The sequence below is a fragment of the Hyperolius riggenbachi genome, chromosome 1 (genome assembly GCF_040937935.1).
Source record: "Hyperolius riggenbachi isolate aHypRig1 chromosome 1, aHypRig1.pri, whole genome shotgun sequence".
NCBI lineage: Eukaryota > Metazoa > Chordata > Amphibia > Anura > Hyperoliidae > Hyperolius > Hyperolius riggenbachi.
The window spans coordinates 63,582,077-63,654,165 of record NC_090646.1 but is presented as its reverse complement, the minus strand read 5'-3'; the positions used below and the strand labels follow the sequence as shown (position 1 = coordinate 63,654,165).

The window sequence follows — 72,089 nt, the reverse complement described above, 5'->3', positions numbered from 1 at the left end:
GGGAGAACTTTTTCAAAGAGATGATTACCGTATATACGCACATATAAGTTGACCTGTGTAGAAGCTGAGATACCCACTTTTTCCTCAGAAACCAGGAAAAAGTGATTGACTTGCGTATAAGCCCCTACCCAATAACCCCCCTCCACAGTAGCCAGATGTGCCCCAGGATCATAGAGCTGTGTCTCAAGAAGCCATTCGATGGCGTCATAGATATTAGACACAGTGATTGTCACACAGGAAGAATCCCAGATCATTGCACCGCTGACACATTGCTGGCACGCTCCGTTCCACAAGCCAGCAGACAGAGGTAGTCTTGAGCAGCGCAGTCTGCACACCATGTTGCAGGGGATGAGGGGCATGGACACAGAAGGGAGCCAGCTGGCAAGAGCAGGATCACTAGTGCACAATCCTTACGCTCCTCTGCCAGTAACAAAACCTGCTCCACCATCCGTTCTGCCCCACTGACTCACATATAAGCCCAGGGGGTAACTTTTCAGCACATTTCTTATGCTGAAAAATTGGGCTTATACTTGAGTCTATACAGTATATCCTAAATGGTGTTCCACCACACCTGCAGTATCATTTGTGAAATATATGGATATATACAGTTGTCTGTATACATGAAAAAAAAAGAGTTCAAGAAACCAATTTATAAATGTAGAAAAAGTCTCTCTCTTTTTTTTTTTTTTTAATATGATGAAAATTAGTGATAGCCGTGATTCACAAGCATTTTTTCACTATCGCTTAGCGACCACGGATTCAGTTCCGTATGCACTCGTGATCATGGTCCAAATCCAGATCATGATCACAGCCGTGATTAAGACCGCCAAAACCCGCCGACTTTAGCGATTAATAGCAAAGCCCCCTTACATGATATAAAGACCAAATTTGCAGGGTATGTTAAGTAGAACACTGGGAACAAGGGGTTTTCAAAAAGACCTTTTAGTTTTTGAGAAAATCGATTTTAAAGTTTCAAAGGAAAAGAGTATACATTTAAATGCGGTAAATGACAGTTAATGTATTTACCGCACTTAAATGTACACTTTTTTCCTTTGAAACTTTAAAATCGATTTTCTCCAAAACTATAAAGTCTTTTTGGAAAAAAAAAATACCCTCTTGTTCCCAGTGTTCTACTTAACATATCCTGCAAATTTGGTGTTTCTAGCAAGTAAGGAGGCTTTGCTATTAACCGCTAAAGTCGGCGGGTTTTGGCGGTTTTTAATCACGAATACTTTTTTCATTTGAAATTTTAAAATATATATTCCAAAAACTGTTAGGTCTTTAAAAAAAAAGTTGTAGCCACTGATCCATGCAATTTTGGTGACTGTAGCATGTATGGGGGCTTTGCTATTAACGTTAAAGTCAAATCCGTGATCACAGCTTCTACATGTAATCACGGCTAAAATCGGGAGTCTAATCCGGAGTTCCGATTCAAATCCAGATCACGATCACGACATATCTGGATTTCGATTCTGTCGTGGCTGGATTTACTTGAATTCATGATTGGGGTTATCCGAGCATCACTAATGAAAATATACAACAATGATCCTCTTTAGAGGTAATCAGTAAATCCATTCAAAAATGCTAATTCTTCGACAGATATAAAACATAGGCCTCAAATTTTCTTAAGACGACAATGCCGTAGAGTCTAATTTATCCAGCACTGACGGGACTCGTCTGATGCCAGATAAGTGAGCTTTTTGGTTGCTTGAGACTCAATGTTAAAAAAATAACTAATACAGTGCTATACCCCACTCTATATGCATATCATAACCTCTGTATTCAATGTTTAAACACAGTGATAGAAAGTACCGTATATTAACTTTGGGGGAGCACTGGAATCCAGTCTCTAAGCACAGCAGAGCCCACATACAGCCTATGAAGTTGGCCTACACCACTAGGAATAATGCCGATGATTTGTGCTGGTTGGTTGAGACTGCTGGTTAGTTGAGTTCCAGATAGCCTAAACTCTACTGTTCATCTGAAAACAAATAAACGTACAGTTGGTTAAAAATAAACGAACTAGATGAACCAACACCAAGTCCCTGAAGGTAATGGAAACACTAAAGTAGGAAAAAAGGGAAATGTCTGTGTATCAGAGGGGAAAAAAAACATAGAAGACAAAAAAAGGACAACACAGAGCAAACCAGTCCAAGGGAGGAAGATGAAGCATGTGATGAGTGAGAGTAGGAGAAAAGTCACAAAAAGGGGTGAGGATTGCTAAAGTACAATTAAAAGGGGAGGTACCTGATGGTGTACCTGTAATTAAGGCGCTTGGAAATTTGGGCGCAGGGTGAAGCCCAATAGGTTGTGTTTCCCCAGACTTATTATTAATGTGAGCTGTGTCAAAAATGTGTGAGGTCCTCGGCCCTCGAAGGAGCGGTTTGACATTCCTGGCCTAGGCTGAACATCACAGGGAGGGCAAGGCTATACACCAATATACAGCAATATATACATATAAAGGAAGAGGTTCTGAAGCTGAAACATGACAATAAAAGTGACTATACTGAATAATCACTGCATTCTACTATGTGTCCCTACAGTGCGATTTTAAAGTGTACCAGTGATGAAAAAAAACAAAAGCCCAGTCTCACTGCCCATGCCCGACTATGAACGTGTCTAGTACGGCTGCCCTCATACACGGATAAGAGTGCGGCCACATAGAGGAAGAGGGTCCCGGTGGACAGCGGTGATGGCGAGAAAGCCTCTGGAGGACAATGACATCCCACTGTGAATCTAGCCTGAGATAAGATTCATTACAGCAGACACATTTATAATTATATTGGAATGCTTGCAATGCAGGGTAAGGTTGCAGGCTGCATAATAAACAGCAGTGGAGAAATGGAATTTGATTTTATAGCTGGCAATCCCGCTTTAATGCATTAAATAATATTTTTATTACAGGACAGATAAAAATGGCGCACAGCGCTGGGGCAATAGAAATGGCGCCGCATTGACTTCAATTATATAACACTATTTAGCATTATAAGTGTTAAAAAATGCAGGGGGCTAGTGTTAGGCAGCGGGGTCGGGGGCGGGAAAGAGGCAGCGGAGGGAAGTAGGATTACTGGAGGGAGTAGGAGTAGGTGGAGGGAGGATGTGTGCATATGCATACATTTCCTAGTCCCGGCAATCGCTCCTTCACTTCTTTAGTTAGTTTGCTGTACTCCTGCAGCCAGCCAATCACCATGCGGGGACTGACGCCACATGGTGATTGGCTGTATGCAAGAGTACAGCAAACTAACTAGGGCGTGAAGGAGCGGAGGGAAGGAGCGATTGCCGGCCAGGACAAGGTAATACACTGTATGCCTCTGCACACATCCCTCCTCCCTCCACCTAATCCTACTCCCTCCAATTTCCTGCTGCCTCTCCACCCCCCCCCCCCCCCAGACCCCGCTGCCTAATACTGGCCCTCCTACATTTTTCAACGGCTCACTGTTCCGTCAATAAGTGTAATAAGTAACAGTTAATAGTTAATAGCGTTTTATGATACATTTATCGGCGGAATGGTGCGCCATTTTCCCCCCTGCACCATTTTTAACTGTACCCCTTTTATTAGCATATGATAAAATATGTGACTGGGGTTTTGTCTACCCTGCACATGGTAGCTGCACATAGAATCTTGTTAGTCAATGCCTGTGTGCCTCTTCCACCTCTAACCATAGAGTTTCAGCCCTTCCCCCTGCATAGAACATAACTCAAGCCTCATAGAGGATGAGACCGCCTGGAAACAGATGCATCATGGGGGAAGGAAGCTGGGAGCCCGACTATGGAAATCTCCCCACCGCAGTCCTCTGAGATATGATGCCAGCAGGTAATTCAAGCTACTGGCAGGAGACCTGAAATTAATATTATATACAAAACATCATCCTCCACATTAGTTGTTGTCTTGGCAACATTTACTCACAACTGCGAAGACAAAAAAAAAACAACGTGATTAGTTTACAGATAGAAATGTGTATACTGTATATAGCATAGGAAACGTACAACCCGGTATGAAATAGCATCACCAAGTATTCCTGGGTTCATCGAGCAAGGCTGCAACTGATGCAGGGATCCCATTGGGGGCAAGTCATGCTTGCCAGGGCTATTTTTAGGCATAGACAAACCAGGCAGTTGCCTGGGGCGACAGCTGCTTGAAGAGGCACCAAGGGGCTATACTTAGAAGACTGCTTTATGGAACTTTTACCCAGATGCTGTGGATGGTTACTCAACCAAATTTATCACAATATCCTTGACCATTCAGCCGTTGACATGAGTGTGTCTATAGGCTCAATAATTATGCAACTGTAACTCACCATTTGCCGTCGTCCACAGAAAACTGGTAGGGTTTTTGTGAGGCCGGGAGCACACTTGTTTTATCTTGTCCGCACCCGTGCGAAACACATGCAAAATCACACATAATGAAAGTCTATGGGCCACATTGCAAAACGCAGCTATCTGCGATTTGCAATGTAATGCTTTAAAAAAAAACGCTTAAAGGGGTTCTGTGGCGTTCTGCAATAAAAATAAACAGACACTTAAGTGTCTGTTTATGTTTATTGCAGGACTCCACAGAACCTCTTTAAAGAGGAACTATAACCCAGGACTGAACTTCATCCCAATCAGTAGCTGATACCCCCTTTCCAATGAGAAATGAGAAATCTTTACCTTTTTTCGAATAGATTATCAGGGGGAGGGAGGGAGGGCTCTGTATGGCTGCTATTGTGGTGAAACCCCTCCCACAGTGTGATGTCATGACCATAGCCCTGACAGTTTTCTGTCTGTGAGCCTCGTTGCATTGTGGGAAATAACGGCTTTTTCCAACTGCTAAGCAAGCAGCATCTCCCTCTGTGCATAGAACTCTCAGTAACGAACATTCAGTACTGATCACCTGGCAGAACTAGAGATGTCACCAACAGTGATAAATTTCAGAAAGTAAATCAGGTAGACAGTGGCGTAGCAATAGGGGATGCAGAGGTTGCGACCGCACGGGGCCCATGGACCAGAGGGGCCCACTAGGGGGCCTCCTTCATCCATCTTATTAGCTTTTAATTGGTGCTATGCTGGTAATAAACACCTCTATATCTGCATTGAATAGTAGTGATCCTTAACCCTCCTGGCGGTATAAAAAATTCCGCCAGGAGGCAGCGCAGCAGTTTTTTGTTTTTTTTTTAAATCATGTAGCGAGCCCAGGGCGATCTCCGATCAGGAAAACCTAGAGGGCTTCCCCGTCGCCATGGCGACGGGGCGGGACGACGTCAGCGACGTCATTGGGAGTCCCGGCCCACCCCTCAGCGCTGCCTGGCACTGATTGGCCAGGCAGAGCACGGGGTCTGGAGGGGGGGGGGCGGCATGGCGCGACGGATAGCGGCGATCGAGCGCGGGGCGGCGGCGATCGATATGCTGACGCAGCTAGCAAAGTGCTAGCTGCGTCCAGCAAAAAAAAAAAATTGCGCGAATCGGCCCAGCAGGGCCTGAGAAAACCTCCTGCGCGGCTTACCCCCGCACTACGTTCGGGGTTACCACCAGGAAGGTTAACTAACAGTTTCCTAACTTTGATTAGACCTCTCTGACACTGAAATTGTCCTTGGTAGGCTTTGGGACTTCATATCAATAGAGTGCTTAGGGCCCCATGTAAAAATCCTCAAGCTCCTCAGCTACGCCGCTGCAGGGAGAGGAGAGATTTTGCAATGGGCAAACACTGACTAATCTATAAATGAATATTTTAAAAAATAAGCAGTTTTATTCATTATGTTATTTTCACTACAGTTCCTCTTTAAAGAGACAATGAAGCAAATTTTTTTTTCATATTATGAATTGGTTGTGTAGTACGGATAATTACTAGAACATTAGTAGCAAAGAAAATATTCAATTTTTTTTCAGTTATATAGTTTTTTTTTTTATAACATTGCATCATTCTCTAATATTTGCAGTTTACATGCTACTCAGCATTTCATATGATTTTACAGAGCAGGCCAGTGAACTTTTGAACCCCTTCTCTGCAGAGGAAAAGAATATAATGACTGACACTTGACTGAATGACCCTTAACCCTTCCTGTACTGGAAACAATATTAGACTCGTGTCTTTGCTACTAATGTTTTATTTCTTAGCTGTAAAACACATACCAATCATTATATCATAATTTTTTTTTGCTTCAGTGTCTCTTTAAATGTGGTAAAGCTGAACAGAATGATAATAGGGAATTAAGGGCGACTTTTTTCATGCAGCGCTATTATGCATGTCTCTAAGCATGCAGATCATAGTTCACAGACATGTGGACCGTACTAAAGGGAGCAGGGCTTCAATGTCCCCAACCAGTAAGACTGGCTGCGGTTACAGGGCCCGCCTCCTGCCTGCACAGCCCAGACTACTGCGCATTCAGCAGCTCATAGTACAAATAGCAGGAGGCGCAGCAGAGGCTGCTGGGAAAGGCGTTACCATTTTATATCAAACTGTTAATGTTATAATTGAATACATCTTGACAGCTTAGTTTTCAATGGGAAATTCCGGGGTGGTGAAGGTGACTTTGGCTGTAATTTTCTACACAGCTCTGTTAACAGCAGGTTATCTTTCAGTATAGCTGGCACTGGTAATTTTATGACGCTCCCCGACTGTTCCTATGGGCATACGATCGTGTAATTGCGTATACATCGCACATTTTGTCATTGCAGCTGTTTAACCAAACAATAAACACCAAAATACAGTCAGACGTTAAAACCTGCCTTGTGATTTCTCGTAGTGAATCACAGTGTTAATAATAAGGACAACTGCATTACAATCAGTAGAACAAAACATAGGCAGCAGCTTCTGTATACGTTAATCCATAACACACTTTGCCATTTAAAGAGGAACTGTAACCCAGGATTGAATTTCATCCCAATCAGTGGCTGATACCCCCTTTTCCAATGAGAAATCTTTTCCTTTTCTCGAATAGATCATTCTATGGTCTGTATGGCTGATATTGTGGTGAAACCCCTCCCACAGTGTGATGTCATCATGTCAGGACCAGTGGTGTAGCTAAGAAGCTATGGGCCCCGGGGCGAGTTTAACATTGGGCCCCCCAAGCACTCTATACATATCAAGTGATGCGGTGCACCAAAACCTGCCAGGGGCAGTCACAGGGTCAGAGGTGCAAGAAGGGGATGGGGAACAGTTAATGATTATTATCATTTAAAGAATCTATAGAAGTGATTATTACAAGCAGAGGAGCAACAAGGAGCTATTTTTGTTGTTGAGGGAGGGCGCTACGGGGCCTCTCTGGCCCAAGGGCCCCAATGCAGTCGCAACCTCTGCAACCCCTATTGCTACGCCACTGGTCAGGATCATGGTCCTGACAGTTTACAGTCTGTGAACCTTGTTGCACTATGGGAAATAGCAGCTGTTTCCAACTGCCAAGCAAGCAAACAGTTACTACCTTAAAATAAAACAAAAAACTTTTAGGCCAGAAACCCACTAGCAGCGATTTTCTTAGCATTTTGCGATTTGAAAACTCTTGCTAATGTAATGCTATGGGGGTGATCCCACTTGAGCGATGTGATTTTATAAAAATCCCCCATAGCATTGCATTAGCAAGAGCTTTTTTAATCACTAGAGATTAGAAATCGCTCCTAGTGGGTTTCTGGCCTTAGCCTATCACATTTCTAGTGGATGCTGTTATAGATAGTGGCAGTTGTTGCTGTCTAGTTTTTTTCTTGTCTTCCAGTAGCAAAGATGATGACGTGCAGGATGATTGTGGATCGAGCAACATAAACAATGTACATGGCGAATATCAATCATTTCTTAGACACTCTTCTATTTTCTAACTTCTCACTTTGCAATGTATTCATTTATTTTTTCCCCCTTTCACTAAAGTTCCTCTTTAAAGTGTATGTGAAGTGACATGATGGGATAAACATATACACATATAGTGCTATTACTGCTAAGAAGTTAACAGAAGTCTATTTCTGATTTCCAGTACAGCAAGAGTTAAAAAAAAAACAAAAAAAAAACTTTTACTTGTTATACATGCAAAAGAGCTCGTCCACAGCTTGTCATTTCAGTCTGGTTTACTGAACAAAGAATAGAAGCCAAAACAGCGGAGAAACAGTGAGATAAGGATTCTAATGATGTTTTACTGCAGGAAAGTTCAAAGAATCATTAGTTCTGTATCTGAGTGTGGATTCTAAATAGCAGTCGTGACAGTTTGTTAAAATAAAAATAATAGCTTCTTTTCTATGCTACTAATGTTCTATTTATCATCCATACTACACAAACAATTTGTTATTACATACTTGTATTTTCACTTTGGGTTCACTTTAAAATTTGTCACTAAGCAGTAATATTTGAATGCCAAGAATTAGGCGGATCAGGGTGGAGTTTCTGGAAAGGCCATAGAGGCCAGGATCTAGGGTGATTCCTGTCCAAGGGCGACTGGACATGGAAGAGAGGTTGCTGCATATGGAAGAGGAGACGGAGATGCACATTGAAGAAGGGAGATGTTGCTAGTGGAACCTGTACATGAAAGAGAGAGAGGGCTGCACGTGGATTGGGAGAGCAGCTGCTGCACATGGAAGGAGGGTGACAAGAAAGTTGGCCTTGAGACAGAAAATTCAAGCAATCCAAAGACTGTATCTAAAAACCCCAATGTGGTGGGCTGGTTCACAAAACTTGAGATAAATAGATTATTAGAGATAATTAATGATATAAACAGATAAGAGATAATTCATGAGCTAAAACAGATAGGGAGAAGATAATTGTGAGTTGTGAGTACTGCTTGAGATAGAGAAGAGAGTGTTGTCCTTTTGGGCCCACCTACAGAGCAGCAGCCCTGACTCACCCCACTACAAAGCCATGCTGCACAATGAAGACCAAGAAAAGCCATGTGCACTGAAAGTCGTGGTCAACTCTATACTCCCTCCAACCCCCGACCCACAGGTCATAACAAGAGTCCAGATAAAACACACCACAGCCAAGAGCAAAGAGGACTATGTGGAAAAATAGAGGAGTGAAATAAAACAGTCACAAAAGCTAACCATATGCCAGTCCCTACAGAGCGAATATAAAATAGCCCCATACCTGGAAAAGCTCCAAAACTCTCAAGACAGGAACCTCACAACCTCGAAATCGAGTCTGGGAGACACAGACAGATGTACAAACCCAGGGAGGAGAGACTATGGCATTACTGTGAGCAGAAGATCCTCGATGATGAAAACCACTTCCTTCTGCACTGCATTGGTCATGCCAATAAAGCTATCTCTGATTTGAGTTAAGACAGATAAGGAGAAATAGTTCATAGAATGAAACAGATAGATAGATAGATAGATAATTCATAAGATTAGTTTTGTGGATCAACTCCCCACTACATATGTTGCACAAGACTCTGTTTATTATCCATATCGGTCCATCAGTTGGGGGTTTCTAGGGTATAAGGCAAATGAGGCGCATGCGGCTTCTAGAAAAATTGGGCGACGCCATAGACTTAAAACTGAAAATATTGGCAAGGCGGCGCCAAAAGAGAAATTTGGGCGCCGGGCAACACCTAAATATTATTGCTTTCTGCAGGTTTTTTTCTCTGTTTTTAAGCAAGCGAAGTCGGTGACAAAGGGGAGATTTAGGCACCAGGCAGAACCCCGATAATGCAGGGGTCCCCAACCACCGGGCCGCGGCCCACTGCCGGTCCGTTGGCAGTTTCCAGCTGGGCCGCGGCGGGTCTGTCATCTTGTCCCTCCCCCCCCCGCGGCCGCCGCTTCTGTTACTTTATGAGCGGGCGGCCGCTTCCGGATTCCCCCAGGCGCCGCTCTCCTTCATGAAGTACTATCTCCTCCTATAACAGCAGCGCATCTTGCGTCTGCTGTAAGGAGGGAAGGAGGCGGGGCAGCGGTTCCCATTGTAGCGGCGATGCATATCACCGCTACAGGAAGCCGCTGCCCCGCCTCCTTCCCTCCTTACATCAGACGCAAGACGCGCTGCTGTTATAGGAGCAGGAGATAGCACTGCATGCATGAAGGAGAGCGGCGCCTGGGGGAATCCAGAAGCGGCCGCCTGCCCGCTCATAAGGTAACAGAAGCGGCGGCCGTGGGAGCACCACCTATGCATACTGGGCACTATACTAGCTATAGCTGGGCACTATACTAGCCATGCTGGACACTATACTAGCCATGCTTGGACACTATACTAGCCATGCTGGGCACTATACTAGCTATAGCTGGGCACTGTACTAGCCATGCTGGGCACTGTACTAGCCATGCTGGGCACTGTACTAGCCATGCTTGGACACTATACTAGCCATGCTGGGCACTATACTAGCTATAGCTGGGCACTGTACTAGCCATGCTGGGCACTGTACTAGCCATGCTGGGCACTGTACTAGCCATGCTGGGCACTGTACTAGCCATGCTGGGGCACTATACTAGTCATACTGGGCACTATACTAGCCATGCTGGGGCACTATACTAGCCATACTGGGCACTATACTAGCCATGCTGGGGCACTATACTAGCCATGCTGGGCACTGTACTAGCCATGCTGGGCACTGTACTAGCCATGCTGGGCACTGTACTAGCCATGCTTGGACACTATACTAGCCATGCTGGGCACTATACTAGCTATAGCTGGGCACTGTACTAGCCATGCTGGGCACTGTACTAGCCATGCTGGGCACTGTACTAGCCCCGCTGGGCACTGTACTAGCCATGCTGGGGCACTATACTAGTCATACTGGGCACTATACTAGCCATGCTGGGGCACTATACTAGCCATACTGGGCACTATACTAGCCATGCTGGGGCACTATACTAGCCATGCTGGGCACTGTACTAGCCATGCTGGGCACTGTACTAGCCATGCTGGGCACTGTACTAGCCATGCTGGGGCACTATACTAGCCATACTGGGCACTGTACTATCCATGCTGGACACTATACTAGCCATGCTGGGGCACTATACTAGCCATGCTGGGACACTATACTAGCCATGCTGGGACACTATACTAGCCATACTGGGGTAACCATACTAGCCATGCTGGGCACTTTACTGGCCATACTGGGGCACTATACTAGCCATGCTGGGCACTTTACTAGCCATACTGGGGCACTATACTGGGCACTTTACTAGCTATACTGGGGCACTACCTACCCATACTGGACACTATATTAGCTATACTGGGCGCTACCGACCCATACTGGGACTATACTAGCTATACTGGTCACAATACTAGCTATACTAGGGCACTATACTAGCTACACTGGGGTAACTATACTAGCCATACTGGGGCAACTAAACTCCCTATACTGAGGCAACTATGCTAGCTATGCCGCCGCACCCCAGCCCCTCTCCCCGTAACCCGCTGCGCACGACACTGTCCACTAGGTCGCGCGCGCAATAACCCCCCCCCCCCCCCCCCCCGGGCCCCGGAGAGAAATTTGGTCACTAAGTGGTCCCCAGGCCGGAAAAGCTTGGGGACCCCTGCGATAATGGATATTTTTTGCTGTTTTTTTTTCATTGTTTGCACCACCAGGGGGGGCCTTAGGGTTAGGCACCACCAGAGGGGGTTCTTAGATTTAGGTATCACGGAGTTCTTAGGTTTAGGAACCACTGGGGGGGGGGGTCTTAGGATTGGGCACTACCAGATGGGGTTCTTAGATTTAGGTTTCACGGGGGTCTTAGGTTTAGGAACCACTGGGGGGGGGGGGGGTCTTAGGGTTAGGCACCACCACGGGGGTCTTAGGTTTAGGAACCACTGTAGGGGTCTTAGGGTTAGGCACCACCACGGGGGCTCTTAGGTTTAGGCATTACCGGGGGGGGGGAGGTTAGGGTTGGGCACCACTAGGAAGCGTTAGGGTTAGGCATCAGTAGTGGAGGATTCTGTGTGAGAGTGGAGGTTTAGCTATATTAAAATATTGGTAACAATTACCTATATTTTACTGGCAAAAATTAATACTTTAAATAGTAGACTATCGTCTATCAGTAAATTTACCAATATTCTACTATCGGCACTGTTCCTGTGCCCAATTTTCCAAGGAACGCAAAGTTCACTTATGCGTTTATGGAACTATATGGATAAATCAGGAGTCTTGTTAAAGAGAAACTCCAACCAAGAATTGAACTTTATCACAATCAGTAGCGGATACCCTTTTTTACATGAGAAATCTATTCCTTTTCCCAAACAGACCATCAGGGGGCGCTGTATGACTGATATTGTGGTAAAACCCCTCCCACAAGAATTTCTGAGGACCGTGGAACTCCTGGCAGTTTCCTGTCTGTGAACCTTGTTGCATTGTGGGAAATAGCGGTTTACAGCTGTTTCCAATTGCCAAAAAAGCAAGCAGCAGCTACATCACCTTCCAGCAGTAAAAATGTCACCATATAATAAATGTCAGAATGTAACTCAGGGATTTAAAAGATTTTTCAATGGGCAAACACTGATTAAATCATTTATACATAATTATTCTAAAAATTAAGTACTTTTTTTATTACATTATTTTCACTGGAATTCCTCTTTAAGTAATACCAGTTGCCTGGCTGTCCTGCTGATCCTCTGCCTCTAATACATTTAGCCATAACCCCTGAACAATCATGAAGCAAATCAGGTGTTTCTGACATGATTGTCAGATCTGATAAGATTAGCATGCTTTTTTCCTGGTGTGACTCACACACTACTGCAGCAAAATAGACCAGCAAGGCTGCCAGGCAACTGGTATTGTTTAAAAGGAAATGAATATGGCAGCCTCCATATCCTTCTCGTTACAGTTATGGCGCGCTGACTAGGACCAGATTTCTGGAAAGGCCACAAAGGCCCAGATCTTGGGCGGTTGCTGTCCAAGAGGCGGCTGGACATGGAAAAGGGGTTGCTGCATGTGGAAGACAAGGCTGCAAATGGAATAGTGAGGGTACAGATATGGACAAAGGCCCACCCAGCACATACTGCAGGCCACTAATTGTCCCCAGGTCTGGTACTGCTACACTCAGCACTTACACTTATTCTCGCTCTCAGCTTTGCTGCGGGCTTTTTCTTTAGTCACTTCTCTTTGCTAAATGTGCTTTCTTTTTTTTTTCAAAGTTTATCTTCACCGTGCCAATCAAACCTAGATAAGAGGAATGAAAATGGATGCAAAATTGCTACAGAACTAATGGGTAATATTTCACTTTTTCTGGCAAAGAACAAAGTCATCTTCAGCAGCAGCATCAGTGCCATCCTAGCTGGGGGAAGAGCTGGCACGTGTTTTACATGCTGCCAACTATTACATTCTATGTTCTTTTATTATTATCACATTTGAAATGTATTTCACCAGCTCTGCTGCAGCCATCTGTGCAGATACTGATTGTGCACTGCAGGGTTTGCAGGAACCTTATCATTTATCTATACAGATAGTCGCCACCATTAAACCTTTAGCAGCCAATTTATTTAGAGGCTTGCAAGGGCTCCAGGCCAATTTATTTTAGCACATTTTTTTAATTTCTTATTTGTTACATTTCCCTGCGTCTAATTAGTACTGCTGTAATGTGTATTTATGACCACTTGTCACTAGGGGGCAGTGTGAGACAATAACAGAGGACTTCTGCTTCAGTTTATATATTTTATGCTAGTAGAGAGTGATTAAAGCATTCCAGGAATTTACAGCACAATGGGCCCTATGCAATTACTAAACTCGCCAGCGATAAGTGCTGGCGAGTTCTTAAATTAGGCGTCAGTAAGGTCGCCTAATGCAATTGCAATTTACACCCCCCGGGGCGGAAAAGGATTCGCTTGGGCAATATAATCGCCCAGCAAGTTCCTTTCCCCCTATGCAATTGCATTTTGCACCCTTCGGGAAGCAATGCTTCCCGCCAAACATTGATGATAACTTTTCACCTGCTCTGAGCAGGCGAAAAGACCTATCGTCGGCAAGCTATTTTAGGCATCTGGGAGCCTCCTTTACTAAGGAAACCCCAGATGCCAGGGAATTAAATAGGTAAAGGAGTCAGTTTTGACTCCTTACCTATTTAAAATGTAAAAAAAAAACATACCATCCTCGTTCCCGTCTCGCCGCATGTCCCACGCCGCTCCTCCGCTTATTCTTCCTCCATCTCTATTCTCAGAGCCGGCAAAGCATCTTTGGGGCTCCCCATTCGTCCACTAGGTGGCCCAATGATAATCATCCTGATTCTCAGTGGTCCAATTAGAATCAGGATGATAGTGGACGAATGGGGAGCCCCGGCGGGAGACTCAAAGATGCTTTGCCGGCTCTGAGAATAAACAGAGGTGGAAGAAGAATGAACGGAGGAGCGGCGTGGGACATGCGGCGATCTGGGAACGATGGAGGTATGTTTTTTGCTCCCGCTGTAGCGACGAGCAGCAGGAGGTGACGGGCGGCGGGAAAGAGCAAAGTCTGGCTCTTGCGACGATGCGCGCGCATTTCTCGGGGGGACAAGGCTGCAGTGTTGTGGTGCTGAAGGACAGCTCCCCAGCACTAATTCCTCGCTCTACATCGCTGGCCACACAGGAGCATCACTCAGCGAATACCTAGTATTCGCCTGAGTTATGCTCCTTTACGCAAGGACATCGCTCAGGTGAAACTGGCAATAGAATTTGCAGGTAAATCCTGAGCAATGTGAGGAGATAAGAAGCTCACATGTTTTAAGCTTCTTATCTCCTCGAATTGCATTTGGCCCAATGAGTTCTGCTAACTGAGGTGAAAAGCAGTGCACTGATCTCAAACGAGATAACTCTATTGCTATTAAGCTGCTAATGGGATAACCCCCTTGGCTACAACAGCCTGCTGACTGTGATGTAGAGGGTCAAAGTTGACCCTAATGGTGCACTATGGGGGCGAACCGAACTTCCGGGAGCGTTCGCATGTGAATGCGAACCACCCAAAGTTCGCCTGGAACCAATTGTTGGCGAACCGTTTGGGCCATCTCTACTGATGGTGAGGTAAGTATGTAGTAATATTAATTTGCAGGTACATCATGTGTTTATTTTAAATAATTTCACTCAGTTCAGGTTTACTGTAAACACCTTTATTTGTTATTTCTAGCAGCAGTCATGTGACTGCTGCTCTCTTCTAAAACCTACGTCTCCTCAAAATAGAGAGTGCTGAGAAGGTGGTAATTTGGGCGCCGGGAACACTTTTCCTGGTTTAGCATCAGAAACCCTTTCAAAATGTAATTTTTACTGTATGTAGCCCCTCCCTCCCAGTATTGCTTAGCTTAAGCTATTTAGCTATGTAGCATTCTCCTCCCACAGCATTCTGGGTAGCAGGAAAAAAGGGCGCCGGCTTAGGGTGGACGAAAAGGCCGTCGCCATAGACTTTAATGCAATTATTGTTAATACAGCGAAAAAAGCAGAAAAAAGGGCACTGTAAAAAAAATGTTGTTAATAACATTACAAGATTATAGTTTTTATAGGGCTGCACGATTTTAGGAAAAAATTTAAATTGCGATTTTTCTCTCAAAAATTGCGATTTCGGTTTTTTCACGATTTTCTTCAAATCAAGCTTTAGCACTAAATTCACATTGCCCCCACTACACTGTGCTAACACCTGATGATCCACCAATACACTACACTATGCTAACTTGAATCTTGATGCCCCACCAATTAAACTCCACTGCACAATTCTAACCTCTGATTCCCATCAATAACACACTAAGCTAACTCCTGATGCCCACCAGCTATGCTACAATGCACTACTCTAACACCTTCTGCCCCCATTCCCAGCTACACTACACTTAACCCCTGCAGCTACAATGACTACTCTGCAACTGCCACTGTTAAGCCTGAAGCACTAGGCAGACAGGCTAGTTAAAGTAGTGACTAAGCTGCATGGGCATGAAGCAGAGCCTGTGACAGAGAGCACAGCAGGACCAGGCAGATAGAGCATACACATGGACTGTATACAGGCTGTATACAGCACAGTTCTGTTAAAGCCAGTCTAGCTGTCCGTTTACAGTCCTGTTAAAGCCAATTCTATATTTGTCACCAGCATGTATCTCACTTATAATCATTTTGTCAAGCAGTTTTAACTGGAGATTGCATTTGATTGTGTATCTATCATCATCGTTTCCATGAATATTACTCAGGTTTACTACAGGGTCACGTCATAAATTAGAAGCCCTTCTTATTAACTGTACTCACAAATGTTTTGCAGAGCTGCTTGCCGCACTGTTCCAGCCTTTTCTGTTGGCTGTATGGTTAAAAGGAACGGAGAGAGATAAACTGAGGGAGATAAACTGAGAGAGATATGGGTGTTTCCTTTTAAACCACGCCAGTTGCCCGACATTCCTGCTGATCTCTTTAGCTGCAGTAGTGGCTGGATCACACACCTGAAACAAGCATGCAGCTAATCCAGTCTGACTTCAGTCAGAGCACCTGATCTGCATGCTTGTTCAGGGGCTGTGGCTAAAAGTATTAAAGACACAGGAACAGCAGAAGAGTCAGGCAACTGGCATTATTTTAAAAGGAAAAATCCATATCCTTCTCAGTTTAGGTTCCCTTTAAGCTGAGCCAGTGATGTTGCCCCGCCCACAGAGCTTGATGTTAATGCTTTCAGCTCACCTGCTTCTGGTCACATGCCCAGATTTTTTTGTGGCAGAAGTCGCTTTGTTTACTAATGCCATCAGATGGTATTTTTAGACCCGAGCTTTAATTATGATGGGTCTGCTGCAGTCCGCCATCAGCTTTCTATAAACAGCAGAGGGTTGTCGGTATATAAAGAGCATCCCTTGATCCGTTCTGGCACAAACATTTTCTCCTTGTTACAGATTATGTAATGGCTCAGCCGCTCTGCCTGCTCACCGCTTCTGACATGTCCCAGTCACATGCCTGGGCTCACATAGAATTTACCAGGAGGATTCTGTCAGGAATTGTGATGCGGTTGTCATGGCGATGGAATATGGCCCTGAATCCACTAGAATGCAAAAGAGAGTAATTGGGATGGATGCAGTGTGTTGTTACAAGGGCAGGGAGCTACTGTATCATCCTTCCAGCAAATTCCAATAAACATTACATAACGGCCTCGTTTAAAAAAGAAGAGAAAACAAGCCCATTATTCCCTTTCCACTATAGATTAAACAGAAAGCTTGTACTTGTGTTGCACTCTGTGTGCCGCAATGTGTTGTGTCAGAACATGACGGAATAACCATGAAGCGACTTAAAAGTAAAACGATCGTGTGTTGCAAAATATGACTAGGCTGCAATATTAATTCAAAGTCCTTACCATATGACTAGGGTGCAATATTGATTGTGGCCCAGTGCACACCAAAACCGCTAGCAGATCCACAAAAAGGTAGAGGTTTATGAAGCAGATTTAACCACCTGCCGACTGCGTCACGCCGATGGACGTGGCCGCGGCGGCAGCCCCAGGACCGCCTAACGCCGATTGGCGTAAAGTCCTGGGGCCAGCTAATGCAGGAGGTCGCGCGCAGGCTGCGCGTGCATCTCCTGCCTGGGGGGCGGAGCTCCGCCCCGCCTTCAGTCTCCGAGCGGCAATACTGTTAGACGGCGTGATCGCCGTCTATTTACATGTACAGCGCTGCTATCGGCAGCAGCGCTGTACTGGGGACAGCCGTGCCACACGGCTGTCCCCCTGGGGGACAAGAGAGCGATCGGCTCTCATAGGCAGAAACCAATGACAGCCGATCGCCGTAATTGGTTGGCTGTGGGGAGGGAGGGAAGACATGTAAAGAAACAGTGTTTTTTACTTAAAAAACACTAACAATAATATTGATTAAAAAATAAATAAACATGGGGGGAGCGACCAGACCCCACCAACAGAGAGCTCTGTGGGTGGGGAGAAAAGGGGGGAGGGGGGAATCACTTGTGTGCTGTGTTGTGCGGCCCTGCAGCTTGGCCTTAAAGCTGCTGTGGCCTATTTTACTAAAAATGGCCTGGTCACTAGGGGGGTTTAGAACTGCGGTTCTCAAGAGGTTAAGAGCGATTCTAGGCATGTTTAGAGAGGTTTTCTAAACATGCCTAGCGTTTTCTGGAGCGTTTTGTGTAGCAGATTACAAATATTGTTACAGTAAAGCTGTTACTGAACAGCTTCTGTAACAAAAATGCCTGGAAAACCGCTTTGATCTAGCGGTTTTCAGAGCAGTTTGAGCTTTTCCTATGCTTTACATTGAGGTAGAAATGCTTCTGGTAACCGCAAAAATGCAGCAGGAGCCACGTTTGCGGTTTGCTAAAAACCTTAAACCGCCGGTGGGCACCATCCCATTGAAATACATTAGCCAAGCGTTTTCCAAGGCGGAAGCGGTTTGCGGATCGCTTCAAAAACCGCTTGGTGTGCACCAGGCCTCAAAGTCCTTACCCCGCCTCCTTACTTTTCTCTACAAGATATAAGTTATTTCTTTTTTTTTTATATTTTTTCTAAATTATTAAAGTAAACGTGAACTGAAAAATAGCAAAAATAAACATGCACATGTCATACTTACCTCCTGTGTAGTCTATTATTATTATTTATTGTATTTATAAAGTGCCAACATATTACGCAGCGCTACTCATCAATCTCTTTCTCCTCTTCTGCGTCCTGTTTGACCACTGTGATCAAAATAATTTTTCTGTCCTCCATTTTGAAAATGGCCATTACCCCTATAGCAGTTTCCAGGTCAGCTTCCACTGTTGTACTGTAATATCGCCCACTTGAGCCATAGGGAAACGTGGAAATTGCTTGCACATCAGTTGTCCTTTCAATTATAACTGACAGCAGCTGATACATAACTGACCACAAAGGTTATATTTCAGTTCTGACAAAATCTTGTCAGAACTGGAAGGAATTGTTGTAAGAAGAAAATGGTGAGCTTCTGAGAGGAACTGACGGTGAGGTAAGTATGTAATATTCATTTGCAGGTACATCATGTGTTTATTTTAAATCATTTTACTCAGTTCAGGTTTACTTTAAACATCTATATTTGTTCTCTTCCGAAACCAATGTCTCCTCAAAATAGTTGGCGTGCTGCGAAGGCGGTAATATGGGCGCCGGCGGCACTTCGACATATTGGGTGCATTTAGACAGCAATGTTAATTTCAGCGCCCAGTGGGATAAATTACATTAATAGGCAGCGTGGATATCGGCAGAGGGGGGGGGTTTAGTGGCAAAGGCGTTGCTGATATATCAGCGGGAATTGCGGTAGGGAAGGCAGGTTAGGGTTAAGCATAGGGTTCAAGTGAGAATAGGATTAAGTTTCGTAAAGTATCTGTAAATATTACCGGTATTTCACTATCGTATCACCCATTGCCCAATAGTAGAACATCCGTAATTTTACCGATATTCTGCTACCGGCTTTTCCGGGCGACGAAATTACTGTGGCACCCATTTAAATGTCTACGGTGTGCTGCCCCTGGGGGGGGGGGGGGGGGGGGGGCGTGACTCGGACTGCCAGGGGGCTGCAGTGCATCAGACATCCCCTTGCAGTCCGAGACTCGTTTCAGACGGGACAGTTGTGACAACTTTAGAACATACCCAGATATTTAATTATGACTATAACTAGAAACGCTTTAGCAAGATTGTGAATGGACACTCAGGCATCCCCCTCCACCCGTATTATGGTGGTTAAAGGACACATCCAGGCTAAAAAATAAACAAAAGTTAACTTACCTTGGGCTTCCTCCAGCCCCTTGCAGCCATCCTGTGCCCTCGCCGCAGCTCCGCTCCCCGCCGGTGGCCTGAGCTCCCCTCCGGTATCAGAGGCCTAGTCGCGCTCCACCGTGCGTCTCACGTAGTTGCGCTGATTTCATCCGGACTGTACTGCGCAGGTGCAGAACTACTGCGCCTGCGCAGTATAGTCCAGATGAAATCAGTGCGACTCCATGAGCTGCACATTGGAGCGCAGGCAGATGCCGACATGGCGAGGTCGGCCTCTGCAGCAGAGGAGACCGGGAGCCACCGGAGCTGCGGCAAGGGCACAGGACGGCTGCCAGGGGCTGGAGGAATACTGAGGTAAGTTGAATTTTGTTTATTTTTTTGCCTGGACCTTCCCTTTAAGCCCCCCCCCCCCCTTCATTTGGGTGGTCTGTTATTAGAGATGTCCTCTCTTTTCAACTGGTGGTTAGAGTTGCTTATTTAGATTTCCGAGATTTCCGAAATCAGTATTTATGATCGCAATTCAGAAGCCAGAAGATGGAAATCGGATTTCTGCAATCATACCACATTACTGGAACTCAGTAATTTTAGCCCAATTACAGAACTCAGAAGGATTGGACCAATCAGAGAAGGCGGAGTCAACTCGACTCCTTGGAAATGGGAAATCCGCTGAATTGGAAATTGGCATTTTCGAATTCCGATCATCCCTACTGGTAGTTAGAAGGATTTTATCCCCCTTAGGGGACCTTTACTTTTAGTATAGTTGGCACCCTGTCTCATGATGATCAGGAGGTCTCTTCCCCATTAGTAGGTTGTATTGGTGTCGGGTATTCCCTCCACCCCTGCGATGATGATTACTATTAAAGGATCTCCAGGTCCCCAGACCTATTATGGTGGCCAGTGAGCACCTAACTTGGGTAAGAGATCCAGACACTGGTGTTAGTGGCATCTCTAATCCTTTCCAAATGGTAGTTACCAAATGCCTCTTCCTATAAGAGAGTCTTTGCCATTGTCTTCAGTAGCTGGCGACCCCCTTTATTATGACCAGTGCCACTTCTTCCTATTGGGGAATCAAGGCATTGGTGTCAGTGACATGCACTGCCCCTCCCCCCATTGCAGTCACAAGTGCCCAACCCTTATTATTAGTCATGAGCTGGTGTCAGCGGTATCACCTCCATCCCTGTTATGATTAATACCAGTGGGCCCTCTTCCCTTTAGTGGCCCTATTAATTGGTGTCCATAGCAATCCAGCCACCTCTCCATTAGTGATAGCAATGCTTTAATGAAAAGCTACAGTACATGGATAGTACACATGGAAGAGGGGGCTGCACATGGAATGGGAGGGTCGCTACTGCAAATGAAAGGGGAGCCACAATACTTTTAACGTTTAAAAATCGGAATCGGATGTAAAAACCAATTAAAAATTGGAATCGCATGCAGTGTGCAAGAGGCCTCATTCTGTCTTGAACCTACGGAATGTAGGAAATGCAAATGACTGCGGACTGTATTTGATTACAAATAGTATTGTGACGAGTCCTGGTGACTCTGAAGGCTGTGCTGTTCCATAAATTTGAATACAGAGTTGTAAGTGTAAATAAAGTGACTATAAATAAATACAAGCCAGAGCCCTATTGATTTGCGTACGGCGTATCACAGTGCGCGGAACGCACAGCCTCCTCCTGTAATGCTGTCCCTGGACGTAGCTGCTTAGCATGGAGCCTCTTCCTGGGGGCTGATGGGAACTGTTGGTGAGGAATGAGCAGAACGCTGAGAGCACAGAGCTGCCCCAGAAATGTCATCTTATGTCTAGTAAGTCTCGACCTCAATGTCCTTTCCAAGTTCCCCAGCTCACCACTTCCTGCTACTGACACGGCTTAGCTCATTGCATGGCTAATCATTTCTTTCTTTTTTTTTCTTTTTTACTTTATGTAGCCAGATTGTCATTATCATTATAATTATTTAAACAGGCCCTGTAGTGACATATAGTAGAATGCAGTAAATTATTCAGAATACTCACTTTTACATAACCATGTCATTGTCCTGGTTTCAATATCATATACACTTCCTATAGCGGTGTATTGCTGTATATTAGTGTGCAGCCAGCCACACCCTCCCAGTGATGCTTAGACTAGGCCAGTGGTTCTCAAACTATTTAGGGTGAGGCAGAGACGGGACAAGGTCCTCTAGCACCTAAGGCTGAGACACCAGAGTGCCCCCTCCATCCCTCCTACCCCAGCTGTCACACACTGATTGCTATTAGACTAAGAGGCGCCCCAGGGCCCCCCAACACCTTCATCTCTAGTTATCTGGCTTGCAGTCTCTGCCATGTATCCCCTTTTCTTATTTCTCTCTGCTTCAACCACAATAGAGAAATGATAGCTGAGTGATTTGTGTGCCCCCCTCCTACACTGCGCCCCGAGGCTGGAGCCTCTCTCGCCTCTGCCTCATCCCGGCCCTGGGGTTAGGGTGCTTTTATGGCTTTAAGACATTTTTTCAAGGCACTCCTGGGCAAAAACAACTACCGAAATGCTTTAATGACTTTGATTTGGCAGCATCCCCCTGGGAGAACCCCTGATCTTGGCTCATTTGCTATGTGGATTTCACACTCCCAGAGCATTCTGGGAGACCAGGTTTATTTTATACTGGCTTTAGAACTCCTAATAACCAAACATTCTGCAGAGATCACCTGGCAGAACTAAAGATGTCACCACCAGTGATAAGAGGAAGGATCTTACAATGGGCAAACACGACTAAATCATCTATTAATCCTACTAATATAATCCTACTAATATAATAAATGGGAAAGTTCGGATAGTTGGATGTTTGTTACTCGATCACGCAAAAATGGCTGAACGGATTTGAATGAAATTTGGCACACACATAGTACATTACCTGGAATAAAGTATAGGATACTTTTTATTCTCATAACCAAAAAGAGACAAATACAAATTTCACTGGAAAATGTAAACTGCAGCCATTCTTACACTGTTACACTGGAGGTGTGTTTAGCTTCTAAGGGTACAATGGTTAATTTGCATATATTCAGCAGTGATGCACTGGGAGACATTTCAAGCTCACTCCAACCTGAATTATCGCAAATTCTTTCTGTTTTAAGAAAGCAAAGTTTTGTTTTTATTAACATCTTAGTAAGGGGGCTTTTAGGACCATTGTAGTCCCTTGCACACTCCAATGAGTTCTGGGTCACCATGAGCTTGCTGGTTAGTCTGTACCTCTCGGCAGGGGCGCCTCTAGCCATTTTGTCACTCCAGGCGAGAAAACCTGTGGCGCCCCCCCCCCCCAGTCTTCAGCCACATGAAACACCCCCCCACACACACACACACACACACACACACACACAATATTATACTATATTTTCAATCGTTTTTTTGATCGATTTCTCATAGAAGTGAATGGAAATCGATCGGACAGTAAATCTGAAAAATCTTATTGTGTATTCCCAGCATCACACATCCTGGGACTGTTTGTTTACAATAGCATTTAAAGGAGAACTGTAGTGAGAGGTATATGGAGGCTGCCATATTGATTTCTGTTTAAGCAACACCAGTTACCTGGCAGCCCTGCTAAGCTATCTGCCTGCAAAATCACACCAGAAACAAGCATGCAGCTAATCGTGTCAGATCTGACAGAAATGTCAGAAACACCTGATTTGCTGCATGCTTGTTCAGGGTCTAGGGCAAAAAGTATTAGACGTAGATGATCAGCAGGATAACCAGGCAACTGGTATTGCTTAAAAGGAAATTACCGTAATATGGCAGCCTCTATATACCTCTCACTACAGTTCTCCTTTAAAGTGACCCCAGAGATCACGAATTACAACATTTTTTACTTACCTGGGGCTTCCTCCAGCCCCATAAGCATGGATGAATCCCTCGTCATCCTCCCATTGCCCTCTGTTCAGCGGTAATCAGTGCTGACCTTCTGTGTATGCGCAGAAGACCCCGGCAGACATCGCTGAGCCAAATGCCGGAGCTGATTATCGCTAAAACAGAGGACTGCGGGAGGATGGCGAGGGAAGAACCGTGCTTATGGGGCTGGAGGAAACCCAGGGTAAGTAAAAAAAAAAAACTTTATAAACCGTGATCTCTGGTACACTTTAAAGTGGACCTGAACTCAGAATGTCCTCTCTGCTCTTAAAGATAGGCAACAGCATAATAATTTTTACATTGAACCTGAGATGAGAAGCGTCCCAAGTTCCATACTTACCTGGGGATTCCTTAAAGGAGTTATCCGGGCAAAAATAAGAAAATAAACGCTACTTACCGGGGGCTTCCTCCAGCCCCAAGCGCCCAGCATGTCCCTCGCCGCAGCTCTGCCCGCAGCCGCTCGCCTGCGCAAACGTCGCTGTCAATCACCGCCACGTGGGCCGGAGCGGACGGCGCAGTAGTTCTGTGCCTGCGCAGTCCGCTCCACGTGGCAGTGATTGACAGCGCCGCTCGCGCAGGTGCAGTACAGGCCAACCTGGAGGCCGGCCTGACGTCATCGCTGGGGACCGGGACAGAGCTGCGGCGAGGGAATGCTGGGAGCTTGGGGCTGGAGGAAGCCCCCGGTAAGTAGCGTTTATTTTCTTTTTTTTGGCCGGATAACTCCTTTAAGCTCCGTTAGGGCTGCTCGTCCCTCGCCATCTCACTGGGTGACTCCTGTCACCTGCAGTTGTCCCCGAAAGCCTGGCTGCACTCCATCGTGCATGTGTGGCTCGGCCAGGCGTGCTCCCGTCCCTGTACTTGTACTGCGCAAGCACCGATCCCGCCCAGGGACAGGAGCGCACCTGGAAGGGCCGCACATGTGTGACTGAGCGCAACTCGGCCAGGCTTTCGGGGACAATTATGGGTGACTGGAGTCACCCAGGGAAATGGCAAGGGACGAGCAGCCCTAACGTGTTTAAGGAAGCCTACTGTAAGTATTGTACCAAAGACGCTGCTCGTCTCTGGTACACTTTAAAAAAAACATTTCTTTGTTACAGCTGATACAAATCTTAAAATAAATCATCACTTTTTCTACTTCCTGCTTTCATGGAAGCATACATATTGTTAACATCCTGTGCTTTCTAATGAGCTTATCTGCCATGGCATGGCAGTCAGGTGACACAGGGAGGGTCAAATTACAACTTGCGATTAGTAATAAATGAGGGGGCATGAAACAGGCTAAATCTAAATACATACAGGGTGCATCTCTCCAAGTTTTCCTTCTGTCCTGTGCAAGAGTTCAGGTCCACTTTTTTTTTTTTATTAATGCAGCAGCAAGAAGTGATCACAACTTTAGCCTACTATGGGCATGGGCTTACCTTAAGCTGCCTCAGCACAGCACTCCTAATGCAGCCACTTGTTTGGGGGGTCCGGGAGGGGGAGAGAGAGAGCAGTACACATGCAAGGCCAGGCCGGCCAAGGGGGGGCTCAGCAGGGGGCACAGACACAGTAGCCGTGCAATCTTCCTGTCCTCCCATCCATGCGGCGCCAGCCAGGAGAGTCACGCTGCCTTCAGGCAGGGGGCGGAGTTAGAGGTGGCATCGCACACACACACACAGTAAACAAACTGCGGCTGCTGCTAGGGAGAGGGGTGGTGGGCGGGCAAGGCGATTTGGAGGAGGTGGAGTGGGCGGGACTATCCACCGAGACTTTCCAGCTACTCTATTGGCTGGGCCTGGGCGGGTGGGGAGGGGGGCGTGCATATAAGCGGCAGAGCACCACGACCACGTGGTGTAAATAAACCACGATCGCCGCCGACAAGCAGCTGATTTTAATAGCGGCGATCAGCCGCACACAGTCAAACCACCCTCCGCAGCAGCGTGCCCGGCGCCTCCCTCTCTTCATGCCGCCTCAGGCACCCGCTTGTAGTGACAGCCGGTAAAGGCGCCCCTGCCTCTCGGTGTACAAGCCCTACTGCATAGAGCCAAAGTAATCCATGCCATGCACTGATGAGGATCAAACAATCCAAAACAGTCTGTATGCATGTTGGATTGTTATGGCGCTGTACAAATTAACAAGCTGACACATCATTGGATTCCAGCAGTTCTGGAGGTGTGTTTAGCTTTTGAGGGTAACAATGGTTAATTTGCATATATTCAACAGTGATGCACTGGGAGACATTTTAAGCTCACTCCAACCTGAATTATCGCAAATTCTTTCTGTTTTAAGAAAGCAAACTTTTGCTTTTCTTACACTGTTAATGGTAGGGTTCTCAAACTTTGCACAGTTGGTTGATTTTCAAGGGGAATATTTCTGCCATTCTTGCACTGTTAATGGCACAAGCCTCAAACCTGCCATTCTTGCACTGTTAATGGCACAAGCCTCAAACCTGGTATAGTTAATCATTGGGTGACTGGGGTTTAATTTCAGAAAGGGGGTGGAGCCACAAATAGCCAATCAGATTTGTTTCATTCCAATGCAAATTATTGTTGCCAAACACCGCAAAGCTCACAAACTTGGTAATTGAGTAATTGATTCATTTTGTGTTAGGGTTAGGAAAGTGGGCACAGCCAACACCAGCCAAATACATAAGCGGGCAACGCAGGGTCATAAGTGGGAGGAGACAAATACAAATTTTACTGGGAAAATGTAAACAGCAGCCATTCTTACACTGTTAATGGTAGGGTTCTCAAACTTTGCACAGTTGGTTACTGGGTGACTGGGATTAATATTCAGAAAAGTGGGTGGAGCCTACAAAAAACAATCAAAAATTACCTATTGATTTTTCAGGGGAATATTTCATTGCTGCCATTCTTGCACTGTTAATGGCACAAGCCTCAAACCTGGTACAGTTGATCATTGCGTGACTGGGGTTTACATTTATATAAGGGGGTGGAGCCTCAAACAGCCAATCTGATTTGTTTCATTTTAATGCAGGTTATTGATGCCAAAGACCGCAAAGCTCACAAACTTGGTAATTGAGTAATTGTGGGTTAGGGTTAGGGTTAGGAAAAGTGGGCGCAGCCAACACCAGCCAAATACATAATCGGGCAATGCCGGGACATCAGTAGGCGGAGACAAATACAAATTTCACTGAGAAAATGTAAACTGCAGCCATTCTTACACTATTAATGGTAGGGTTCTCAAACTTTGCACAGTTGGTCACTGGGTGACTGAGATTAATATTCAGAAAAGTGGGTGGAGCCTACAAAAACCCATCACAATTCACCTATTGATTTTCAAGGCAAATATTTAATTGCTGCCATTTTTGCACTGTTAATGGTACAAGCCTCAAACCTGGTACACTTGATCATTGGGTGACTGGGGTGAAATATTTAGAAAAGGGGTGGGGCCACAAACAGCGAATCAGATGTGTTTCATTTCAATGAAAATTATTCATGTCAAAGACCACAAATCTCACAAACTTGGTCATTGACTATTGATAATTGTGAGTTAGGGTTAGAAAAAGTGGCCACAGCCAACAGCAGCCAAATACATACCCGGGAAACATTAGGACATCAGTGGGTGGAGAAAAATACAAATTTCACTGGAAAATGTAAACTGCAGCCATTCTTACACTGTTACACTGGAAGTGTGTTTAGCTTCTAAGTGCACAATGGTTAATTTGCATATATTCAGCAGTGATGCACTGGGAGACATCTCAAGCTCACTCCAACCTGAATTATCGCAAATTCTTTCTGTTTTAAGAAAGCAAACTTTTGTTTTTCTTAACATCTTAGTAAGGGGGCTTTTAGGACCATTGTAGTCCCTTACACACTCCAAAGAGTTCTGGGTCACCATGAGCTAGCTGGTTAGTCTGTACCTCTCGGTGTTACAAGCCCTACTGCATAGAGCCAAATTAATCCATGCTATGCACTGATGAGGATCAAACAATCCAAAACAGTCTGTATGCATGTTGGATTTTTTATGGCTCTGTACAAATTTCTGTTTTAAGAAGCAAACTTTTGTTTTTCTTACTCTGTCAATGGCAGGTTTCTTAAACTTTGCACAGTTGGTCACTGGGTGACTGGGATTAATATTCAGAAAAGTGGGTGGAGCCTACAAAAACTAATCAAAATTCACCTATTGATTTTCAAAGGAGTGGAGCCACAGCCAATTAGATTTATTTCATTTCAATGCCAATTATTGCTGCCAAAGACTGCAAAGCTCACAAACTAGGTCATCCTTGAGTAATTGTGTGTTAGGATTAGAAAAAGTGGGCAGACTGGTAACACTAGCCTATTACATACCAGGGCAATGCCGGGCGACCAGCTAGTTAATAAATATGGTAAAAAATAATCTATTTTATTCATTATGTTATTTTAACTTCAGTTACTTTAACCTTCCTGGCGGTAAGCCCGAGCTGAGCTTGGGCTATGCCGCGCAGGAGGATATCTCAGCCCCTGGTGGGGCGATTCGCCCCATTTAAAGTGCTGTTCGCGCAGCTAGCACTTTGCTAGCCGCGCGTACAGCTTGATCGCCGATCGCCCGCACGCAGTGGCGGAAGAGGGCCCCCTCAGCCAGAGACCTGCACTGCCCAGACCAATGAGTTCCAGGCAGCGCTATGGGCTGGATCGGAGGCGTCTGACGTCAGGACGACGGCTGACGTCCATGACGTCATTCCGACCGTCGCCATGGCGACAGGAGAAGCCATACAGGGGAACGCGTTATATACGCGTTCCCATGTTTGCTATTGATGCCGGCGACGATCGTACTAGAGGGACACATGCGCCCTCTAGTGGTGTTTCATGTAGCTACCACTCTGGTAGCTTTACATGAAAAAAAACAAACGGATTTCTACCTATTTGGCAGAAAAAATCAGCCGCCAGGAGGGTTAATTATCAGTCAAGGGATGTCATGCATTAAAGGGAACCTCTCAGGACAGAAATAAAGGTGATGCACTCAAGTCAAGACTATTTTTCGACTTTTGGACGAATGGTGGAAGGATCTAAACATGCATGAGGTTTTTTTACTGTCTGTGGCCCTAGTGGGGTGGTCCTCTTTTTTACTTTTTTTATTTTTGGTGATCTTATCACTGAGATAGGAGGTGGCTATAGCAGGGCTGGGACAATAATTGTGAATAATCAAGCGCACACCAGCCACGCCTGCCCGCATCACCAGCCACTTACTGCCAACATCACCAGTCGAGGCCATGTCCCACACACACAACCACACCTGTATCGATCCTGCAAAACCAGAGCAGGATAATCCACAAGGCAAGCTAGGCAGTTACCAGGGGCTCAGTGGGTGTTAAGTGGCGCAATTGCCACCTACTCTGACCTCTCTCCACCCCAGATTGCCAAAAGAACAGCTACTACCTTGCCTAGGGCCCAATTTCTTCTTAAAGCAGACCTGAACTGAGAACGCTTCTAAAGATACACAACAGCATAATAACCTTTAAACCAAAAACATTTCTTTGTTAGGGCTTGTTCACACTAAGGGCGCTTTTGTTTTTTTTTAATTGCCAACGATTTTAGAAATCGCCCTAATAGCGCTTGTGCAATGATTCCCTATGAGAGTGTTCACATCTGAGCGGTTCGATTCTGATCTGCTCACCAAAGAGCTGCCTGTTCCATTTTCGGGCGATTTGCCTCAGGTAAAGGGAAAATCGCAAAGCGCTTGAAAAAGTGCTTTGTATAGCGATTTCCCCAGCGGTTTTAACATAAATACATTGTATTTATTCATTTCCGGATGAAAGAGTTCACTTCCTGACTTGCGTCAGGAAGTGAAAAAACAGAATCACTCTGCAAAAGCGCTTAGAAAAGCACTTTATAAAAAAAGCCTGCTGAACACTGAATAGGGACTGTCTACAAATCTTTGTCTGCAAAATGTTTTATGATTCCTTATCAGTGGCTAAGCAGATGCAGTCAGTGTTGCCAACCGTCCGTTAATTTACGGATTGTCCGTAAATATAGAGGTAATTTTACACGCCCGTGAAATCCGTAAGAGTCAGGGCGGCATCCGTAAAAATATACTCGGGCGGGGGGCGGAGCCGCGAGCAGCAGCTTCATGGCCACACATCTGACAGAGGCAGAGCTGGCCGCGAGGCAGAGAGACTCCAGTCCCGCCCCTCGGCTCAGCTATCCAATAGAAGTGCAGCTTTTGTCCCTCCCAGCCTCCACACCCTCTTTCTACCACGAGAGCTATGAACTTAGGAGCAGTGAAGAGCTGACAGGAATGCTGTAGGAAGTGACAGGTGAAGCCAAAGCTGCCAGCCGAGCCCATCAGTGCATATCCCAGCACACAAAGGTTTGGGCTGATCTCAGGAGAGGACTTCTCCCGTTGTCTGCTCTGCAGTAGCTGCTTACTTTGTGTGTACATTCCCCCAGCTCCTTCCTGAAACTCTGACCCCAGGGGATGCTATCAGGGAGAACGGATTCTCATCGTCCTGGATTCCTCATCATCCCCAGACCCCCATCCAGCCTGAGCCTGGCATTCACTTGCCTGTTTTAGGTCTGCTTCTAGATGCTGCTGACACAGGCAGGAATCATGGGGGATGGGAAGCCTTCTGACTTGCACTGTCTGACCAGCATGACCTAGGGTCATTGGTTTCAGCTTCCCTCCTGGCAATCATTTTGCTCTCCTAAATTGCTATTTTAACTGTTAAAGTGTACCAGAGCTCAGTAAACATAAATAAAATTATACATACCTGTGGCTTCCTCCAGCCCCATCCACCTGGATCGCTCCCACGCCGCTGTCCTCCGCTGTCTGCATCACCAGTACTGGGTCCCTGCACTTCCGTCAGTTGGCTCCAGTCTACGCAGGAGAAGTGCGCTTTTTGCGTATCTCCAGCAGCTGCTGTAAAGATGCGTAGAGGGCGCACTTCTCTTACCTCAGACTGGCTCTGACTGACGGAAGTGCAGGGACCCAGTACTGGTGATGCAGACAGCGGAGGACAGCGGCGTGGGAGCGATCCAGGTGGATGGGGCTGGAGGAAGCCACAGGTATGTATAATTTTTTTACTGAGCTCGGAGTCCCTTTAAAGGAAAACCAAGACGTGATTAATGTGTGTATTTATACTTACCTGGGGCTTCCTCCAGCCTCAGGAGGTGCCGTCCTCTTCATCCTTTTGCTATGCCTCCCGGTAATATGACCGACCTCACCTTTCTGTGCACATATGCTTGGCCGCATACATACCAGTGTTGCCAACCGCCCGTAAATTTTGTTGCAAATTAAGCTGCCTGTGAATTCCGTAAGGAATTCAGCAGCGTCCGTAGCAGGAGGGAGAGCTGTGGCATCAGTGGCGGAGAAGGGGGGCAATCTCCCCCCCTTCCCTCACCTTAGTGCTCTCCCTCACTCGCTCTCTCCTCCGGGTCCGGAACTAAGTGCTGAGTGGCGTTTGGCAGCGGGCGGAACTCACCTCCGTCTCGCTCCAAGCGCCGGAAGTTCTGGTGCCGCAGCCGCTGCTCTGGACCAGACCAGAGTAGCGGCAAATCATCCTGCGACGAGACGCAGGTAAGTTCCGCTCGCTGCCAGCCCCTCAGCACTTAGTTCTGGAGGGGAGAGCGAGGGAGGGAGAGTACTAAAGTGAGGGAAGGGGGGGGGGGAGATTGCCCCCCTTCTCCACTGCTGATCCCACACAGTTCTCCCTGCATTGCGCTGCTCCCCTCCTGCTGGGGGGGGGGGGGTGTGTCACCTGGCTACCTATTGTGGGCACGTATGCCTCTGGCTACATATACTGGGCACATATACCTCTGGCTACATCTACTGGGCACATATACCTCTGGCTACATCTACTGGGCACATATACCTCTGGCTACATCTACTGGGCACATCTACTGGGCACATCTCTGGCTACATCTACTGGGCACATATAACCCTGGCTACATCTACTGGGCACATATACATCTGGCTACATCTACTGGGCACATATACATCTGGCTACATCTACTGGGCACATATAACCCTGGCTACATCTACTGGGCACATATAACCCTGGCTACATCTACTGGGGACATATAACCCTGGCTACCCATGGGCACATATACCTCTGGCTACATATACTGGGCACATATAACCCTGCCTACATATACTGGGCACATATAACCCTGTCTACATATACTGGGCACATATACCCCTGCCTACATATACTGGGGACATATACCTCTGGCTACATATACTGGGCACATATATCTGCTGGCTACATATACTGAGGACACTGGCTGTTTGCCATTATGTGCATTTACTGGTGAAAAGCTGTCTCTTATGTGCATTTACTGGTGAAAAGCTGTCTCTTATGTGCATTTACTGGTGAAAAGCTGTCTCTTATGTGCATTTACTGGTGAAAAGCTGTCTCTTATTATGTGCATTTACTGGTGAAATGCTGTCTCTTATTATGTGCATTTACTGGTGCAAAGCTGTCTCTTATTATGTGCATTTACTGGTGAAAAGCTGTCTATTACGTGCATTTACTGGTGAAAAGCTGTCTCTCATTAAGTGCATTTACTGGTGAAAAGCTGTCTCTCATTACGTGCATTTACTGGTGAAAGGCTGTCTCTTATGTGCATTTACTGGTGAAACGCTATCTCTTATTATGTGCATTTACTTGCCATGCCCACTTTAGTCGCCGCAAATTTCCTCGAACATGTTGCCCCCTACCCATTTGACTGCCCCCTCATATGTGCCAGTCTAGAACCGGCCTTGTACCCCTGCCTACATATACTGGGCACATATACCCCTGGCTACCTGTTCTGGGGACATCTCTCCCCCTGGCTCCCTGTTCTGGGGACATCTATACCCCTGGCCACCTATTCTGGGGACACCTATAGACCTGGGGCTACCTATTTTTGGGGAACCACTGCTGTCAGATTAAATGTATTTTGGGGAACTGCTGCCAGATTATGTGTATGTTAGGGGAATCGCTGCTGTCAGATTACATCTATTTTTTGGGAACCACTGCCATATTATCTGTATTTTGGAAGAACCTCTGCCAGATTACGTGGATTTTTGGTGAAATGCTGTAAGATTACATGTATTGGGGGAAGGGGGGCAACACTATGGCAGAGCTCAAACTTCCCTGGCAGACCTTTCACAGCAATATTAAAATCATGTATATTTGGCCCCACCCATGACCACACCCACATTCTGTTGCGTGGCCACGCCCATTTTTTCGGCGCGCCGCGTTAGGCGCGGCGCGGGGTTTTGTCAGTAAAAAAAAAAAACTTTTGGCAGTAAATTTTTAGGTATTTGTCACTAAAAAATAACGTGAAAGGTTGGCAACACTGGATGCAGTTATTAGAACAATTGTGCAGAGAGCAGAAAGTTTTTTCCCTCCTTGCTCTTAATTGTCAGTCTCTCAAGACGGGGCCCCCCTGTGGCTTCTGCGCCCCTCTGCGGCTACATCCCTTGCAGGGTCTATTGTTACGCCCCCGGACTGGATCATTCATGAGTCAGGAGTGAATATTGGCTGGTAAGTAGAGATGCTCATTCGGATTTCGCGGAATTGAAATTTCCGATCGGAACTCGGAAAACGGAACTCGGAAATCAGATTTCTGCAGCAATACTGCATTACTGCAATTCGGTAATTTTAGCCCAATCACAGAACTCGGAATCAATTAACCAATCAGAGAATGCAGAAACAACTCAAAAGTATTTGGCCAATCAGAGAATGCAAAAAATGACCAAAAAAAAACAGTACTTGGGAATCGGAAACCAATCGGAAATCTGTGAAATTGGTAATCGTCATTGGCGGAAATCTGAATTTTTGCAGAACCGGAAAATCAACATTTCCGACCATCCCTACTGGTAAGTACAGGTCCTAACTACACTTTTAAAGTGACCCTGAGATCAGCAGACTCTGCAAATTTATACTTACCTGCGGCTTCTTCTACCCCATGAGGTACGTTTGCTCTCGGTTTTCCTGGCAATCAGCCCCGGTAATCGGGCTGGTTGCACTCTTCTGCGCATTGCCGCCCCAGGGAGCGTTCTGTGCCTGTGCAGTAGTACTGAGCAGGCGCAGAATGCTCCTGGGGATAGGGGCGCGGCAGGGGACTGCGCGGCTGAGCTGCACATGCACAGAAGCCCACGACTGGCTAGATTAAGGGGCTGATTCCAGAAAAAACGAGCAACCGGTGAGGACGGTGAAGGAGCAATCGCACCTCATGAGGCTAGAGGAAGCCCCAAGTAAGTAAAAATTTGCCAAGTGTCCTGATCTCAGGGTCACTTTAAGGCCTGTACCTACTACACAATTTTTCTGACGACTGGCAAGTGGTGTGCAATTATTTCCACGATCTCATGGCGTGAGTACAGGCGCGTGATTACGCGAACGACGCTTGGCAACAACGACCGTCACCGTAGATCAGATCTTTAAGATCCCAGGGCGACTCCCTAGCAAAGCTCTGTGATCGCTTGAACTATCGTTCACGCCCATTGTGTGATGTCACGTATACCCGCTGTCAGGAAGATGGATAGGGGATCACTTGTCATCTTGGGACGTCACTGGGTTCAATCTTCCTGCCTCATTAGGTTAGTATTCAGCTTTACCAGGGGCGTAACTAGAACTTACCTGACCCCCTGCAAGAATTTGAGTGCCCCCCTTCCCCTTCAGGTGCCCGCTCAGGGCCGTTTTGGGGGGGCAGGAGGGGTCGCGGCATTAGGGGGAAGCGTGGCCGGACATTGGCGAGGAGGGGGGGCAGTCCTCCCCTCCCTCACCTCAGGCTCTCCCCTCAGCGCTCCCCTCCTGCATCTATCACTGGCAGCGGAGGCAAGCAGGACACATACCTCCATTCACCACCAGAGTTTCCGATCTATAAGTGCTACACTAGTTCCTGTTTAAATAGGAAGTAGAGTGAAGCACTTACAAATCGGAGACCTCTGCGGTGGATAGAGCGCTGAGGGGACAACCCGAGCTGAGGGAGGGGAGGACTGTCCCCCCCTTCCCGCTGATGTGCAATTCTCTCCCCTCATGCTGTAACCACTCCTGCCCCCCCCCCCCAAATGGCCCTGAGCAGACCCCAGAGGGGCCCCGGTCCCCCCCACGGGTACAGGAGCTGCATCCCCTATTATTACGCCCCTGTCCACAGCACAGGAAGGAATGTGTCAGCCAGCCATGATGGGGCCTCTTAGGTTTCACAGGCAGAGGAGCAAGTCTCAGCTTCTGATTATGTCTACAGGTATCTCCATCCATATTTGTCGCCTGCCTGTGAATGTACATTATATCATCTGCCTGCCTGTCTCCCGGCTGCTGCGGCTGAGATCTCAGAGCCGGGGAATGTGCGTTTGTTGGCTCACAGCTGAAAATAGAAGCTGTCATCTGCTGCACACCCCCCTTCCTTCCCTGCGCTGCAGACGTGCATCGCTGATGAGCATTACTATGGTGACCAGCAGCATCCACAGCTCAGGTGCTAGAAGGAGCCGCTGCCGACACCTTGCTGTGAATCTCAGCCTGGACCCCCGCTGCTGTAGGCAAGGTGACAGCACAGCCACTGCCGGAGGCTGCCTGCTGGAGACAGATCACACTCCTCACTCCCTGTATATCCACAGCAGGGCAACATTCAGCACAACACATACAAGATGCAGCATAGATTTCATGCTTTAAAAAGGGACTTTAACAAAAAGGGGAAAACAAAAAATCAATGCATTGCAAAGTGAGAAGTAAAAGAAAAAAAAAGAGAGATCAAGAAATTATTGATATTCGCCATGTCATTTGTTCATATTGTTTGATCCACAATCAACCTGCATGTAATCATCTTTACTACTGGCAGACATGAAAAAAACAAACAGACAACACCAACTGCCATTATCTATCACCACACCTCCTAACAATGCGATAGGCTAAAAGTTTTTTTTTTTTTTTTATAGATATACATATGCACACAGGGAGATATGGGCTTCAATAAGCTTATCTCCTGTCTTTAATAACGTTTCTAGAGTCATCACCATGGTGACAAGGCATGTAGTATTCAGGAAACATTTTACCTCAGGCAAACCTGAAGTTAACTCTTCAATCCTTAAAATAACTCCAGAATTCTAAAGTTAAAGACAGGCTGTTAATTAACTGTGTGTGAAAATAACTACAGAGGAGGTAACTTAAGGAATAAAGAGATAAAATAACTCTTTCACTGTGCGGTGGCAAGTTTACTCTTGCCTTATTATCTCTAGCATGATCTTAGTGAATTGAGGCCATTGGTTGCTTGGCAGTTGGAAACAGCTGTTATTTCTCACAATGCAACGAGGTTCACAAACAGGAAATTGTCAGGACCATGGCCATGACATCACACAGTGGGAGGGGTTTCACCACAATATCAGCCATACAGACCCCCCTGATGATCTATTTGAGAAAAGGTATCGGAGTACCAGCTACTAATTGTGATGAAGTTCAAACCTTACAGTTCCTTTTTAAAGAGGAACTGTAGTAGAGTGACCAGATTTTTGTAGGCTCAACCTGGGACGGGGTGAATTGGGGGGGGGGGGGGGGGCTGCGGTGCGCGTCGAAAAATAGGGGGTGCGCCGCGCCGAAAAATTTGGTGTCTGCAGCGCGCGCGAAAAATGGGCGTGGTCATGACATTCTATGGGCGGAGCTAACAGAATGATGCAACAGCGAGGCATAAGAAAGCAGTGTTTACGCTGTGATGTGGTCAAACGTGGATTCACATCATAGGTGTGCAGAAACTGTGTGATGCTATTTAATAGTATGCCATAACCGCAAAGCAGCAAACGCAGCCAACTATGACCATTAAATAATAAATGCAGCAACAGTTACCCCAGACACCACAAAATAAACGCAATGGGCAACATTTCAGCACAAAATAATCGCATTGCGGGCAAACATGTCAGCATAAAATAAACGCAATGGGGGCAAACATGTCAGTACAAAATAAAGGCACTGCGGGCAAACATGTCAGTACAAAATAAACGCACTGCGGGCAAACATGTCAGTACAAGATAAACGCACTGCGGGCAAACATGTCAGTACAAGATAAACACACTGCGGGCAAACATGTCAGTACAAGATAAACGCACTGCTGGCAAACATGTCAGTACAAGATAAACGCACTGCGGGCAAACATGTCAGTACAAGATAAACGCACTGCGGGCAAACATGTCAGTACAAGATAAACGCACTGCGGGCAAACATGTCAGTACAAAATAAACGCACTGCGGGCAAACATGTCAGTACAAAATAAACGCACTGCGGGCAAACATGTCAGTACAAGATAAACGCACTACGGGCAAACATGTCAGTACAAGATAAACGCACTGCGGGCAAACATGTCAGTACAAGATAAACGCACTGCGGGCAAACATGTCAGTACAAGATAAACGCACTGCGGGCAAACATGTCAGTACAAGATAAACGCACTGCGGGCAAACATGTCAGTACAAGATAAACTCACTGCGGGCAAACATGTCAGTACAAGATAAACGCACTGCGGGCAAACATGTCAGTACAAAATACACGCAATGCGGCCAAACATGTCAGTACAAAATACACGCAATGCGGCCAAACACTTCACCTGCAAGAAAAGGCATTTACTCACCTGGCAGAAGACGTCCCCTCACGCAGCCGGCCTCTGGTGCCTCAGGTGCAGCTCCCCCTGGCCTGGACGATGTTCAATCTCCCGCTCAGCCTCTCACAGGCAGAGCAGGGCTACGGCAAGATGGCGTCCGGAGGCGGAGCCCTGTACTGGAGACTCCAATACAGGGCTCCGCCTCCGGACGCCATCTTCCCGTAGCCCTGCTCAGCCTGTGCCTGCCGGAGGAGAACATTGTAGGCTGGAGCGGGGCTGCGGGGAATAAACTAGCGCAGCGTCTAGTAGACGCTGCGGCTAGTTCATTGTACGGTGGCCAGAGTCCCGAGGCCGGGACGTCCCGCTGCTAAAAGCGGGACATTTCCCGGGACCTCATGCAGCCTGGGACAGCGCCCCCCGAAGGCGGGACGCGTCCCGGGTAAAGCGGGACGTATGGTCACCGTAACTGTAGGGACATTTAGTGGAATGCAGTAAATTATTCAAGTCACCCACCTATCTTTTATGTAAATTGTCCTTGTTTTAGGATCAGAAACAATTCCTACAGTTATATATTGCTATTCTTATGTAGCCCCTCAACAGCTGTTGTCTCCCACAATGCAATGAGGTTCACAGACAGGAAACTGGCCATGGCAATTACATCACTCTGTGGGAGGGACTTCACCTCAATATCAGCCATACAGACGTGCCGGATGATCTGTTTGAGAAGGTAAAGATTTCTCATTGGGAAAGTGGGGATCGGCTACTGATTGGGATGAAGTTCAATCCTGGTTTAAACTCTCTCTTTGTCTTTAGCTCTTCCTATCCATTAGCGCAAGGTACAGCAAGAAAGTCCTAGCCTCTGTGTACGTCCTAAAGTAGACGTTGTGAATAACTCTTTGATATTTCCACTGTTTCCCGTTTATGTGGACAGTTTTGCATTACGCCCTATTAGCTCTAGTTCACACTAGGCCTGGAAACGTATCCGTAGCTCCGTTTTTAAAACCTGATCAAAACCAGAGCCATGGATAGCAATATTAAAAATAGCAGCTGCCTTCACCCAAACAAAAAACGGATCAGTCTGCATTTGCGTGGACCCGTTTTTAAAACCGTCCCGGAAGGTCTGGATCTGCTGCATTTTCACGCAACGGATCTGGAACCTGATACAGGCAGTGGCAGGTAATAGGAAAACTGATCCCCCTCTACACAGGAAGATTTGGACACAGAAACGGATCCATTTCTGTGTCACAGCCTGTGGGGAGAGAGGGGGCCGCCATGTTGGAGGGGTATAGCAGCCAGGACAGGGTGGCAGCGGTCAGCGGGGAGGAGGATGTCCCCCCCTCCCTCACTGGGTCCCCCGTCCCCACTACCCCCTCCAGTGGCAAGCGGGGAGCTTACCTCCTCCTCCTCCTACTTCCTCCGTTCGCCGCGTCACTTCCTGCAATGCCGCCCCCTGAAGTATAGAGGGCGGCATTGCAGACAGTGATACGGCGAGCGGAGGAAGTAGTAGAAGGAGGTAAGCTCCCTGCTGCTATACTTTACATTTTTGCGGCATGTAACTGGAGGCGGTAGTGGGGATGGGAAACCCAGGCGAGAGGGGGGGACATCCCCGCTGACCGCTGCCACCCCCGTCCTGTCTGCTACCCCCTCGGCCAAAAAAAAACAAAACCCGCAGACGGATCAAAAACGTATGCTGCAAAAAGGCAGTATTGATCCGTTTGCGTTCCCTTGGCTAGGATCACGGAACGCAGGCTCCGTCCTGCAACTGTGCCTAGTGTGGACCTAGCCTAACTGCCGTCAGGTGAAATCTTCATTCATGTGAATGTGCCTATGAAGGCGAAAGCAGTTGTGTGGCATTTAAGTTTGAGGGTTGCCAAACAGAGGCAGCATTTGGGAAGCCAGATTATTATTATAATTTAGTATTTATACAAAACAGACATCTTCCGCAGCGCTGTACAGTGTATATTGTCTTGTCACTTAACTGTCCCTCAAAGGAGGTCACAATCTAATCCCTACCATAATCATGTCTATGTGTGTATGGAGTGGTGTATGTATGGTAGTCTAGGGCCAATTTAGGGGGAAGCTAATTAACTTATCTTTATGTTTTTGTGATGTGGGAGAAACCAGACACGGGGAGAACATACACACTCTGTGCAGATAGTGCCCTGGCTGGGATATAAACCAGGGAGCCAGCGCTGCAAAAGCAAGAGAGCTAACCACTAGGGTTGCCGCGGTATGGGTATGGCGGTAAGCCGCGGTTTGATTGTGCATGGTAATCATACCATGCACAATCACACTTTACCAGTTTTCGGGGGACGGGGCGACGTAGCGGCGGGGATGCAACGCAGCGGCGGTCGCACGAACAACAGCGGGGATAAATAAATACTCACTTGCCGGCAGGTCCTGCACGCTTGTACTGGCTTCATTCTACTTCCTGTTCTTGAATGAAGCCAGTACACGCGTGCAGGACCGGCCGGCAAGTGAGTATTTGTACCCCCCCGCCGCTGCGTCCCCCCTCCCCCTTGATTCTCTATACTGCAGGTACCTATCCTGGCTATACCTATCCCTGGCTACCTATGCTGCGGCCACCTACTACTGGCTACGCCTATCCCTGGCTACCTATGCTGCGGCCACCTACTACTTTCTACGCCTGTCCCTGTCTACCTATGCTGCGGCCACCTATTACTGGCTACACCTATCCCTGTCTACCTATGCTGCGGTCACCTACTACTGGCTACACCTATCTCTGGCTACCTATTCTCCTGCCACCTACTACTGGCTACACCTATCCCTGACTACCTATGCTGCGGCCACCTCCTACTGGCTACACCTATCCCTGGCTACCTATGCTGCGGCCACCTATTACTGGCTACACCTATGTGCTAGTATCAGAGCTGCATCATCCACAATCCACAGTCTAGGGGCCCGGCTAGGCCCCATCAAATCTATATAAAAACGCCAGGTGACCATCAGCGCCGGGCAAAAAGTGTTAGTTTGCCCAGGGCCTCATTTTATCCTACTCCTTTTCTGGCTATTATTGATGGTGCTACTATTGACAATCCACAGTGGCACTCATCCCGCTACATCTCCATAAAGGATTTTCATGGTTTGCATTATCCTGTGTAGAACACATATGGGAAGGATGAATCGGAAGGATGGGAAGGAAGCACGGCATAAGCGGGAAGGACAGGGAGTATGGGAAGGAAAAGGGGAAGGAAGGAAAGAAGGATGGATGGGAAGGATGGATAGGTAAGAAGGATAGGATGGATAGATAGGAAGGAAGAAAGGATGAGAAGGCAAAAAGGATGGTAAGTAAAAAAGAATAGGATGGATAGGGCAAAGGGAAGGAAAACAGGATAAGACGGATGGGAAGACAGGACAGGATAGGATGGGAAGTAAGGACTGGATAGATAGATGGATGGATGGGAAAGAGAAAGGGAAAGAAGAAAAGATGGGAAGTAAGAAAGGATAGGAGGAATTGATGGATGGATGGTAAGAAAAAAAGGTAAGGATGAATGGATAGGATGGAAGGAAGGATAGGATGAAAGGAAGGATAGGATGGATGGGAAAGAAGGATAGGCCGAATTGCAAGGAAGGAAGGGGAAAAGGTAAGGATGAATGGATAGGATGGAAGGAAGGATAGGATGGATGGGAAAGAAGGATAGGCCGAATTGCAAGGAAGGAAGGGGAAAAGGTAAGGATGAATGGATAGGATGGAAGGAAGGATAGGATGGAAGGAAGGATAGGATGGATGGGAAAGAAGGATAGGCCGAATTGCATGGAAGGAAGGGGAAAAGGTAAGGATGAATGGATAGGATGGAAGGAAGGATAGAATGGATGGGAAAGACGAATAGGATGGATGAGAAGGAAGGATAGGCCGAATTGCAAGGAAGGAAAGAAAAAGGGAAAAGGTAAGGAAGGATGGTAAGGAGGGAAGGAAAGGATGTATGGGAAGGAAGAAAGGATGGATGGATGGATAGATGGATGGGAAAGAAAAAAGGGTGGGAAGTAAGGATAGGATGAAATGAAGGATAAAAAGGAATGGAATAAAGGAAGGGTAGGATTGATGGGAGGGAGAGAAGGAATGAAGGAAGAAAGGATGGATAGGTTGGATGGGAAGGAATGGAAGAATAGGACAGATGAGAAGGAAGGACAGCATGAATGGGAAAGAAAAATGAAAAGGAAGGAGAGGCTGGATGGGAAGGAAGAGATGATAGGATGGATGGATGGGAAGAAAAATTGGATGTATAGGAGGGAGGGAAGGAAGGAAAGATGGGAAGGTTAGGATGGATTGATGGAAAAAAGGATAGGTTGGATGAGAAGGAAGGAAAAGATGGATGGGAAGGAATAAAGGATAGGTTGGAAGGAATAAAAGGAAGAATAGGTTAGATGGGAGGAAAGGATGGGAAGGAAGGAAAGGATGGGAGGAAGGTAGGATGATAGGGAGGAAGGAGGGAAGGAAAAGGATAGATGGGAAGAAAGATACACAGATAGATGGAAGTATCTCTGAATGCAGCGTTATTTGTCCAGAGCCTTCTGATGTCCAATCTAATCTAATCTCATCTGCTAATTAAACAATTTGTCACGCCAGCGCACAGTGAAATGTAGGACGACTTTCATCATGTAGGAACCAGAATGAGATGACACGCTTGTTAATTCAGCCAAATCTGCAGCCTCTACACTTGTAAACAATGACATACAGAAGATGACTGGAGGTAATGGGACGAGGGACGCCAGGCGCTGGGCTGCGTGTCTCACAAGATATGTCCTGCGGCCTGCTCACACGCTAGCACCAGAAGAGCCGCCCTCGTGTTATCGCCAGTACAGCAGGGAATGCTGAGGAGGCCTGACAGGAGGGCTCTTCAGGGATCTACAGAGTGTGAGGAGAAATACAACCTGCTCTCAGGAAACTTTTGTTCAGTACAAAGCTTTTTCTTTTTTTTCAGCAAAATAAAAAAATACGTTATGAGCCTTCTTAAAGAGATACTTAAGCAAGGAATAAAAAAAATCAGTTTGACTTTCCTGGGGCTTCTACCAGCCCCCTCCAGCCGTCCCGTGCAGTTATTCACGGAGGCTCCAGTCCCCCCCCCTGCCAGCTAGTTTCGTTTTGACAGGCCCGACAGGCCTGGCCACGTGTATTTTTCTTCGCATTCCCATCCGCAATAGCATCATGCGCCTGTGCAGGGCGCTATTGAGGACGGGAACATGAAGAAGGATACGCATGGCCAAGCCTGCGCAGAAAGCCCGCCGACTCCATTAGCAAAAAACAAAACTAGCTGGCGGCAGGGGACTGGAGGCTCTGTGAGTGACTGCGAGGGCACGGGATGGCTGCAGGGGACTGGTAGAAGCCCCAGGCAAGTAAAACAGATTTTTTATTCCAGGCTTAACCTCCTTGCCGGTCTAAGAAAGTTTTTGCATTTTTTTTTTTTATCATGTAGCTAGCCTAGCGCTAGCTACATGATGCCCCCCTCCCTGCGGCGTCCCTCCAACCCCTCCGATCATCGCCAGCGCACTCGACCATAAGGAAATCCCGTTCTGAACGGGATTTCCTTTAGCGCTTCCCCCGTCGCCCTTAGCTACGATCGCGATGACGTCACCGACGTCAGCGGGAGTCCCGATCCACCCCTCAGTGCTGCCTGGCACTTATTGGCCAGGCTGTGCACGGGGTCTCGGCGGGGGGGGGGGCACTAACGCGGCGGGTAGCGGCGAATCGGCGGCGATCGCAGGTGACACGCAGCAAGCAAAGTGGTTGCTGCGTGATTTTTTAAAAAAAATGTAAATCGGCCCAGCAGGGCCAGAGCAATCCTCCGCGGCGGGTTACCCCGAGCTGAGCTCGGGATCACCGGCAAGGAGGTTAAGTGTCCCTTTAAATCCTTAATCCAAGCGGAGAGCTAAAAAAAATAATAAGAATGGGTACCTGAAATGAAATAAAGATTTCAATCTAAACATAGCAGAAGTGAATAAAATTAGATACTGCGTATGCAGAAAAAAAAGGCGCCAGGAAATTTGGACACCGGGCAATAGCTGCTAGTAGAAGATCAGTAACATTTACCAATATTCTACTATTTACAGTGGTAATGCACGTTAGTGAAATACCCGTACATATTACCAATATTTTACTACAGCTAAACCTAACCCTATTCTCACCCGACTTTCTTCTGATTTAGCCGTTTTTATTTTTTTCTCTAACAAGTCATCTGAAAACAGCAAACGCATGGTTTAAAGGAATGATCACATGAAAACCGCGCCAACATGCATTGACTAACACTTAAAGCAGAACTGTAAATCCGCTGAAAACAAGCTGTTTCACCTACCTGGGGCTTCCCCAAGTCTCCAGCAGCCGTCCTGTCCCGCACTGGTCCTGCGCGATCCTCCGTTCTCTAAGTTTTGTTACCGCCGACTTGTAAAGTCACCGACAACTGCGCTCCCCGGGCTAGGCGAAGCTTTCTTTTATTATTAGCGCAGGATGCTATTTTGCTATTAGCGCAGGACGCTATTGTGGGCTGGAACGCGAAGAAAGCTTCACGTAGCCCCAGGCTAACAAAACGTAGCCACGGTGGGAGAATGGAGGATTGTGCAGGACCGGCGCGGGACAGCTGCTGGGGGCTTGTGGAAGCCCCAGGTAGGTGACACAGTTTGTTTTCAGCAGATTTACAGCTCCGCTTTAAATGTAAATAGAAGAAATTGATATAGCATAGCAGCGAGTTAGTGATCAGAAGAAGAAAAGAAGTCAAAAACTACCCCCATATTGCTGTGGAATATTCCACTTAGCTCACCTTTAGGGGTGTTTCACACAGAAAATTGCAAAATGCTATTGGAAACAGTGCAATTTCATCAGGATTTTCATAATTAGAGATGTCGTGAACCTCCGATTTTCGGTTCGCGAACTTCCACGGAAGGTTCGGTTCGCGTAAAAGTTCGCGAACCGCAATAGACTTCAATGGGGAGGCGAACTTTGAAAAATAGAAAAAATTATGCTGGCCAGAAAAGTGATGGAAAAGATGTTTCAAGGGGTCTAACACCTGGAGGGGGGCATGGATGAGTGGGATAGACACCAAAAGCCCCAGGGAAAAATCTGGATTTGACACAAAGCAGCGTTTTAAGGGCAGAAATCACATTGAATGCTAAATTGCAGGCCTAAAGTGCTTTCAAACATCTTGCATGTGTATACATCAATCAGGTAGTGTAATTAGAGTTCTGCTTCACACTGACACACCAAACTTACTGTGTAACGCACCGCAAACAGCTGTTTGCGTAGTGACGGCCGTGCTGGACTGGTGCGCACCATGGCCAGAGTGCAGGCCGTGGCAGTTTTCCAGCCCATACGGTCGCCGGGCTGTGGTAGCTCAATGATAGAACAAGTGACTGTCCAGCTGATCGAATTTGGTCTGTCCACAATGAAGCAATGACTTTATTATCGTCTTGTATGTAGGTAGGCATAGGTAGGAGTCCCAGTATAGGTAGGTAGGCATAGGTAGGTGCCTCAGTAGTTAGCTAGGCATAGGTAGGAGACCCAGTATAGGTAGGTAGGCATAGGTAGGTCCCCTAGTATAGGTAGGTAGGTATCCCCGTATAGGTAAGTAGGTGCCCCAGTAGTTAGGTAGGTGTCCAAGTATAGAGCTGAGGGGTGCTATTTTAGTCTGTCTAGCAGGCACACGAGTGAGTGTCATGGCCAGCGACCCTGCCTTATATAAGGGGCGGTGGGGCTCCAGGGCTTAGTGTAGCCTGAATGGCTACAATGTGCCTGCTGACTGTGATGCAGAGGGTCAAAGTTGACCCTCATAGTGCATTATGGGGCGAATCGAACTTCCGCAAAAGTTCACCTGGTGCAGGTGAACGCGAACCCCCAAAGTTCGCCTGGAACCGTTCGCCGGCGAACCGTTCGCTACATCTCTATTCATAATGCAATTTTCTGAGTTATGCAATTTTGATTGGATTTTTGGAACACAAACAATAATTGTAGCAGGTCTGACATTTGGGATCTGGCAGAATCGGATCACAATAGCGTAAAAGGGTTTCTGCGTTTCCCATTTTTTTGCAGATGTCCCTGTGTTTTGCAATTCACAAATGATCAGAAACAGATGGCAAAATGCAGCAAATAGCGCAAAGTGTAAAATAGCTCATTGGACATCCATGTTGGGTCATTTGTACAAAGGATGTCTTTACTTTTTGTATGTAATTTCTGACACTGGCATTGGCACCACCATCTGTCTAAAGTTTAGGTTTACACAGCATATCTAGCTGTAAACAGCTTCAAAAGTTTATGATTATACAGTCCGGATGATGTCAGTACGGCTCTGAGAGACGCTCGCGCATGTACAGTAGGGATCTTGCGCCAGAGGGGACCCTGGGCCACCATCAGTGAGCAGAGTTGCAGTGAGGGCGCAGGACGACTAGCAGGGGCTGGAGGAAGCCCCAAGTAAGTGGATTTTTATTTTATTTTCCTTGTGCTTGGAAGTGTTCTTTAAGTTAGTGCTGCTGTAAATGGTTGTTAAAATATTTGATAGAATTCAGTTACAAGATGTCTGGTGTAGTGCAGTCATGGGTTGAATAGATTTTTGTACTAACCTGAATATAACTTACCTGGGGCTTCTACCAGCCCCCGGTAGCTGCCCCATGCACACGCTGTCACTTAGTGAGTCCCCTGCAGCGACCCTCTTCCAACCAGCCAAATAGCTAGTCGACAGCCACTGCCTATGCGCAGTAGAGATCTAGAGATTTTTTTTATTACTGAGCATTCTCAGAGTGCTACCGTCTACAGGAGCGCAATCAGAAAGTGCGCGGACCGTGGTTACGCACCCAAGTGACAGAGGGTTGCTGCGGGGAACCGAAGGATCGCTTTGTGACGCACAGGGCAGCTGCAGGGGGGCTGGTAGAAGCCCCAGGTAAGTTAAGTGTTTTTATTTTCAGTTTAGGTTCACTTTAAACAAGGCAAATGTATCAAAAAAATGTTTTATTTGGCTGGATAGTGTCCTGGTTAAAGAGAAACTGAAGCGAAAAAAAAATATTATATGATTTGTATGTGTATCACAGCTAAGAAATAAAACATTAGGAGCAGAGACATAAGTCTAATATTGTTTCCAGTACAGGAAGGGTTAAGACACCCCAGTCATGTATGCAAAAGAGCCATTGAGCTCCACGACTTTCAAAGTCGCAGAGAGCTCTGTCTTCTGAAGCTTGTTATCTCAACTGTTAGTCATTGTATTTTCTTTTTCTCTGCAGAGGACAGTTTAAAAGTTCATTGGCCTGCTCTGTAAAATCATTTAGAATGTTGAGTAGTGTGTAAACTGCAAATATTAGAGAATTATGAAATGTTCTAAAATACACTATATAACTAAAAATAAAAATATGAGAATATTTTCTTTGCTACTTATCCATACTACACAACCAATTCATTATATTTTTTTTTCCGCTTCAGTATCTCTCTCAGGGTTAAACAGCCTTTGACATGGGAGACCAAGGTTAGAATCCTGGCTAGGGTCAGTACCTATTCAGTAAGAAGTCTTTGGGCAAGACTTCCAAGCATTGCAGGGTGGCTTTTTGAACATGCCCTTAGTGGCTGCAGCTCTTGAGCGTTTTGAGTCCGATAGGGGAAATGTTCGATTATTAAAGCAGACCCAAACCAAACATTTTATTAACTCAAAATATTTAGTTGCACCACTCTGACACATACAAAGATAAATAAACACTCCTTCAAGCCTATGAGCATTGCAGTGCATGCTTTTTACCCTTCTCTTTCCATAACTAGGGTTATACAGGTGGCAGCCATTACTTTTGAGCTTAGTAGGAGGTTTTAGATCATGGGTGTGTTTGTCATCAGCTACCCTCCCTCACAGGGGCGTCGTCTATGTGAAATCTCACACAAGCTGAGATCACCTCCCCTGTGACATCATCAGTAGCAGTCTGTGTTTTGTTTTTTTATCTCCTCCACTAGCCTGACGGATTCTGTCCTGGCAATATGAAAGGAAGGGAGGGGTTCCTCAAATAAGTGTAAAATATTTTATATTTGTCATCATGCAGCTGAAAAAAGGCTGCTATTTATTATTATAAGTCAGAAAATGGATTTTATTTCTGAAATCTTGTATTTTTAGTTTGGGTCCACTTTAAATGTATCAGAATTACTACAGCTTTCCTGAGTATAAAATACCGGTAACCCCATAAATCCTCTATGGAGAAGAAGACTACTCACTCAGATAACGTCTTTTAATTAAATACATACAGTAAAATTATAAAAATGAATGAGAGGAAAAAAAAAATCACGGCAGCATTGCAGACAGTATGAAACCACAGAATGAACATCAATGTAATGTCTGATCAGAGATGGTCACTGAGAAGCCACCATTTCCAGCTTACATGCAAATTTTATGCAAATATCCATGGAGCTGAAAAGTGGGCCAATCCTGTGCACCTTCTATTGATTTGGAATCGCCCACTCCAACTGCATACAAGTCAGAATGACTAGAGTCTCATTAGCCATCTGTCCTTATGGCTAGAAGTGTACACACGATAACGCCGTCAGGAGGTCAGTGGTTACAGCTCAGTTCCTTAAAGTACCCCTGAACTGAGTGTTTTTTTCCTTCTTTTAATAATGGTTTATCTGAGGTGCTCTGACATGTCACAGCACCATCCTCACCCTCCAGCACTCCCATTGCCCCCACTCTGCCTTTATTTTTGAAAGAGCAGAACGTTGATTATGTGCAGGGAGGAAGTGGTAATCCCCCCCTTCTCTCCGCCCATCCCTAAGAATGCCCCCTTTACTCAGAAGTGCCTCAAGATGTAATGTGCCGAGGAGGAATGCCGACTGGATAAAACATACAACAATTGGCTTACCTCTAATAAAGGGGATAGCACAAATAAAAAGGATACATTTTTAATAACTAGACACTTGAATGATCATTATCATCCAAACGTCTGGTTTCTATTAAAAAATATAATTTTATTTGGGTTACCCCCTTCTTATTGAAGGTAAGAACATTTTTTTATATTTTATTCAGTCGACATTACATCTTGGGGGCGCCTCCTCCCTCCCAGTGATACCTGATACCAGCCCCCTCAACCGGGGTGTTGGCCGTGTATGTTGGTTCCTTGGAACCTTTACACCCTGTTCCTGGAGTATGACCCACATTGCAAAAGAACCGAAGTGAGGACGGGCCTTCCTCACCAGTCGTTACACTCTGGTTGTCTTGCAACCTACCCTTGTGAGTATTCTGCACTTAGTTGTTGAGTGTCTCATATTCTCAACACACTACCCCATCATTTGTTGGTCTCCTTTGGAAGTTCCTGGGACTCCATTGGTACCACACCCTCTGCCCCCCTTCACTCACCGTTCCAATATACTGTGTCTCGGGAGATCTGCGATGCGTGTGCGCTGTTTGGGACAATTGTAAAATATTTTTGCAGCATAGTTCCTTCCCATTGGGGGGAGAGAGGAGCAACAATGGAGGGAGAGGGATGGTGCTGTGACGGTAGATAAACCATTATTAAGAGAAGGTAGAAAAAAAAAACCCTCTTGGCTTGGTACAAGTGTACTTTAACATATCAGACATCACATACCGTAACATTACATAAATATAACACTGTTGATCAAACACAAACATTACAAGAAGTGCAGGTTAAAAGGGCCACTCCACTTACCACCAATATTTCTGTTTTTTGGATTCGCATTTGCTGGCTTCTTAAAGAGTAACTTCATTTACAATGCTTGGTCCTGGGCCCCTCACCTCCTCCATCGCGCTACAATGGCCAAGAGAGTTTTGCACATGTGCAGTACGTAAAAATTGCTACTGTATATGCGCAAAATGTTCCTGGCCACAGATGTGAAACCCAGTAGGCGTGTGGCCAGGCAGCGCATGCGGCTATAGGAGGCGGACAGCAGCTATACGGAGAAATGAAGAATGACAGCCAGGGACCAGGAAGACTTCAGGTGACTGGAAGAAGCCCCAGAAATAGTGGCCAATTTTTCTTCTTCATGACTGGACTGGGAATGGTGAATGAAATTCTGAAAATCCAGCTGCTGCACTGATTGGTTCATTTCCAAGCTTCATTTGCATAAAATTAGAATAAAGTTTGCATCAACTTGGAATAATTAGCTTCTCACTGACCATCCCTGAAAAGGACAATGTGATATCACCGGGCTTGGTAAGTGCCAGAACAGCTCAGTAACCTGGGACTCGTGGTAAGGTTACAGCTGAAATTCGAAAAATTAGAATATTATGCAAAAGTCTATTTATTTCATTAATTCAACTTGAAAGATGAAACTAATATATGAAAGAGACTCTCTGATGATTATGGCGTACAGCTTACCTCCCCGGGACCTATCTGTCGTCCCAGGGACCCATCACTATGCTGAGACGTCTGTCACATGACGACAGTGCAATCTCAGCATAGAGGTGCAGCGCCTCCCGCTGGACAAGAAGAAGACTTGCAGGATGTGGCTGAATCCTGGGAAGGTGAGTAATGCTCTGCATAGGGAGGGGGGGCATCTTGGGGCACCTATAACAAACAGGGGTAAATGACACTCTCTGAATACCTGCACTGGGGGTTGGGGGAGGGGGGTGCACTGCCTGGTTGTCTATAAAATGGGGAAGCACTTTCTCTGCATACCTATACTCTGGAACCCCTCTGGCTATCTATACTGGGGGAAGGGGTGGGTCAGTTTCTGGCTACCCTTAACGGGGGTCACTCCCTGGCTGCCTAAACCCGCAGAGTGGGCTCTCTGGCTGCCTATACTTAGCTGTATGATTCTGTCCAGAGTGTATTGTACTGCTTTTAGAATCTAAATGTGTAAAGAATAATACCACTAAGGAGGTTAATCGATTCCTCAAAAAACCAGCAACAGGCATAACCAACCAGAAAACACAAAATACTGAAATATCAGTATAAGGTGGAGTTGCCCTTTAATGCAAACATTTGGTCCTTCGCTATATTTCACGGTTTAAACCAGCCATGGGCAACTTACACTGGCTGCCTATGAGGTTTGATTGATTAATTACTGTGCAATCTTACCAACAACTGTGCAGTGAGAGGATCATGCAGCCTTCCCACCAGCTGTGCAGTGCAGGGATCAGTCTGACAATATACAGTGTTACCAGGTGGTGGCAGGATGGTACAGTGATTGATCAGTCTGATGACTGCATGTGGCCAGCGCTACATTCCAGTGACTGCGGAGGAGCTACAGGTCTGGCACCTCCTGCCACTTTCTAGCTCCTCCCCAACCCTGGAAGGCTAGATGGCCACGCCCAGGGCATATTACCCATACTCCCCTGCAGTATCCGGGCTCTCAGAACCCTGCAGTAGGGGGGTGGTACTCTCAAGCCACGTGGAAGAGTTTCTTCTCCGATATTCTCTCCGGCTCCCTCCTGTGCAGAAACAGCTCAGCAGAGTTGCGAAGAGAGAAGCAGCAAAGGCACAGATGGCAAAGTAGAAACTGTCTCCCAACATAACAAAGTTGGCCGGTGACTTGATGTCCTGCAGGCTGACTTCATCGCAGAGTAACACGTAGAGGTAGGAGCACAGTGCCACGGAAGCAGCCGCTGACAGAACTGAAAAACAAAGAAACGGCGGTGATACTTACGGGGAATGTGTATCAAAGCAACACAACTCATCATTACCATTAAATAACTTGCACAGTACAGAAGGAAGACAGAGAAATGCACCCTGTATGTATTTAGAGAGTTTAGCCTGATTCCCCCTCATCTGTAACTAATTACAACTATTATTTGATCTCTTCAGCTGTTTCAGCTCCTGCCACAGCAGAGCAGCTAATTTGTAAACACAGGATGTTAACCTTCTATGAAAGCAGGAAGTAGAAAAACTGCTGATTTGTTGCAGGATTTGTATCAGCCGTAACAAAGAAATGTTTTTCTGTAAAGGTTGTAATGCTGTTGTTTATCTTTTAGAGCAGAGAGGAAGTTCTGAGTTCAGGTTCTCTTGAAAGTGGGAGGAAGCTCCATATTAACTGAAAAAAAAAGTCCAATTAGAAATGACATGGCTTACCTATTCTGTTGTGTTTAGTATTGACGGTCAGAAATGTGATATGAAAAAAGAAAATATTTCTTCTGGTTCGGATCCAGAATTAACACACAGCCCATCTCACTCATCAACCTGGGACTACTTGTAAATGTTAATTTTGTTATTTTCACCATAGTATCCCTTTGATTAGCAACAAGCCATTATGATTACCTGTCGCTGAATTTTATCAACATGGAGATGAAAAATAAATAGCACATTAGTGCCATCTGGTGGCTGTTTAGTATAAAACAATGGCAGCTACCATGCTATGATGTGTAGTAAAGTTGGTCAACAAGATTTCAATAATTCCGGCTTACATCCAAATTTAGTGCAAATTGTATTGATTGGGGTAACAAAATACACGTCCTGTCAATTCTGGACAAATTACAGAATGCATACAATCTGCATATAAGTCAGAATTACTAGCATCTCATATCTTTAAGGCTACACTTGTTAGCACAGCTTTCACTTCCTGGGGCAAGGGAATGTTTTATAGATAACACATAATAAAAGCCTCAGAGGGTGTAAGCACTGGTCGCCAGGCAGGGGGCTAGCAGCTGGTGTAGATGTCCGATGGAGGAAACATTATGTCAGCAGAAGCATTGTTGGAGGACTAGATGACCCCCTTGGTTTACAAAGTACACATACTTTACATGAAATTTCCAACATGGACTGATAGCCACCAATACATAATACAGTACACAAAAATCAACTTGGTTCCAAAATGCAGTTCAGACAGGACCACCACTATCCCACAAGGCTGTCAAAGTTAACCTAAAGTGAAATACATTTTTTCCTTTTTACAAACTAAAAGTTGCCCCATTTACATAGGTAGGTGTACCAGAGGCGTAGCTAGGGCTTTCAGCGCCCGGGGACAAAGACTATCAATGCGCCCCCTAAGGTGAAGGCTGCGCCACATAATAAACGTGGACGTGGTTATGGGTGGAGCCAAATGTACATGGAGGTTAGCAGGCTCACGCTCACCCACCCTCCCTCAGTATGTACCTTCCAGCATGTTCCAAGACAAATTCAGCAATCATGAGCAAATATGAGGCCCCCAACATGACCAACTCAGCAATCATGAGGCCCCCAACAAGACAAATTTAGCAATCATTAGGCCCCCAACAAGACAAATTCAGCAATCATGAGGCCCCCAACAAGGCAAATTCAGCGATCTTGAGGCCCCCAACAAATCATGAGGCCCCCAACAAGACAAATTCAGTAACCATGAGGCCCCCAACAAGACAAATTCAGCAGTCATGAGGCACATAAATAGACAGCATTTCACATAAATAGGCAGAATGCCCCCTTAATATGGTAGACACCTCTCACCTGGCAGCAGTTCCCCAAAATACACTCAATCTGACAGCAGTGGTTCCCCAAAAATAGGTAGACCCAGGTCTATAGGTGTCCCCAGAATAGGTGGCCAGCAGTGTAGATGTCCCCAGAATAGGTGGCCAGCGGTATAGATGTCCCCAGAACAGGTAGCCAGTGGTAGAGATGTCCACAGAACAGGTAGCCAGGGGTATATGTGCCCAGTATATGTAGCCAGGGCTATATGTCCCCAGTATATGTAGCCAGAGGTATATGTGCCCAGTATATGTAGCCAGAGGTATATGTGCCCAGTATATGTAGCCAGGGGTATATGTGCCCAGTATATGTAGTCAGGGGTATATGTGCCCAGTATATGTAGGCAGGGGTATATGTGCCCAGTATATGTAGGCAGGGGTATATATGCCCAGTATATGTAGGCAGGTGTATATGTTCTCTCAGTATATGTAGTCAGGGGTATATGTCCCCAGTATATGTAGTCAGGGGTATATGCCCCCAGTATATGTAGTCAGGGGTATATGTCCCCAGTATATATAGTCAGGGGTATATGTGCTCAGTATATGTAGCCAGGTGTATATGTGCCCAGTATATGTAGTGGGGAGTATATGTCCCCAGTATATGTAGTCAGGGGTATATGTGCCCAGTATATGTAGCCAGGGGTATATGTGCCCAGTATATAAAGCCGGGTGTATAATATGTGCCCAGTATATATAGTCAGGGGTATATGTGCCCAGTATATGTAGCCAGGGGTATATATGCCCAGTATATGTAGCCAGGGGTATATATGCCCAGTATATGTAGCCAGGGGTATAATATGCGCCCAGTATATGTAGCCAGGGGTATAATATGTGCCCAGTATATATAGTCAGGGATATATGTGCCCAGTATATGTAGCCAGGTGTATATGTGCCCAGTATATGTAGCCAGGTGTATATGTGCCCAGTATATGTAGCCAGGGGTATATGTGCCCAATATATGTAGTCAGGGTTATATGTCCCCAGAGTAGGTAGCCAGGTCCCCCCCCAGCAGGAGGGGAGCAGCGCAGAGAAGAGGGAGAGCTGTGTAGACGGTGGAGAAGGGGGCCATCTCCCCCCCCTTCCCTCACCTTAGGGTGCTCTCCCTCCCTCGCTGTCCCCTCCATTAATGTCCGGGTGACTGGCAGCGGCGGGCGGAACTTACCTCCGTTTCGTCGCAGCGCCGGATGGATTTGCCGCTACTCGGTCTGGTCCAGTCCAGAGCAGCGGCTGCGGCACCCGAACTTCCGGCACCGGAGCGAGACGGAGGTAAGTTCCGCCCGCCGCTGCCAGCCACCCGGACAATAATGGAGGGGACAGCGAGGGAGGGAGAGCACCCTAAGGTGAGGGAAGGGGGGGGGAGATAGCCCCCTTCTCCACCGTCCGCACAGCTCTCCCTCTTCTCTGCACTGCTCCCCTCCCCAAAAGAAACAAAAAAAAAACCCAGCTCAGCTGGGCGCCCTTAGGGGCCCGGCGCCCGGGGGCACTTGTCCTACCCCGACCCCCCCTAGCTACGCCCCTGAGGTGTACTTGCTCTTTGCTCACCACATTTACTGTCCCTTTGTTCTAATATAGTGCAGCAATCCTATTAAGTTCCAGGCACACCTGACTCCGCAGTAGCTGTCCATCCTGTCCACACACTGACAAAAAAAAATTCTTCCCATCTTAGGGTACGTTTCCACTCGAGCGAATCTGCATGCGTTTCCTGCATGCAGATTCGCTCAACCAATACAAGTGGATGGCGCCGTTTCCACTTGTCAGGAATTCTGTGCGGCTCGCTATGCAGAAAAAATCTGCACAGCAGAGCCGTCAGAATTCGCACGCCGCACACCCGCACGCGAATCGTCGGTAATGTAACTAAATAGGAAAACCGCAAGCTCTTTAGTCTTGCGGTTTTCCCTGCGTTTCCGCGTGCGATTTCGTCTAAAAACCCATGTCAATGCTCGCCAGCATTGACATGGTTAAAATCATGTCGTTAAAACCGCGGGCGATTCCGCGTAAAAAAATTCGCATGGAAACGTCAACGAATCCGCAACCGCATGCGGATTCGTTGACACGGTTTCCGCGAGCAAATCGCGCCGCTCAAGTGGAAACGTACCCTTACTGTTGGCTAGTGAAGGGAAGACATGCAGATATTTATGACACTATAATGGTGGAGATGGCGGAAAGATGGCTTAAAGGGAACCAGAGATGAACGTTGATAAAAAAAAAAAAAATATTAGAACAAGCTTTTATACATACCTGGGGCTTCTTCCAGCCCCATAAGCCTGGATCGCTCCCACGCCGCCATCCTCCGTTTCCTGTATCGGCGGTACCGGGTCCCGTCACTTCCGGCGGACGCAGCCAATTGTCCGCATCACAGGGGCTCCCTCCATACCCTTACGCATGAGGCTGCGCAGTAGGCAGCCTCATGCGTACGTATATGGAGGGAGCACCGTGTGATGCAGACATTTGGCCGCGTCTGCCGGCCGACTGGCGTCAATGACGGGACCCGGTACCGGCGGATCCAGGCAGCAGAGGACGACAGCGTGGGAGTGATCCGTGCGTATGGGGCTGGAGGAAGCCCCAGGTATGTATAAAAGCTTCCCCCCAATGTCTCTGGTTCCCTTTAACTTTCCTGGCGGTATGGACGAGCTCAGCTCGTCCATTGCCGCCGAGGCTGATATCTCTGGCCCTGCTGGGCCGATTTACTTCAAATAAAGTGCGCCACACGCAGCTAGCACTTTGCTAGCTGCGCGTGGTCTTCGATCGCCGCCGCTCGGCGGCGATCGCCCGCACGCAGCGGCGGAAGAGGCGCCCTCCCCCCCAGAGCCCTGCGCTGCCTGGACCAAACACTTTCGGGCAGCACAAAGGGCTGGATCGGAGGTGTCTGACATCAGGACGTCGGCTGACATCCATGATGTCATCCCGATCATAGCCTTGGCGACGGGGTAAGTCTAACAAGAAATCCCGCTCTCCGCAGGATTTCTTGTTACTTGTGATCACTGAAAGCAATCAGAAGTGCGCACCATGTGCGCCCTCTAGTGGGCTTTTATGCTGCCAACTTTCAGTTGACAGCATGAAAAAAAAAAAAGACATGAAAAAAAAAACCTGCCGCCGCCGCCACCCTGGCAATTTAAATAGAACGCCAGGGTGGTTAAGAACCCAGGACAAGCGGAGGGTGACTGCTGACACTCTGGTTTGTCCAGAGCTTGATGTACAATTATGTTAGGATTAGTACATGTTTTAAAATTGTCTTTACTCAGGTAAACTTTAAATCATGCCTATGAGGTCCACAGGTGTTTAATTTAGATATTTACCCAGTGTTCTCCTGAGACATTTTTTCCAGCCAGGTGGCATGAAAATTAGCCAGGTGGGGTGAGGAGAGAGATTGCAGGGCCGGTGCTTCTCTGCACAACTCTGCTTACAGAATAAGAGGAGGCGAGCCGATGACAGCCGGGTGATCACCAATACTAGCCGGGTGGAGCAACTGGCTAAAAGGCCCTAGGGAGAACTCTGCTTACCTGGGCAGAGGGAAGCCTCTGGACCCCCCCAGAGGATTCTTATGTCCTCCTCCCAACCATTGATCCAGCGCTCGGACCCTCAGAAATTCATGGCTGTGCTCCTATACATTAACCTCTTGACGACCAGCTAACGCCGATCGGCGTAAACTGGTCGTCTGCGGGTTACCATGGAAACCTTTCCATGTCAGTTCACGGAGGGTGTCTCCGTGAACAGCCGGAGAGCCGCCGATCGCGGCTCGCCTGCAAAATGTAAACATGCGGGGAAGAAATCCCCGCTGTTTACATCATACGGCGCTGCTGCGCAGCAGCGCCGTAGGGCAGATCGGCGATCGCTGGCATCTGATAGGCGGAAGCCTATCCTTCAATGCGCAGGACGGAACTCCATCCTGCGCATTACGGAGTGAGGGAGGGAAGGAGGCAGAGGGCGGAAATGGCTGCGGAGGGGGGCTTTGAGGAGCCCCCCCCCGCAAAACGCAGATGGCCGGCGGAGATCAGACCCCCCCCGGCAGGACGTCCCTCTAGTGGGGAAAAAAAAGGGGGGGGGGGGAAGTCTGATCGCCCTGGCATAATACTGATCTGTGCTGCGGGCTGGAGAGCCCACGCAGCACAGATCAGGCAAATCACCCCTGGTCGGCAAGTGGTTAACAAGTGCGGATAAACTGTACAAGACGGCTATCGCCTATGCAGTAGCAAGGAGTCCACACTTGGGCTTGGAGGCAAAAGTCAAGCCAGTTTGGCTCTGTGCTATTAACGGGCTTTGGAGGGGGGGTCCAAAAGCTGGAATGGCAAGGTGGAAGCCTCTGGATGATCTACCTGGGTAACTACCCATTTGTAGCACTTTTCCCCCTTCAGGTACACTAGAAACGTCTAAATAGGCATCTGAACTCCATTTTGGAATTAAATGTTGTTGAATACTAGAACATAATTCTCAAAAGCCAAATATTATGTGCTACCCATTTATAGTGCCTGCTAGTTACACATAACCAATTTAGTTTTTTTTTGATTTTGCGAGATTAAAACCCAAGCCAAGTTACCTGGAATAAAGTGCAGCACTGTAGAAATTTTGATTCCCATCATCGTTCTGCAGCGCATCTCCACAAAGTCAAACATGAAAGCAAATGACCCAATGAGGATGTTGATGTAGCAGCAAAACATTATGAGGGCCAGAATGTACAATCCAGGCTTGTGTAGCAGCTGATGGGTACCTTTCCAAAAGAATACACAACTAGTCAGTCAGGAATTACTATTACAATTTTTCAAAACAGATCATTTAGAAGATAAAAATGTACTTTATACTGTTAAGTCCACAAATATTTGAACTATGGCACAACGACTCCATCACAATGTATCTAAATCTGAGCTGTCATAGCACTAATAAAGTGTAGATTTTATACTTGGGGCTTGATTCACAAAGCCATGCAAACTGTTTAGCAGGGGTGTGCTAAACAGTTTGCACGTGAAGTGCCGTTCGCGGACTTTTGCGCGCGCAAAGTGCCCCGATTCGCACGATCGCAGCCTTTTGCGCGCGCAAAAGTCCGCGAACGGCACTTCACGTGCAAACTGTTTAGCACACCCGTGCTAAACAGTTTGAACGGCTTTGTGAATCAAGCTCTTGAAGTCAATTATTATTATTTAGTATTTAGATAGTGCTGACACCTTCCGCAGCGCTGTACAGAGTATATTGTCTTGTCACTAACTGTCCCTCAGAGAGGCTCACAATCTTATACCTACCATAGTCATATGTCTATGTATGCATTGTGTAATGTATGTATCATAGTCTAAGGCCAAGTCAGCGCTGCAAGGCGAGAGTGCTAGCCACTATGCCACCGTGCTGCCTGGTCAATAGGTTCAATAAAAGGGAAGATGTTCAAGAAAAATACCCTAAATAAACCAGTAAGAATTTACAATCATGTGTAGATTTTACAAAGTTCTCCACACTTCAGAGGCACAAACGTAACTAGACAAACATAAGGGTCATGTTCAATCTTTTTTGTAAATCAGTTACAGTTAAGTACCACCTGGACTGTTTAACACAGGACTGTGCTGTCAGTCTGAGTAATTTTGGGTACCTGGAGTCGGAGGTTTCATAAACTGAGGAATCAGATGACTCCACAGCCCTGAGGTAAAATAGACACACCAGTGGCCCAACACTTCTGTGAACCAGGACACAGTATACAAAATCTGAACGTATGGGTAATTTTAAAAAAGTGGACAATCAAGAAAACATTCTGAATACAAATTATGTAAATGTTCAAGAAATTAACAGAAGGTTTGAACCATGGAATTGGTTACATGTCACCTTATTTAACATGATTAACCAGTTCTTGCAAAACTGGATGCATTAAAATGCCCTGTTTGATCCCCTTAGCTGCAAACAAGATGTCTTAACCACCTGGGCGGTATGGACGAGCTCAGCTCGTCCATCACCGCCGGAGGCTGCCGCTCAGGCCCTGCTGGGCCGATTTGCGCCAAATAAAGTGCAGCACACGCAGCCGGCACTTTGCCAGCCGCGTGTGCTGCCCGATCGCCGCCGCTCTGCGGCGATTCGCCGCGAGCAGCGGCGAAAGAGGGTCCCCCCAGCCGCCTGAGCCCTGCGCAGCCGGAACAAAAAGTTCCGGCCAGCGCTAAGGGCTGGATCGGAGGCGTCTGACGTCAGGACGTCGGCTGACGTCCATGACGTCACTCCGCTCGTCGCTATGGCGACGGTGTAAGCAAAACAAGGAAGGCCGCTCATTGCGGCCTTCCTTGTTTATTCTGGGCGCCGGAGGCGATCGGAAGAACGCCTCCGGAGCGCCCTCTAGTGGGCTTTCATGCAGCCAACTTTCAGTTGGCTGCATGAAATAGTTTTTTTTTAATTTAAAAAAAACCCTCCCGCAGCCTCCCTGGCGATCTTATCAGAACGCCAGGGTGGTTAATGCATCACTTCCTGCTGTTCCTGTGTGTGCCCCGAGTCAATCAAAATGCCTGTAAGGGAAGGATCATGGCTTCAACGAGAAGCCAATGATCATTCCTGTAGGGGCTGGTGCACACCAAGAGCACTTCTGAGCGTTTTTCAAATCGCCAGAGCTTTGAAAAGCACTTGGCTAATGCAACCCTAAAGGGTGTTCTCACAGCAGCGTTGTGATTTTTTCTTTAATCGCAAATGTGCTCCATTTAGCATTTTTTTTAGAGTGATGCAGCTTGACTGAATGAGCAAAAACACTAACTCATTCAGAAATCGCTCTGAAATAAATAAAATAAATAAATAAATAATAATAAAAAAAAAAAATCACATTACATTATCACAATCGCTAAGCACTAGCAATTCCAATTTTGGTGTGCACTATCCCTATCAAACATTGCCTGTTTGCTCTGAAGTCTGTTCAGAGCATAAATTGTGTGGGGACATCTAGTGGTTAAAGAAAATATACATTACACTACATTTTACAATACATTAATTAAATAAAAATAAATTAATCCCTTCTTTCCCTCTTCCCTGCCCCCAGGAGACTCAAAACACGATCCGGATAAACAGCGAAAACGGATGCCAAATGCTTTCCTGCTTGGATTCCCGAACATCTGTTTTAACTGGTGATCCAACTATCCAGCACACCCTCAAGCCAGCGTACATATTCTTCAGTACCTCCTTTATTTATGTTATAGCAAATGTGCAGCACTGCATCTTTACCATGCTCGTCAACTCAGCATGTGCATTTCAACGTTAATTGCATATCGGGGGTGGGGGGTTCCTGGTATCCTACAGTGTATGGTGGATAGATAAGTATTGTGTTGGTTAAAGTCATTAAAGCGGACCCAAACCAAACATTTTTTTTTTTAATTAAAAATATTTCGTTGCACCACTAACACATACAAAGATAAATAAACACTCCTTCAAACCATGAGCATTTCAGTGTATGCTTTTCACCCTTCTCTTTTCATAACCAGGGTTATACTGGGGGCAGCCATTAGCAATTTCTCCATTGCCGGACACCTCCTACTCCAGTTTGCCGGAAAAATGCCGGCAATTTGAAAGGAAGGGAGGGGCTCCTCCAATAAATGTAAAATATTGTATATTTGTCATCATGCAGCTGAAAAAAAGCTGCCATTTATTATTATAATTTAGAAAATAGTTTTTATTTCTGAAATCTTGTATTTTTAATTTGGGTCCACTTTAATCTAACATACATGTGGGCGGTTTAGTCAATATATGCTACTTTGTTTGAACACGTTTGTGGGGAAAGATATTGTGACCTAACATCTTTTGCAACTTTGTCACACAACGCATTCGCGCTCTACGGTCTGTGCATAACTGTGCATTTGCGACTTCATTCAGTAATACCGGCCAGTGTTCTCCCCAGGCTCTTTTAGCCGGGTGCTCCACCCGGTTAGTTTTGGTGACCACCCGGCTGTCATCGGCTCACCTCCTACCTATGCTATAAGCAGAGTTGCACACAGAAGCATTCTCTCATATTGCCCCACCCAGCTACTTTTTCATGCCACCCGGCTGGAAAAATTTTCTGGGGAGAACACTGCCGGCTGTAATTATTTTCAACCGCTGCCACCTAAAGGATAATTTTTGGTGGCAGTGGTTGTAAATAATTACACCTATAACAAACCTGGTGCATCTATGGTGAAGGGGCATCTTGTGGATTATGCCCCCTTTGTACCTTATGCCCCCTTGTACCTCGTGTCTCCCTGTGTCCACCTCTGTCCTCTATGCCCCTTTGTGTCCCCTGTATCCTCTATGTCCACTCTCTGCATGGGCACAGTACAGAGAGTCCCCGACATTGTGGCGGGTTGGAGGTTAGTATTGGCAGGAGTTCACAAGTCAGGAACTCCCTGCATTTGGACTATAAGACGCAGTGACTTTTTCCCCCCACTTTTGGGGGAGAAAAAGTGAGTCTTAGTCCAAAAATACAGTATAAATTATTGCAACTGGACAAAGTTGCAAAATATTTTACCACACTGACCCTTATGCCTCCTCTCACTTTCCCGGGGCACTTCTTCCCACTTCTATCAGTGGTACAGACTCTCCCAACATCACACTTCTCTCAGCTGCTAGGGGGGAAATTTTACTATTTACTATGATTGAACTAGAAAAACTCCCCCAATCCCCTCAACCATGAGGGTGCCGTTTTCCCCTCTGTCATAAGTCCAGGATTCCCCTTCCTCTCTCCCCAGCCCCAGTTTCCCCCCTGTCATTAGTCCAGGATTCCCATTCTTTTCACCTCTGTCATTAGTCCAGGACCCCCCTTCCTCTCCCACCTCTGTCATTAGTCCAGGATCCCCCTTCCTCTCTCACCTCTGTCATTAGTCCAGGATCCCCCTTCCTCTCTCACCTCTGTCATTAGTCCAGGATCCCCCTTCCTCTCTCACCTCTGTCATTAGTCCAGGATCCCCCTTCCTCTCTCACCTCTGTCATTAGTCCAGGTTCCCCCTTCCTCTCTCACCTCTGTCATTAGTCCAGGATCCCCCTTCCTCTCTCACCTCTGTCATTAGTCCAGGATCCCCCTTCCTCTCTCACCTCTGTCATTAGTCCAGGTTCCCCCTTCCTCTCTCACCTCTGTCATTAGTCCAGGTCCCCCTTCCTCTCTCCCCTGCCCCACTCTCACTTGTCATTAGTCCAGGATCCCCCTTCCCCATTACACGTTGATCAGATCCCCGCCGTACCTGTCTCGGTGAAGTTGAAGCCGTGGTGCAGGATGTAGGAAGCCCCGTACACGAGCTGTTCTCCCCCCACCCTCACCTGAAGCCAGGCCGGGTCGGACAGAGCGAGGCCGGCGAACATGACAGCGACAGCCTGCAGTAAGGCGGCCCCCTCACAGCGCTCAGCCGCGCCCCCCTCCGCCCTACCGACCGCTCTCTCCATCCCCGGCTTCCTCTGTTTACATCGCCGCCAGCAGCGTCATCTCTCCGCGCCGCGCACTACTGACGTCACAGGAAGCAGGCGAATGAGAGGCAGTGTGTCGGACCCTGGCACGTGATGGGTGGGGCTCGGCGGGTGACACGTGGGTGGAGCGAGCTGAGGCTGTGACAGTGGGTCAGGTGTCTTGACTAAAGTCAAAACATAATGAGGAGTTATCCATAGTATATAATGTGGGGTTGTCTAAATATAAAGTGAGGCTGTCTATAGTATTATAATGTGAGCCTCTCCATAGCAATAATAATGTGGGACCATCTAAAAGCAATATAGTGTGGGGCTGTCTATAAATGTGATGTGGGGCTGTCTATAGTGATATAATGGGCTTGATTCACAAAGCGCTGCTAACTGTTAGCATGCTTGCGAAAAGCCCCTTAGCACGCCTAAACATACTTTGCGGGCGCACTAAGTTTTGCGCGCTAAGTGTAGCGCTGCCCGGTGCCCCCCCAAAACGGAGCATTGGATGCGCCCTTTTGGGCGCATCAGGTGCGCCGTTTTCGTCTCACCGGGTTTCCCGTGCAGCTGACAGCGCTAAACTTAGCACACAAACTGATTTAGCTTGGTGCATGGTAACTACTTAGCACGCCAAAAGTGTTTAGGCGTGCTAACTGGGTTAGCACCGCTTTGTGAATCAGGCCCAATGTGTGCTGTCTAAATATAATGTGGGGCTGCCTGTCTATAGTAATGTGGGGCTGTCTATAGTAATATAACGTGGTGCTGTCTATAGAGGTCTAGTGTGGGGCTGTCTAAATATAATGTTGGCCTGTCTATAGCAATATAATGTGGGTCTGTCTATAGCAATATAATGTGGGCCGACCTATAGCAATATATTGTGGGGCCATCTAAAACAATATAGTGTGGGGCTGTCCACAGCAATAAAATGTGGAGCTATATAGTGATATAATGTGGGGCTATTTAAATATAATGAGGGGCGATCTATAACAATATAATATGGGGCCGTATAAAGCAATATAATGTGTAACTGTCTATAACTGTAATGTGGGACTGTCTATATATAATGTGGGGCTGTCTAAATATATTGTGGGTCTGTGTATAGCTATATAATGTGGGGCTGTCTATAGTGAGATAATGTGGGGCTGTCTATAGTGAGATAACGTGGGGCTGTCTTTAGCGACATAATAAGGGCTTGTCTATAGCGATATATTGAGGGGTTGTCTATAGTGATCTATTGAGGGGTTGTCTATAGCGATATAATGTGGGACTGTCTATACATGTGACGTGGGTCTGTGTATAGCTATATAATGTGGGGCTGTCTTAATATAAAGTGGGGCGGTCTATAGCAATATAATGTGAGGCTGTTTAAATATATTGTGGGGCTTTCTATATCAATATAATGTGGGACTGTCTATACATAATAAGTGGCTGTCTAAATATGGTTTGGGGCTGTGTATAGCGATATACAGTAATGAGGGGCTCTCTATAGCAATATAATGTGGGGCTGTCTATAGCAATATATTCAGGGGTTGTCTAGCGATATTATGAGCAGTTGTCTATAGCGATATAATGAGCAGTTGTCTATAGCCATATAATGTGGGGCTGTCTATAGCAATATACTGTGGGGCTGTCTAAATATAATGTGGGGCTGAGGCTTTTTTTTGCCAATCCCTAGCTGTAGTAGTCTTGCTTGGATGCCCTGAATGCTTGCTTTTGATTACTGTATTTTGCACATTTCTCATGTCTTGACTTAATACCATGTAAATGCAATGCGTACAATGGGCCTGATTCATCAAGCTTTATGTGCAGTAGTACGTGCTATGCACGCCTCATAGCAACTCGCTGCTATGTAGGAGCATGCCTTACTTTAGTTACATGCATTGCTGCCTTGGCAACACGCATAACGTTAACTGCAGGCGGTCCTGCTCCTTGGAAGTATTTTTACCGCTATACTTCTCTTGCAGCCGCTACTGTGTTAATTTACATAGTTGTAACAATGTAAGTTAAAACGGTAATGTGCACTACTGCACATTAAGCGCGCAGCTTGATGAATCAGGCCCACTGTCTGTTCCATGCACTGTCTTCTAACTGTTTTTGTACAACTGCTACTGCCATGTGTATTACAATCAATTTCGGGTACGCCGCTCGATGTACTTGGCGAATAGAGTCAATTCTGATTTTGCCTAAATATAATATGGGACTCTCTGTAGCAATATAATGTGTGGGTGGCTAAATACAACGTGGGACTGTTTATTGCAATATCATATGAGGGGCTGTGTATAATATTATAATGTGGGGCTGTCTATAGCGATACAATGAGGGGTTGTCTACAGCGATAATAATAGTAGCAATATAATGAGAGGCCGTTCATAGCAATATAATTAGGGGCAGTCTCTAGCTATTCAACAAGGGTCTGTCTATAGCAATATAATGGCTGGTTATCTATACTGATATAATGTGAGGCTGTCTATAGCGATATTTTGAGTGGCTCTCAATAGCGATATAATGAGGGGTTCTGTATAGTGATATAATGTTGTGCTGTCTATAGCAATATAATGAGAAGCTGTGTATAATTATATAATGTGGGCTGTCAAAAGCAATATAGTGAGTGGCTCTCTATAGCGATATAACAAAGGGCCGTCTATAGCGATATAATGTGGGGCTTTCTATAGAGATATAAAGAGGGGCTGTCTATAGCGATATAATGAGAGTCTCACTATAGCGATATAAAGAGGGGCTGTCTATAGCATTATAATGTGGGTCTCTCTATTGTGATATAATGTGGGGCTCTCTATAGCAATATAATGAGTGGCTGTCTATCTTATCTTACTAATATTATAAACTAGCTGGACGCCCGGCGTTGCCCGGGTATGTATTTGGCTAGTGTTGGCTCTGCCCACTTTTCCTAACCCTAACACACAATTACTTAATGACCAAGTATGTGAGCTTTGCAGTCTTTGGCATCAATAATTTGCAATGAAATTAATTAATCTGATTGGATGTGGCTCCACCCCTTTTCTGAATTTGAACCCCAATCACCCAATGGCCAACTGTACCAGGTACAGGTGATTAACAGTGCAAGAATGGCAGCAATTAAATATTCCCCTTAAAAATCATTAGGTGGATTTTGATTGGCTTTTATAGGCTCCACCCACTTTTCTGAATATTAATCCCAGTCACCCAGTGACCAACTGTGCAAAGTTTGATAACCCTACCATTAACAGTGTAAGAATGGCTGCAGTTTACATTTGCGCAATGAAATTTGTATTTTTCTCCACCCACTTATTTCCTAACATTGTTCAGGTATGTATTTGGCTGGTGTTGGCTCCGCCTACTATTTCTAACCCTAACACACAATTACTCAATAACCAAGTTTGTGAGCTTTGCGGTCTTTGGCATCAATAATTTGCATAGAGATTAAACAAATCTGATTGGCTGTTTGTGGCTCCACCCCTTTGTCTGAATTTGAACCCCAGTCACCCATTGACCAACTGTACCAGGTTTGAGGCTTGTGCCATTAACAGTGCAAGAATGGCAGCAATGAAATATTCCCCTGAAAAATCAATAGGTTAATTTTGATTGGCTTTTATAGACTCCACCAACTTTTCTGAATATTAATCCCAGTTACCCAGTAACCAATTGTGCAAAGTTTGAGAACCCTACCATTAACAGTGTAAGAATGACTGCTGTTTACATTTTCTCAGTAAAATTTGTATTTGTCTCCGCCCACTTATGACCCGGCGTTGCCCGCTTATGTATTTGGCTGGTGTTGGCTTGGCTGTGCCTAATTTTCTAACCCTAACACACAATTAATCAATTACCAAGTTTGTGATCTTTGCGGTGTTTGGCATCAATAATTTGCATTGAAATGAAACAAATCTAATTGGCTGTTTGTGGCTCCACCCCCTTTCTGAAATTGAACCCCAGTCACCCAATGACCAACTGTACCAGGTTTGAGGCTTGTGCCATTAACAGTGCCCCCCCCCCCCCCCAGGAGGAGAGAGCGAGGGAAGGAGAGCGGCACCTCAGGGTGCTCTCCCTCCTTCGCTCTCTCCTCCGGAACGAAATGCGGTGGCTGGCAGAGGGGCGGAACTTACCTTCCGTGTCTCCGTCTGGTCTCGTCGCCGGCGCGGGATGATTTGCCACTACTCTGGCCTGATCCAGACCAGAGCAGCGGCTACAGAACCAGAACTTCCGGCCGGCGCTTGGAGCGACACAGATGGTAAGTCCCGCCCGCTGCCAAGCGCCGCCACACAGTATCGGAGGAGAGAGCGAGGGAGGCAGAGCACCCTAAGGTGAGAGAAGTGGGAGGAGATGGCCCCTTTCTCCGCCGCTGCCCACAGCTCTCCCTCCACTGCGCTGCTCCCCTCCGAGAGAGCCGCGACACATACCCGAAGCTGCCGTGGCACATTGGTTGGGAACCACTGGTCTATATGTTTAGCTGATTACCTTTATTAGCTGCAAAGGAGCTTTCTGGTTGTGCTTAGAGGTTGTTAAATGAAAGGGGTAGTGTTAGGCATAGTTATAGGAGGGTTAGTGGGTTAGTGTTGGGAATAGTTATAGGAGGGTTAGTGGGTTAGTGTTAGGCATAGTTATACAGTAGGAGGGTTAGTGTTAGGAGATAGGGTTACAGTTTGTTTTTTTTGTTTTTAAAGCCAATTTTATAGGGTTACAGGTTAGTGTAAATGTGTCCACACACGATACAATAAAATGATCCGATTTTATGGCAATTCGATAAAAACGATCGGATCTCCGGAAAAAATCAAAAGCTTTTTTTTTTATTCGACTGAAAAATCCGATCGGATTTACCTTTTTTTTTTTCGATTTTTTATGTCTGGAATGCCAGATATTCCTCTTCAATTTCTCTAAACATTGTATGGTGTGTGTTAGATTGTCAATTTATGAATATACACACCCTAGCAATTTTCTCACAGTTTCCAATCATTTTTATCATAATTGGGGAAACATTGAACATAGGTGTGTGGTACATTGGTCAGATTTCTGAAATGTTACAATCCGTCAGAAAAATTTATTACAATTCTTAAATTGAACAGATATTTAAAAACTTGTATGCCTTTAGGCATAGCTATAGGAAGGTTGGTGTTAGGGGTGGAAGGGGAGGTTTGATTTGATAGTGTTAGGAAGTTAGTGTTAATTTAATGTTACAAAGTGAAGGCAATAGTGGCATGTAAATTCTCTATGACAAGGTGTGATGAAAAATATTGCCACCTATAAGATTTTACAACTTGCCATTGCGCGCTGGACGGGCTGTGCATAATTGCGCATGCACAATAACTTTCACTCATCCCGGGGCTGTAAGAATTTGCAACTGTAGGTGTTTATGTTCCTCTGGGGAGGTTAATAGTTGCTGATCCGGGGTGGGGGGGTTAATAGTTGCCCACTGGGGGGAAGGGGTTATTAGTTCCCTTTGGGAGGGTTATTAGCTCACTACTCCAGAGAGGGTTATTACTTCCCTCCGGGGGGGGGGGGGGTGTGGGGGGGTTATTAGTTTCCTCTGGGGGGGGTTAGTAGTTGCCCGCCCAGGGGGTACCTATACAGTTTTGCACCCGGTTGCAAATTCTTTTAAAGGGACTCCGAGCAGTGCAGTAACTATGGAAAGATGCATACCATTTTGAAGCTCTCTTTCTCCTCTTTCCAACGATATATAAACCGCCGCCCTTCGCCTTTTAGCTTTTGCTATTTTCGCGATCGAAATTGCGGCCGCCACGATTTCGATAGCGAAAATATCGAAAACTAAAAGGCATAGGGTGGCGGTTTATGTGTCGTTAGAAAGAGGAGAAAGAGAGCTTCAAAATGGTATGCATCTTTCCATAGTTTCTGCACTGCTCGGGGTCCCTTTAAAGTTGCAAAAAATTTCAGCACACAGGCCATTTTCTAAATATCATTCACAATATTCAAAATAATGGCAATCACAGTATCCATATTAACAGGTGCCTACTTTGAATTTGCAACAGATATATACAATACAGAACCAACACAGGCTCCGAGTCCAATATATATTCTTTGGCACTCCTAAAAGTCATCCTTTCATATTTCCTCTATGACAAAACCTCAAACTTCAGTTCCTTTTCTTGAGAGTTAAAGTGGGTTGGAGCTGAAAATTGAAAACTGTAGTTAGTGTAACATAGTCCTCCCACTAACGATGAGCACAAATTTCGCATAGTCGTAATTTTGCATCATAATTTGCAATTACGTTGTAAACTTTTAAAGCATCATTTAGTGAAATTCCGTAACAAATTTCGCATGTAGAATAGAATAGAATAGAAAATCTTTATTGTCATTGTAACAACCGAAATTGTACAACGAAATTCTTAAGTGCAATTTTCCAGCAAAAGCAAAGACAGCATAACATTCCATTCTTACATACATTGCATTGCACACACCCCTTATCAACATGGCCACTTAGCAGCATTTAACATAGAAATGGCTGAAGGATAAAAACTGTTCTTTAGTCTGTTTGTCTTAGTTTTTATAAGTCTAAAACGTTTTCCAGAAGGCAGATGTTCAAATAACACATGTCCTGGATGTGAGGCATCGCTTAAAATTTTCTTAGTAATCCTGAAACAAAAAGAAGTATATAATTCTTCTAATGGAAGAAGAGGACAGCCCACTATCCTCTGGGCAACCTTAATTACCCTATGAAGCTGCTTTTTCTGTGCTACTGTGCAGCTTGAAAACCACGCACAGAGACAGTAGACTAGGACACTCTCCACTGTACTGCGGTAACACCGCGCACAGAGACAGTAGACTAGGACACTCTCCACTGTACTGCGGTAACACCGCGCACAGAGACAGTAGACTAGGACACTCTCCACTGTACTGCGGTAACACCGCGCACAGAGACAGTAGACTAGGACACTCTCCACTGTACTGCGGTAACACCGCGCACAGAGACAGTAGACTAGGACACTCTCCACTGTACTGCGGTAACACCGCGCACAGAGACAGTAGACTAGGAAACTCTCCACTGTACTGCGGTAACACCGCGCACAGAGACAGTAGACTAGGACACTCTCCACTGTACTGCGGTAACACCGCGCACAGAGACAGTAGACTAGGACACTCTCCACTGTACTGCGGTAACACCGCGCACAGAGACAGTAGACTAGGACACTCTCCACTGTATTGCGGTAAGAAGACACCAACAATTTCTCAGGAATATTATTCTTCCTAAGCACCCTTAAAAAATATAGCCTCTTCTGTGCCTTTTTCACTACTTCAGCAATATGTGATCCCCATGTCAGGTCCTCTTTAATAGTAACTCCTAAAAACCAGGGCTGTGGAGTCGGTCCAAAAATCCACCGACTCCGACTCCGACTCCTCAGTTTAGGATTCCACCGACTCCGACTCCGACTCCACGACTCCGACTCCTCTAATTTGCATATTACAATTTTGTTGATTAAAAGTATGTAACATGAAATTCGTCTCTTAACTGCCAACGCTTTGGAATTTTACAAGACAACTGAAGTGAGAAGGATATGTAGACTACTATATTTATTCCCTTTAGACTAAAACTAGTCCTTGGTAAGAGTACTTGTAAAAGGTACAACCGGAACAAAGAACATCTATCAAGTGTGGGTGCATGTAAGAATGATGTGCAGGTACTCTGCAGGGGAATGAGGAGATTGTAAACAGACAACACCTCTGTGTTCAATGTGCACAGCATTCTCAGTGGATTCCCTGCAGCTCTGTGGGGAGTGCATATGTAGAGTATAGTACTACTGTGTAACAAAGTAAACCTGAGACAGATGAAATTAAAGTTTTATACATACCTGGGGCTTCCTCCAGCCGCCTTCAGGATAATCAGTCCCTCGTTGTCCTCCTCCACCACCTGGATCTTCTGCTATGAGTCCAGGTACTTGAGTCAGTCAAGCGTAGTGCGCATAAACACACTCCGCCGTGAGCGTACTACACCTGTGCAGCACTATTGCGCAGGTGCAGAATGTTCCTGGCTGTGGGAGCGGCATGCGGCCGGACAGCGCTGACTGGCTGAATTACCAGGACTCATAGCAGAAGATCCGGGTGGTGGAGGACAGTGAGGGACTGATTAGCCTGAAGGGGGCCGGAGGAAGCCCCAGGTATGTATAAAACTTTACTTTTCATCCGTCTCAGTTAGCCTTTAATTTGTAGTCACCAAACCAAATTTTAATAACATATCAAATTATTTTATTTCATCAGCAAAGGGAGTGCATACATTTGCATAAATCAGCATCAATGCAGAATTATTTCCATCTCGTTGACCATCTCTATTAGTCACATAGCTACACATCAGGCTTTATTCTTACAGCATAGATGTTATTTAGTATATATAAGAGATTCCTGTGTACACATCATATATACAGTCACAATCGGATATGTATATCTGACCTTAAAAATAAGGGGACTGCTTTATTGAAGCAGCACAAGTAACTAATTTTGATTGGTTTATTTCATTTTTGTGGACTAAGCACAGCTATTACTGTATATATACTGTATATATACATTATTTTTAATGACTATTATCTGAGAAATAGAACATTTTATCATATTTTCTATTTTAATTACAGTTAGAAATTCATTAGGAGTCGGAGTTGGAGTCGGTGCATTTTTTCCCGACTCCGACTCCGACTCCAGGCACCCAAAATTGCCCGACTCCACAACTCCGACTCCACGACTCCGACTCCGACTCCACAGCCCTGCTAAAAACCGAAAGTCTGTGACCCTTTCTACAATATTTCCATTTATAAATGTAAACGTAAAAACAATCAATAATTTATCTAAATTTCACGTAATTTCGTGCCGACTTTGGCGGGTAATAGGAAAGCCCCCATGCATGCTATCATCACCGACATTTCCATGTTTGTTAAGGGGGAATACTGGGAACAAGTAAAAAAAAAGAATTTTTCAAAATAGACCTCGTAGTTTTTGAGAAAATCAATTTTAAATATGCAAAGGAAAAATGTTTTTTTAAAATGTCATTTTTCTGAGTTTAAAAGCCATTTTTCTTTGCATTTTTTAAATCAATTTTCTCAAAAACTACAAGATCTTTTTGAAATTTTTTTTTTTACTTGTTCCCAATATTCTTCTTAAAGTGAACCTCCGGACTAAAAATCTACTCAGCAGAACTGGAAAGGCTTGGTGTTTCTTTAACAGTTTCACAGCATCAGAACTTTGTTTTTCTTACCAAAGCATCATTTTTAGCTGCATTTTTAGCTAAGCTCCACCCATCAAAGAAAATTGCCCGGGCTTTTTCCCCCTGATGCTGTGCAGAGCATGATGGGATTTCCTATGTTGTTGTTCACGTTGCCTAGCAACTGGGAGGAGTGATCAGCACACAGGACAGTTGGAACTGTGTCTCATGCTCCCTGTCACCTCCTTTCAACTAAAAAGATGGCTGCCCTCATGAAATCAAACATTTGCCTGTTGTTTTAAAACAGGGTGGGTAAGAGATTATATTGCCTATCTATTTTAATTAACATAACTAATGTAACTTAATGACAGTATGTTTGTTTAGGCTGGAGTTCCTCTTTAACATATGTAGCAATTGGTTTCAGTAGCATGTATGGGGGCTTTGCTATTCACTGCCAAATTTAGCACAAAATTGTGTGAAAATTACACACAAATTTACACAAAATGACGAATGTGTATACAAAATCACTTGAATTTACAAATCGTAATCACGTATGGGCGTAATTGCAAAAATTTACGCAAAGTTTTGCGTCATTGGCTGATTATGATCATCACTACCTCCCACCATTAAAAAAAAAAAAGATGATTGTATTTATTACCTGTATCCTTGATATACAGGAAGCAGGTGCTGAGCAACAGGAAGCTCTCCTTATAGCTCACTCCTCCCTCATAGAGACATGTTTTTACAGTGTACCTAAGCTGAACCTCAGGTACAAAATCACATACTTACCCAAGCATAGGGAAGCCTCTGGGTCCTAATGAGGCTTCCCAAAATGTCCTCTAATCCCCCATTACTGCTTATGCACCCTCAAGGTTACCGACAAGGGCTCTGATTGGGGCCGCACTTCTTTTCAAGCACATTTGTACGGATAGTGTGGCTGCATGTGTACGGCAGCACCTGTGCAGTAAGCCAGCACCAGTGTTATAACTAGGGGGGAGCAGACCTGTGGGGGGCCCCCACTACTAACCTTCCCTTCCTCTGATACGGGGACTATACTTCAGGTCAGGTGTTTTTGTGGCTATACTGGCTATGGGAGTGATCACCATGATGACCACACTTGATTTATGACCCTTGTGAGATGGGCTCCGTGGCCGTGAAGTGCACCAAGGGAAGGGGTGTGAACATTGGTGGGGTCTCATCAAAGTTTTGCTAGGGGCCCCCATGAATGACAGGCAACTGGCCAACACTGCTTGTGCAAGACCGGCTCCGGGCAACTGCAGTACGACCATTGCTCGTGCCAGAAGAGGAGGGTGGTCCCGATCAGCTGGAGGGTCCCGGGCAGCGGACCAGAGGATGGAGTG

At 46.1% G+C, this 72,089-nt stretch overlaps 1 protein-coding gene and 1 long non-coding RNA gene across 3 annotated transcripts; one reads left to right on the top strand and one right to left on the bottom strand.

The window, feature by feature from the left end:
- The first annotated feature begins 29,563 nt into the window (after positions 1 to 29,563).
- On the top strand, positions 29,564 to 59,602 carry LOC137562914 (uncharacterized). Of its 2 annotated transcripts, none has more exons than XR_011030212.1 (3): positions 29,564 to 29,636; positions 37,478 to 37,615; positions 59,230 to 59,602. It is a non-coding gene; the product is annotated as an uncharacterized lncRNA (long non-coding RNA). The 2 variants fall into 2 exon arrangements; XR_011030213.1 differs by having other exon boundaries at positions 29,605 to 29,689.
- Positions 47,075 to 61,673, bottom strand: LOC137562905 (transmembrane protein 127-like). Its single transcript, XM_068274719.1, has 3 exons — positions 61,394 to 61,673; positions 56,779 to 56,949; positions 47,075 to 50,426 (listed from the first exon to the last, which is right to left on the bottom strand). The coding sequence occupies exons 1-3, from the start codon at positions 61,590 to 61,592 to the stop codon at positions 50,134 to 50,136; spliced, it is 663 nt and encodes a 220-aa protein (XP_068130820.1). The 5' UTR covers positions 61,593 to 61,673; the 3' UTR covers positions 47,075 to 50,133.
- Positions 61,674 to 72,089: the final 10,416 nt, after the last annotated feature.

Excerpts from the sequence above, each read along its gene's own strand:
- LOC137562905 (XM_068274719.1), bottom strand. The coding sequence starts at position 61,592 with ATGGAGAGAGCGGTCGGTAGGGCGGAGGGGGGCGCGGCTGAGCGCTGT. Across the intron at positions 56,950-61,393 it reads CTTCAACTTCACCGAGACAG|GTACCCATCAGCTGCTACAC; the intron begins GTACGGCGGGGA and ends TCTTTTGGAAAG. Across the intron at positions 50,427-56,778 it reads AGTGCTGCACTTTATTCCAG|TTCTGTCAGCGGCTGCTTCC; the intron begins GTAACTTGGCTT and ends TTTGTTTTTCAG.